General features: G+C 40.1%; 1 protein-coding gene across 1 annotated transcript; it reads left to right on the forward strand.

The window, feature by feature from the left end:
- Nucleotides 1–23,973: 23,973 nt before the first annotated feature.
- Nucleotides 23,974–36,887, forward strand: LOC143482374 (uncharacterized). Its single transcript, XM_076980721.1, has 9 exons — nt 23,974–24,133; nt 26,082–26,168; nt 26,649–26,696; nt 27,312–27,374; nt 27,454–28,207; nt 29,894–36,034; nt 36,142–36,230; nt 36,338–36,426; nt 36,730–36,887. Exons 2-6 carry the CDS (start codon nt 26,085–26,087, stop codon nt 35,485–35,487), a joined length of 6,543 nt encoding a protein of 2,180 aa, XP_076836836.1. The 5' UTR covers nt 23,974–24,133; nt 26,082–26,084; the 3' UTR covers nt 35,488–36,034; nt 36,142–36,230; nt 36,338–36,426; nt 36,730–36,887.
- The last annotated feature ends 35,202 nt before the right edge of the window (nt 36,888–72,089 follow it).

Consider the following 72,089-nt stretch of genomic DNA (forward strand, 5'->3'; position numbering starts at 1 on the left):
GGCCACGCCTCAGAGCTATTGATTGACATGTGACAACCAGACTGTATACCAATGTCACAGTTTTGTTGATGTTCCTTGATAATGAGATTCTTGTGAATATTTTGACACCAAGATTGTGGTGATCAGATGAAAAACCAGGGACTAGTATAAAAAAGTAGGTTTTGCATATTATGCAAATTAGCAAAAAATCTAAGTAGGCGGAGCTTAATAATTTTTGTACCATTGTTTTTGGCTTGAGCCAAGGAATCCATCAGAAGTGGAATTTTCTTTCTAGGACCTACGGTGTGGGAGATATGGGCCAAAATGCAAAAAACTGCGCTATAGCGCCACCATCAGGCCAATTTAGGCCTCTGTACTTAAGCGTGGTCCTGCAAAGAGACTACACCATTCTGCCAACTTTGGTGTTTCTGGGCCTTACGGTCTAGGCTGCAGTATGCGTTTTATGCGGAGAAAAATAATAATAAATATAGCCGCAAGCGGCAATTACGGGGTCCAAGCACAGGGTATGGGCACCATCTGGCACGCCTGAGATGCGTAAGCATGTGTGTGTAATCACTGGGTAGGTATGGGTGAAGCAATGTGTATATGAAACCTATAGGTAGGCCATTGCATGTGTGTGCATGTGTAAGAAAGATGTAGGGGTAATTCAGGAAATTCTAGTATAGCGCCACCTAGTGGTGCAATTCCCGTCATACTTGAGTATGTCTTAGAGGGTGTGTAGATGAACATAATATGTGAGTTTCATGTTGATTGGCATATGATAAGCTTGTGAAAGGTGTACTGAAAGCTGATTGGTCGATAGCGGCGGCCATATTGGACATATGATGGTGCAGGTCAAGGACCTGTGTCATAGGTGCATATAGATGATGCGTACCAAGTTTGGAGTTATTTGGCCAATCGGTGTGGGCAGGAGAGTTTTTTGGCCGTTATAGCGCCACCTAGGTGTGCATGTCTGCCAAAATGTATGTACCGGTCTAGACACCCAATAGGTACATGTGTGTAAAATTTGGAGTGAATACATGAAAGTATGCCTGAGATACAGCAGAATATGTGGATTTTTGGCGAAGAAATTTTCTACGCTTGACTTGTGATGCATGTGGCCACGCCCATGTGCAGAAATGTGCACTTTGGCTCCATAACAATTAAAGTTCAGACTCTTGTGAGCGCCTGGATACCACATATGTGCATGTATGTGAAAAATCCAGGGACTAGTACGCGCTCAAAAATGTGTGCAAATTTGCATATTATGCAAATTAGCTCGACATGTAAGGGGCGGAGCATATGGCTTCAATGGAACTTTTTTTAGATGAGCACATGCCTGATCAGGTGAAGTTTACATTTTGTCTCTAGGACATACGGTTTAGGAGAAACACCAGTTTAAACTTTTTCATGCGTTTTTGTGCGCTATAGCGCCACCTATGGTCGGATCGGGCTGGCGTGTTGCGCCTGAGTAGCGGAGAGGAGTACTACAAGTTGGCCAAAGGAGAAGTCTGTAGGTCTTACGGTTTAGGCTGCACAACGAGTTTTAAGGCAGAAAAAAAATTGGCATATGAAAAGCTTGTGAAAGGTGTACTGAAAGCTGATTGGTCGATAGCGGCGGCCATATTGGACATATGATGGTGCAGGTCAAGGACCTGTGTCATAGGTGCATATAGATGATGCGTACCAAGTTTGGAGTTATTTGGCCAATCGGTGTGGGCAGGAGAGTTTTTTGGCCGTTATAGCGCCACCTAGATGTGCATGTCTGCCAAAATGCATGTGCAGGTCTAGACACCCAGTAGGTACATGTGTGTGAAATTTGGTATGAATACGTGAAAGAATGCCTGAGATATAGCAGAATATGTGGATTTTTGGCGAAGGAATTTTCTACGCTTGACTTGTGATGCAGGTGGCCACGCCCATGTGCAGAAATGTGCACTTTGGCTCCATAATAATTAAAGTTCAGACTCTTCTGAGCGCCTGGATATCACATATGTGCATGTATGTGAAAAATCCAGGGACTAGTACGCGCTCAAAAATTTGTGCAAATTTGCATATTATGCAAATTAGCTCGACATGTAAGGGGCGGAGCATATGGCTTCAATGGAACTTTTTTTAGAGGAGCTCATGCCTGATCATATGCAGTTTACATTTTGTCTCTAGGACATACGGTGTAGGAGAAACACCTGTGTAAACTTTTTCATGCGTTTGTGTGCGCTATAGCGCCACCTAGGGTCGTATCGGGCTGGCGTGTTGCGCCTGAGTAGCGGAGAGGAGTACTACAAGTTGGCCAAAGGAGAAGTCTGTAGGTCTTACGGTTTAGGCTGCACAACGCGTTTTAGCGGAGAAAAAGAATAATAATAATAATAATAATAATAATAATAATCGGAACAAATACAATAGGGTTCCAGCACCGGTGGTGCTTGGACCCCTAATAAGAAAAACCCGAGCAATTACAATAGGTTTCCCACACTACGTGTGTGAACCCTAAAAAGAAAAATCCGAGCAATTACAATAGGGTTCCCACACTATGTGTGTGAACCCTAAATAGCCGCAAGCGGCGATTGGCGGGTTCACACAAAAAAAGGCAAAAAAGCCCAAAGGGTCTTTTAGACCAACAAGTGGTATGAAGCTACTTCAGTCCAAAAAATGGACAGATAATGTAATTTGCAAAAAATTTTTCAACTGGGGCAATAAAGGCCCAAAAGATCAAAACAAAATGTATTGGCAAAATGATTCAGATCATAGAAGTTAATCAAATGCTGTGATTAGCTTTGTATGTGTGTGTTTGTGTGTTTTTTCATGTATGCATTAAGGGCTTTGTTGGTTGGCTTGAGCCAATGAATACAGCTGAAGTAGAATTTTGTTTCTAGGCCATACAGTGTGGAAGATATATGCAAAATAATTCAGACCATACAACTAAATCAAATGCTGAGATTATGTTAAAAGCACTGACACACTGACCCAGGAGCCTAGTCAAATAAATATACCCTTGGCTGAATTTGACTGAAGTTGTGATCATAGCAGCAGGGGAGCTCTTGTTAATGCCCCACATGTAAACCCCACTCTTTAACCCTTTTCATTTAGCTGACAAAATCTGTCACATGTGAATCTCAAACAAACCAAAGAGTGATGGCTTAGTATACAATAAAATAACACAAATATTCTTATCTTTGCCTGTTCATGATGTTCTCATCCCTACTCTGACATGTTCTCACTGTTGTGCCCTTAGTAGGGAGGCCACTAGGAATGTGTATCTAACAAGACTTTGATGATAAGTAAAGCATGCAGTTATTTAGAGGTTGTGTGTGAAATGTGAATTACATGTCTCTGTCCTCTCTTATGTCATTTCAGGATGTATAGAGGGCATGTGTTGAGAGTGTGGATGGAAAAATGAAGCTAAATATCAGATAGTGTGTTGGAAATGGCTAGAGAAATATATATATGTAGCATACAGGAAGTCCTGTGTGAGGGTGTGTGGAAAAAAGAAGTTAAATATCTGTATATTAGTCACTGGGTAATTGGTAGTAATGGCTAGAATTAGTGTGTATGTAAAACCTATAGGCCAGAGAGGCCTTTGTTTTTGTGAGTGCATGTGAAAGAGAGAGAGGGAGGAGGGAGAGCCCAAGAGTTGTAAAGTGTTAGAAGCATGGGGGAGTGGAGGAGGGGGGCAGCGTGTGTGAGAATGGCAAACGTGCGTGTCTTATTCAACTGAGGCAATAAAGGCCCAAAAGATCAAAATAAAATGTATTGGCAAAATGATTCAGATCATAGAAGTTAATCAAATGCTGTGATTAGCTTTGTATGTGTGTGTTTGTGTGTTTTTTCATGTATGCAGTAAGGGCTTCTTGAGGCTTTTTTGGTTAGCTTGAGCAAAGGAATACAGCTGAAGTAGAATTTTGTTTCTAGGCCATACAGTGTGGAAGATATTAGCAAAATGATTCAGACCATACAACTAAATCAAATGCTGAGATTAGGTTAAAAGCACTGACACACTGACCCAGGGGCCTAGTCAAATAAATATACCTTTGGCTGAATTTGTCAGAAGTTGTGAACATAGCAGCAGGGGAGCTCTTGTTAATGCCCCACATGTAAACCCCACTCTTTAACCCTTTTCATTTAGCTGACAAAATCTGTCACATGTGAATCTCAAACAAACCAAAGAGTGATGGCTTACTATACAATAAAATAACACAAATATTCTTATCTTTGCCTGTTCATGATGTTCTCATCCCTACTCTGACATGTTCTCACTGTTGTGCCCATAGTAGGGAGGCCACTAGGAATGTGTATCTAACAAGACTTTGATGATAAGTAAAGCATGCAGTTATATAGAGGTTGTGTGTGAAATGTGAATTACATATCTCTGTCCTCTCTTATGTCATTTCAGGATGTATAGAGGGCATGAGTTGAGAGTGTGGATGGAAAAGTGAAGCTAAATATCAGTTAGTGTGTTGGAAATGGCTAGAAAAATGTATATATGAAGCATATAGGAAGTCCTGTGTGAGGGTGTGTGGAAAAAAAGAAGCTAAATATCTGTATATTAGTCACTGGGTAATTGGTAGTAATGGCTAGAATTAGTGTGTATGTAAAACCTATAGGCCAGAGAGGCCTTTGTTTTTGTGAGTGCATGTGAAAGAGAGAGAGGGAGGAGGGAGAGCCCAAGGGTTGTAAAATGTTAGAAGGATGGGGGAGTGGAGGAGGGGGGCAGCGTGTGCGAGAATGTGCGTGTGGGCAGAGCAGCTCTCGTCTTCTCCATGCACAGCTCAGTATGGAAAATGAAAATATTCACTGTAGAGCTGTTTGTGGACGGATTTGGCTCAAAATTGGCACATCACACCACAATGGTCATGTGAATGTGGATGTCAATTTTCATAACAATCAGACATACTATGGCGTAGTTATTGAACTGTGAATTTGATGTGTTACGATGGTAGCATTGTGATGCATATGAAAAATATTATTTTGTGAAAACCTTAGGATTTTCTCCCTAATCTTAGCATTTCAGAGTCTGCTGAGTATTACAAGGTGTGATTTAAAGGTGATGGAGTTAAAATGCTAGGACTAGTATGAAAATGACAAGTTATATATATTTGATAATAGTGAAAAAGTGGTACATTTTTGCAAAGCACATGTAATTAGAAAGTTGCTAGGAATTCTGCATACAATCATATGAGTGCAAGCATTTCTTGATAAGTGAAAATATGTAGGAGAAATTCTGGATTTTCTAGTATAGCGCCACCTAGTGGTGCAATTCCCTTCTAACATGAGTATGTCTTAGAGGGTGTGTACATGAACATACCATGTCAGTTTCATGTGTATGTACCTATGGTAAGTCTGTCAAATGGCCAATTAATTCAAATAAAAATTAATTAGCTCATGGCGGCCATGTTTTTTGAGTGATGATGTCATCCATGTGTGCCTTGATACCACTTGGGCCCCTGATGATGCGTGTAAAGTTTTGGCTCGATGTGACCAACGGTTTCTGAGATACAGTTTTTCCCATGTTATAGCGCCCCCTATTGGACAATCGTGGCCAGCTTTGACCTGTGACCTTTGAATCATGTGCTCTAACAACTGATAAATTTTCATGAAGATTGGTCAAAGCATTGCTGAGATATAGCTGCTGAAGTCAATTTGGCCACGCCTCAGAGCTATTGATTGACATGTGACAACCAGACTGTATACCAATGTCACAGTTTTGTTGATATTCCTTGATAATGAGATTCTTGTGAATGTTTTGACACCAAGATTGTGGTGATCAGATGAAAAACCAGGGACTAGTATAAAAAAGTAGGTTTTACATATTATGCAAATTAGCAAAAAATCTAAGTAGGCGGAGCTTAATGGTTCTTGAGGCTTTTTTGTTTGTCTGGAGCCAAGGAATGCACCTGAAGTAGAATTTTGTTTCTAGGACCTACGGGGTGGGAGATATGAACCCAAACGCAAAATGCTGCGCTATAGCGCCACCATCAGGCCAATTTGGGTGTCTGTACTTTAGCACGGTCCCGCAAACAGACTACACCAGTCTGCCAATTTTGGTCTACCTGGGCCTTACGGTCTAGGCTGCAGTATGCATTTTATGCGGAGAAAAATAATAATAAGAAATATAGCCGCAAGCGGCGATTGGCGGGTTCACACAAAAAAAGGCAAAAAAGCCCAAAGGGTCTTTTAGACCAACAAGTGATATGAAGCTACTTCAGTCCAAAAAATGGACAGATAATGTAATTTGCAAAAAATTATTCAACTGAGACAATAAAGGCCCAAAAGATCAAAACAAAATGTATTGGCAAAATGATTCAGATCATAGAAGTTAATCAAATGCTGTGATTAGCTTTGTATGTGTGTGTTTGTGTGTTTTTTCATGTATGCATTAAGGGCTTTGTTGGTTGGCTTGAGCCAATGAATACAGCTGAAGTAGAATTTTGTTTCTAGGCCATACAGTGTGGAAGATATATGCAAAATAATTCAGACCATACAACTAAATCAAATGCTGAGATTAGGTTAAAAGCACTGACCCAGGGGCCTAGTCAAATAAATATACCTTTGGCTGAATTTGTCAGAAGTTGTGAACATAGCAGCAGGAGAGCTCTTGTTAATGCCCCACATGTAAACCCCACTCTTTAACCCTTTTCATTTAGCTGACAAAATCTGTCACATGTGAATCTCAAACAAACCAAAGAGTGATGGTTTACTATACAATAAAATAACACAAATATTGTTATCTTTGCCTGTTCATGATGTTCTCATCCCTACCTACTCTGACATGTTCTCACTGTTGTGCCCATAGTAGGGAGGCCACTAGGAATGTGTATCTAACAAGACTTTGATGATAAGTAAAGCATGCAGTTATATAGAGGTTGTGTGTGAAATGTGAATTACATATCTCTGTCCTCTCTTATGTCATTTCAGGATGTATAGAGGGCATGAGTTGAGAGTGTGGATGGAAAAGTGAAGCTAAATATCAGTTAGTGTGTTGGAAATGGCTAGAGAAATGTATATATGAAGCATATAGGAAGTCCTGTGTGAGGGTGTGTGGAAAAAAAGAAGCTAAATATCTGTATATTAGTCACTGGGTAATTGGTAGTAATGGCTAGAATTAGTGTGTATGTAAAACCTATAGGCCAGAGAGGCCTTTGTTTTTGTGAGTGCATGTGAAAGAGAGAGAGGGAGGAGGGAGAGCCCATGGGTTGTAAAATGTTAGAAGGATGGGGGAGTGGAGGAGGGGGGCAGCGTGTGCGAGAATGGCACGTGTGTGTGGGCTGAGCAGCTCTCGTCTTCTCCCTGCACAGCTCAGTATGGAAAATGAAAATATTCACTGTAGAGCTGTTTGTGGACGGATTTGGCTCAAAATTGGCACATCACACCACAATGGTCATGTGAATGTGGATGTCAATTTTCATAACAATCAGACATACTATGGCGTAGTTATTGAACTGTGAATTTGATGTGTTATGATGGTAGCATTGTGATGCATATGAAAAATATTAATTTGTGAAAACCTTAGGATTTTTTCCCTAATCTTAGCATTTCAGAGTCTGCTGAGTATTACAAGGTGTGATTTAAAGGTAATGGAGTTAAAATGCTAGGACTAGTATGAAAATGACAAGTTATATATATTTGATAATAGTGAAAAAGTGGTACATTTTTGCAAAACACATGTAATTAGAAAGTTGCTAGGAATTCTGCATACAATCATATGAGTGCAAGCATTTCTTGATAAGTGAAAATATGTAGGAGAAATTCTGGATTTTCTAGTATAGCGCCACCTAGTGGTGCAATTCCCTTCTAACATGAGTATGGCTTAGAGGGTGTGTACATGAACATACCATGTCAGTTTCATGTGTATGAACCTATGGTAAGTCTGTCAAATGGCCAATTAATTCAAATAAAAATTAATTAGCTCATGGCGGCCATGTTTTTTGAGTGATGATGTCATCCATGTGTGCCTTGATACCACTTGGGCCCCTGATGATGCGAGTAAAGTTTTGGCTTGATGTGACTAATGGTTTCTGAGATACAGTTTTTCCCATGTTATAGCGCCCCCTATTGGACAATCATGGCCAGCTTTGACCTGTGACCTTTGAATCATGTGCTCTAACAACTGATAAATTTCCATGAAGACTGGTCAAAGCATTGCTGAGATATAGCTGCTGAAGTCAATTTGGCCACGCCTCAGAGCTATTGATTGACATGTGACAACCAGACTGTATACCCATGTCACAGTTTTGTTGATATTCCTTGATAATGAGATTCTTGTGAATATTTTGACACCAAGATTTTGGTGATCAGATGAAAAACCAGGGACTAGTATAAAAAAGTAGGTTTTGCATATTATGCAAATTAGCAAAAAATCTAAGTAGGCGGAGCTTAATGGTTCTTGAGGCTTTTTTGTTTGTCTGGAGCCAAGGAATGCACCTGAAGTGGAATTTTGTTTCTAGGACCTTCGGGGTGGGAGATATGAACCCAAACGCAAAATGCTGCGCTATAGCGCCACCATCAGGCCAATTTGGGTGTCTGTACTTTAGCACGGTCCCGCAAACAGACTACACCAGTCTGCCAAGTTTGGTCTTCCTGGGCCTTACGGTCTAGGCTGCAGTATGCGTTTTATGCGGAGAAAAATAATAATAAATATAGCCGCAAGCGGCGATTGGCGGGTTCACACAAAAAAAGGCAAAAAAGCCCAAAGGGTCTTTTAGACCAACAAATTGGCCTCTTGGCCTCAATAGGCAAAAAGAAGCCCAATAGGTCCTTTAGACCCAAAAGTGAATAGAAGCTGTTTGAGTGGAAAAAATGCATAAGTAAATCAATGTGACAAAACATTCAATTCAACTGAGGCACTAAAGGCCCAAAAGGATCAAAATAATGTGTATTGGCAAAATGATTCAGATCACAGAACTAAATCACATGCTGAGATCAGCTTTGTGTGCGTTTGTGTGGTGTTTCATGTGAGCAATTGTTTTCAGTCAGTTTCGGTGTTTGGCCACTAGATGGAGCCCAAGTACTATCATACTGATATCTCATTAATCTCAGTAATGCAATGACATTTTGGTGAATTAAAAGGTTCATTTCTGGTCAGGCAGTGCACTTTTTGTTATGAGATGTAATTGCAATCTTATAGATCTCATTGATCTGAATCATACAAGACCAATTACTTGTCTGTATTCTTTATAACAAGATTGCAGCCTGAGTTTTTATGATTTTCTAGGTTTTTGGGTACTGTAGCGCCTCCGACAGGCCAATTTGAAACAAACGTGGCCTACCTCACAAGGACCTCAGTGTATAAAAGCCTTTCAAATTGGGAGTTGATCACTTACATGGTTTATGAGTTATAGCAATAAAGGTCATTTATGGCATGACCAGAAGGATATAATGGGAAAATGGACCAATCAGACAAATAAAAATGCAACATTTTTTCCATATTTAGTTAACTACAGTGTCTACAGATTATGCCTATGCCATTTTTGCCATCATTGGATCAAATTCCTAGGACTAGTTCTTAAAGAGCTATTTTCAAACAATTGATGAATGTGACAAAAGTATGCATTTTTTAATAGGACTTGTAATTGCAAAGTTGTCAGGTCTACTGCAAGGTATAAAAAGAAACAAGTTGCATGTTCCTAAGTGAAAATTTGGAGGAGTTATTCATGATTTTCACAAACAGCGCCACCTAGTGGCCAAATGTTTCAACACTGCACAGTATGACACATAGTCCTGGGATATGCACAGTGATGAGGTTTCATGTTGATTGGCCAATGGTAAGTCTGTCAAATGGCCAATTAATTCAAATAAAAATTAATTGGCTCATGGCGGCCATGTTTTTTGAGTGATGAGGTCATCATTGTGTGCCTTGATACCACTTGGGCCCCTGATGATGCCTGTAAAGTTTGGGCTTGATGTGACTAATGGTTTCTGAGAAACAAATTTCCCCATGTTATAGCGCCCCCTATTGGACAATCGTGGCCAGCTTTGACCTGTGACCTCTGAGTCATGTGCCCTAACAACTGATAAATTTTCATAAAGATAGGTCAAAGCATTGCTGAGATATAGCTGCTGAAGTCAATTTGGCCACGCCTCAGAGCTATTGATTGACATGTGACAACCAGACTGTATACCAATGTCACAGTTTTGTTGATGTTCCTTGATAATGAGATTCTTGTGAATATTTTGACACCAAGATTGTGGTGATCAGATGAAAAACCAGGGACTAGTATGAAAAAGTAGGTTTTGCATATTATGCAAATTAGCAAAAATCTAAGTAGGCGGAGCTTAATGGTTCTTGAGGCTTTTTTGTTTGTCTGGAGCCAAGGAATGCACCTGAAGTGGAATTTTGTTTCTACGACCTACGGGGTGGGAGATATGAACCCAAACGCAAAATGCTGCGCTATAGCGCCACCATGAGGCCAATTTGGGTGTCTGTACTTAAGCACGGTCCCGCAAACAGACTACACCAGTCTGCCAAGTTTGGTGTCCCTGGGCCTTACGGTTTAGGCTGCAGTATGCGTTTTATGCGGAGAAAAATAATAATAATAATAAGAAAGAAAGAAGAAAAAACCTAACAATAACAATAGGTTTCCCACACTATGTGTGTGAACCCTAATAAGAAAGAAGAAAAATCCGAGCAATTACAATAGGTTTCCCACACTACGTGTGTGAACCCTAAATATAGCCGCAAGCGGCGATTGGCGGGTTCACACAAAAAAAGGCAAAAAAGCCCAAAGGGTCTTTTAGACCAACAAATTGGCCTCTTGGCCTCAATAGGCAAAAAGAAGCCCAATAGGTCCTTTAGACCCAAAAGTGAATAGAAGCTGTTTGAGTGGAAAAAATGCATAAGTAAATCAATGTGACAAAACATTCAATTCAACTGAGGCACTAAAGGCCCAAAAGGATCAAAATAATGTGTATTGGCAAAATGATTCAGATCACAGAACTAAATCACATGCTGAGATCAGCTTTGTGTGCGTTTGTGTGGTGTTTCATGTGAGCAATAGTTTTCAGTCAGTTCTGGTGTTTGGCCACTAGATGGAGCCCAAGTACTACCATACTGATATCTCATTAATCTCAGAAATGAAATAGGATATTTTGGTGAAATAAAAGGTTCATTTCTGGTCAAGCAGTGCACTTTTTGTTATGAGATGCAATTGCAATGTTATAGACCTCATTGATCTGAATCATACAAGCCCCATTACTTGTCTGTATTCTCCATAACAGCATTGCTGCATGAGTTTTTATGATTTCTTAGGTTTTTGGGTACTGTAGCGCCTCCGACAGGCCAATTTGAACCAAACTTGGCCTACCTCACAAGGACCTCAGTGTATAAAAGCCTTTCAAATTGGGAGTTGATCACTTACATGGTTTATGAGTTATAGCAATAAAGGTCATTTATGGCATGGCCAGAAGGATATAATGGAAAAATTGACCAATCATACAAATAAAAATGCAACATTTTTTTCATATTTAGTTAACTACAGTGTCTACAGATTATGCCTATGCCATTTTTGCCATCATTGGATAAAATTCCTAGGACTAGTTCTTAAAGAGCTATTTTCAAACAATTGATGAATGTGACAAAAGTATGCATTTTTTAATAGGACTTGTAATTGCAAAGTTGTCAGGTCTACTGCAAGGTATAAAAAGAAACAAGTTGCATGTTCCTAAGTGAAAATTTGGAGGAGTTATGCATGATTTTCACAAATAGCGCCACCTAGTGGCCAAATGTTTCAACACTGCACAGTATGACACATAGTCCTGGGATATGCACAGTTATGAGGTTTCATGTTGATTGGCCAATGGTAAGTCTGTCAAATGGCCAATTAATTCAAATAAAAATTAATTGGCTCATGGCGGCCATGTTTTTTGAGTGATGAGGTCATCATTGTGTGCCTTGATACAACTTGGGCCCCTGATGATGCCTGTAAAGTTTGGGCTTGATGTGACTAATGGTTTCTGAGAAACAAATTTCCCCATGTTATAGCGCCCCCTATTGGACAATCGTGGCCAGCTTTGACCTGTGACCTCTGAGTCATGTGCCCTAACAACTGATAAATTTTCATAAAGATAGGTCAAAGCATTGCTGAGATATAGCTGCTGAAGTAAATTTGGCCACGCCTCAGAGCTATTGATTGACATGTGACAACCAGACTGTATACCAATGTCACAGTTTTGTTGATGTTCCTTGATAATGAGATTCTTGTGAATATTTTGACACCAAGATTGTGGTGATCAGATGAAAAACCAGGGACTAGTATAAAAAAGTAGGTTTTGCATATTATGCAAATTAGCAAAAAATCTAAGTAGGCGGAGCTTAATAATTTTTGTACCATTGTTTTTGGCTTGAGCCAAGGAATCCATCAGAAGTGGAATTTTCTTTCTAGGACCTACGGTGTGGGAGATATGGGCCAAAATGCAAAAAACTGCGCTATAGCGCCACCATCAGGCCAATTTAGGCCTCTGTACTTAAGCGTGGTCCTGCAAAGAGACTACACCATTCTGCCAACTTTGGTGTTTCTGGGCCTTACGGTCTAGGCTGCAGTATGCGTTTTATGCGGAGAAAAATAATAATAATAAGAAAAACCCGAGCAATTACAATAGGTTTCCCACACTACGTGTGTGAACCCTAAATATAGCCGCAAGCGGCGATTGGCGGGTTCACACAAAAAAAGGCAAAAAAGCCCAAAGGGTCTTTTAGACAAACAAATTGGCCTCTTGGCCTCAATAGGCAAAAAGAAGCCCAATAGGTCCTTTAGACCCAAAAGTGAATAGAAGCTGTTTGAGTGGAAAAAATGCATAAGTAAATCAATGTGACAAAACATTCAATTCAACTGAGGCACTAAAGGCCCAAAAGGATCAAAATAATGTGTATTGGCAAAATGATTCAGATCACAGAACTAAATCACATGCTGAGGTCAGCTTTGTGTGCGTTTGTGTGGTGTTTCATGTGAGCAATTGTTTTCAGTCAGTTTCGGTGTTTGGCCACTAGATGGAGCCCAAGTACTATCATACTGATATCTCATTAATCTCAGTAATGCAATGACATTTTGGTGAATTAAAAGGTTCATTTCTGGTCAGGCAGTGCACTTTTTGTTATGAGATGTAATTGCAATGTTATAGACCTCATTGATCTGAATCATACAAGCCCAATTACTTGTCTGTATTCTGCATAACAAGATTGCTGCGTGAGTTTTTATGATTTCTCAGGTTTTTGGGTACTGTAGCGCCTCCGACAGGCCAATTTGAACCAAACTTGGCCTACCTCACAAGGACCTCAGTGTATAAAAGCCTTTCAAATTGGGAGTTGATCACTTACATGGTTTATGAGTTATAGCAATAAAGGTCATTTATGGCATGGCCAGAAGGATATAATGGAAAAATTGACCAATCAGACAAATAAAAATGCAACATTTTTTCCTTATTTAGTTAACTACAGTGTCTACAGATTATGCCTATGCCATTTTTGCCATCATTGGATCAAATTCCTAGGACTAGTTCTTAAAGAGCTATTTTCAAACAATTGATGAATGTGACAAAAGTATGCATTTTTTAATAGGACTTGTAATTGCAAAGTTGTCAGGTCTACTGCAAGGTATAAAATGAAACAAGTTGCATGTTCCTAAGTGAAAATTTGGAGGAGTTATGTATGATTTTCACAAATAGCGCCACCTAGTGGCCAAATGTTTCAACACTGCACAGTATGACACATAGTCCTGGGATATGTACAGTGATGAGGTTTGATGTTGATTGGCCAATGGTAAGTCTGTCAAATGGCCAATTAATTCAAATAAAAATTAATTGGCTCATGGCGGCCATGTTTTTTGAGTGATGAGGTCATCATTGTGTGCCTTGATACCACTTGGGCCCCTGATGATGCCTGTAAAGTTTGGGCTTGATGTGACTAATGGTTTCTGAGAAACAAATTTCCCCATGTTATAGCGCCCCCTATTGGACAATCGTGGCCAGCTTTGACCTGTGACCTCTGAGTCATGTGCCCTAACAACTGATAAATTTTCATAAAGATAGGTCAAAGCATTGCTGAGATATAGCTGCTGAAGTCAATTTGGCCACGCCTCAGAGCTATTGATTGACATGTCACAACGACACTGTAGGCAAATGTAACAATTTTGTTCAAATTTATTGATAATGAGATTCTTCTGAATATTTTGACACCAAGATTGAACAAATCCGATGAAAAACCAGGGACTAGTATAAAAAAGTAGGTTTTGCATATTATGCAAATTAGCAAAAAATCTAAGTAGGCGGAGCTTAATGGTTCTTGAGGCTTTTTTGTTTGTCTGGAGCCAAGGAATGCACCTGAAGTGGAATTTTGTTTCTAGGACCTACGGGGTGGGAGATATGGACCAAAACGCAAAATGCTGCGCTATAGCGCCACCATCAGGCCAATGTGGGTGTCTGTACTTTAGCACATTTGGTGAATTAAAAGGTTCATTTCTGGTCAGGCAGTGCACTTTTTGTTATGAGATGTAATTGCAATGTTATAGACCTCATTGATCTGAATCATACAAGCCCAATTACTTGTCTGTATTCTGCATAACAAGATTGCTGCGTGAGTTTTTATGATTTCTCAGGTTTTTGGGTACTGTAGCGCCTCCGACAGGCCAATTTGAACCAAACTTGGCCTACCTCACAAGGACCTCAGTGTATAAAAGCCTTTCAAATTGGGAGTTGATCACTTACATGGTTTATGAGTTATAGCAATAAAGGTCATTTATGGCATGGCCAGAAGGATATAATGGAAAAATTGACCAATCAGACAAATAAAAATGCAACATTTTTTCCTTATTTAGTTAACTACAGTGTCTACAGATTATGCCTATGCCATTTTTGCCATCATTGGATCAAATTCCTAGGACTAGTTCTTAAAGAGCTATTTTCAAACAATTGATGAATGTGACAAAAGTATGCATTTTTTAATAGGACTTGTAATTGCAAAGTTGTCAGGTCTACTGCAAGGTATAAAATGAAACAAGTTGCATGTTCCTAAGTGAAAATTTGGAGGAGTTATGTATGATTTTCACAAATAGCGCCACCTAGTGGCCAAATGTTTCAACACTGCACAGTATGACACATAGTCCTGGGATATGTACAGTGATGAGGTTTGATGTTGATTGGCCAATGGTAAGTCTGTCAAATGGCCAATTAATTCAAATAAAAATTAATTGGCTCATGGCGGCCATGTTTTTTGAGTGATGAGGTCATCATTGTGTGCCTTGATACCACTTGGGCCCCTGATGATGCCTGTAAAGTTTGGGCTTGATGTGACTAATGGTTTCTGAGAAACAGTTTTTCCCATGTTATAGCGCCCCCTATTGAACAATCTGGGCCAGCTTTGACCTGTGACCTCTGAGTCATGTGCCCTAACAACTGATAAATTTCCATGAAGATTGGTCAAAGCATTGCTGAGATATAGCTGCTGAAGTCAATTTGGCCACGCCTCAGAGCTATTGATTGACATGTGACAACCAGACTGTATACCAATGTCACAGTTTTATTGATATTCATTGATAATGAGATTCTTGTGAATATTTTGACACCAAGATTGTGGTGATCAGATGAAAAACCAGGGACTAGTATAAAAAAGTAGGTTTTGCATATTATGCAAATTAGCAAAAAATCTAAGTAGGCGGAGCTTAATGGTTCTTGAGGCTTTTTTGTTTGTCTGGAGCCAAGGAATGCACCTGAAGTGGAATTTTGTTTCTAGGACCTACGGGGTAGGAGATATGGACCAAAACGCAAAATGCTGCGCTATAGCGCCACCATCAGGCCAATGTGGGTGTCTGTACTTTACCACGGTCCCGCAAACAGACTACACCATTCTGCCAAGTTTGGTCTCCCTGGGCCTTACGGTCTAGGCTGCAGTATGCGTTTTATGCGGAGAAAAATAATAATAAGAACTAGGAATGTGCATCTAACAAGACTTTGATGATAAGTAAAGCATGCAGTTATATAGAGGTTGTGTGTGAAATGTGAATTACATATCTCTGTCCTCTCTTATGTCATTTCAGGATGTATAGAGGGCATGAGTTGAGAGTGTGGATGGAAAAATGAAGCTAAATATCAGTTAATGGCTAGAGAAATGTATATATGAAGCATATAGGAAGTCATGTGTGAGGGTGTGGAAAAAAGAAGCTAAATATCTGTATATTAGTCACTGGGTAATTGGTAGTAATGGCTAGAATTAGTGTGTATGTAAAACCTATAGGCCAGAGAGGCCTTTGTTTTTGTGAGTGCATGTGAAAGAGAGAGAGGGAGGAGGGAGAGCCCAAGGGTTGTAAAATGTTAGAAGGATGGGGGAGTGGAGGAGGGGGCAGCGTGTGCGAGAATGGCACGTGCGTGTGGGCTGAGCAGTTCTCGTCTTCTCCCTGCACAGCTCAGTATGGAAAATGAAAATATTCACTGTAGAGCTGTTTGTGGACGGATTTGGTTCAAACTTGGCAAACAGCACATCAATGGTCATGTGAATGTGGATGTCAATTTTCATAACAATCAGACATACTATGGCGTAGTTATTGAACTGTGAATTTGATGTGTTACAATGGTAGCATTGTGATGCATATGAAAAATATTAATTTGTGAAAACCTTAGGATTTTCTCCCTAATCTTAGCATTTCAGAGTCTGCTGAGTATTACAAGGTGTGATTTAAAGGTGATGGAGTTAAAATGCTAGGACTAGTATGAAAATGACAAGTTATATATATTTGATAATAGTGAAAAAGTGGTACATTTTTGCAAAGCACATGTAATTAGAAAGTTGCTAGGAATTCTGCATACAATCATATGAGTGCAAGCATTTCTTGATAAGTGAAAATATGTAGGAGAAATTCTGGATTTTCTAGTATAGCGCCACCTAGTGGTGCAATTCCCTTCTAACATGAGTATGTCTTAGAGGGTGTGTACATGAACATACCATGTCAGTTTCATGTGTATGTACCTATGGTAAGTTTGTCAAATGGCCAATTAATTCAAAGTAAAATTTATTAGCTCATGGCGGCCATGTTTTTTGAGTAATGATGTCATCATTGTGTGCCTTGATACCACTTGGGCCCCTGATGATGCCTGTAAAGTCTTGGCTTGATGTGACTAATGGTTTCTGAGAAACAGTTTTTCCCATGTTATAGCGCCCCCTATTGGACAATCTGGGCCAGCTTTGACCTGTGACCTCTGAGTCATGTGCCCTAACAACTGATAAATTTCCATGAAGATTGGTCAAAGCATTGCTGAGATATAGCTGCTGAAGTAAATTTGGCCACGCCTCAGAGCTATTGATTGACATGTGACAACCAGACTGTATACCAATGTCACAGTTTTGTTGATATTCCTTGATAATGAGATTCTTGTGAATATTTTGACACCAAGATTGTGGTGATCAGATGAAAAACCAGGGACTAGTATAAAAAAGTAGGTTTTGCATATTATGCAAATTAGCAAAAAATCTAAGTAGGCGGAGCTTAATGGTTCTTGAGGCTTTTTTGTTTGTCTAGAGCCAAGGAATTCACCTGAAGTGGAATTTTGTTTCTAGGACCTACGGCGTGGGAGATATGGACCAAAACGCAAAATGCTGCGCTATAGCGCCACCATCAGGCCAATGTGGGTCTCTGTACTTTAGCATGGTCCCGCAAAGAGACTCCACCAATCTGCAATGTTTGGTGTCTCTGGGCCTTACGGTCTAGGCTGCAGTATGCGTTTTATCAGTAGAAAAATAATAATAAGAAGAAAAAAGAAGAAAAATTCTAGCAATTACAATAGGTTTCCCACACTATGTGTGTGAACCCTAAAAAGAAAAATCCGAGCAATTACAATAGGGTTCCCACACTATGTGTGTGAACCCTAAAAAGAAGAAAAAAGAAAAATCCTAGCAATTACAATAGGGTTCCCACACTATGTGTGTGAACCCTAATAATAAGAAAGAAAGAAAGAAGAAAAATCCTAACAATAACAATAGGTTTCCCACACTACGTGTGTGAACCCTAATAAATATAGCCGCAAGCGGCGATTACGGGGTCCAAGCTGAAAGTTCGGCAAGGTTTGGGCACCCACCGGCAGGCCTGGCACGATGGCATACAAAGGTATATGAAGGGAATCTATAAATGAGACACCTTCTCACAAAACAGAAGCTAAAAATTTGCTCGTCAGTCAATCAACCAGATTGTCAGGTCTGGGAATCGAACTCACAACCTGTCACAAGTCCAGTTACCCAACCACTATTCCATCTCTGCCGAATGAAGTATGGGTATATATGGCTATGGCAGTGTCTATGTGAAAGCTATAGGGAGACCTGCGTTTTTGTGAATGCCTATGAAGTAGGGGGGAGACAGACCACGGTTTGATTAGTGTTAGAAGGATGGGGGAGGAAGAGAATATATGGACATACAAGTTAGAATTTACATGGGATTCTGTGTTGAGGGTGGGTGATTAAAGTAGAATATCAAAGTTGGACATGTGTGATACATGCATGTTTATTAAGAAAATTGTAAAAGAAAAAGTATTAAATATAACTGTACATAAATGGCATTATACTGCAATGGTGTGGTACTTGTGCAAACTGTAAACATAAGGTAAAATAACAAACAATAAGTACAAAGATGTTCTACAACCACAGCCATTAAATAAGTGCAAGAATACAAAAGGTTAATGAAAACAAGAATTATAGGTCAAGAGACCCATCATTAGAGGTCTGTTCAAGCCATTGCTGTTGCTGCGTCTTCAGACGAGGGTGCTTCAGGAGGTGCATCAACAAGTACAGATAGTACTCTGGAGCCCTTGGTAGTGACAGTGGCCCTGTCGTGGTGCAAGAACAGTGCTGCAAGCTCGTCAGGCTGTGGCAATGGACCAGGGTTCAGAGAAAGTGTCTCCCTTATTAATTTGTCAGTCAAATTAAAAGAATGTTGTGTCCCAGCCTCATCAATAATAGTGAGCGTGCCACGAGCCACAGCAGAAAGTTTAGCCGTTTTGCAGAAGGCTTTGCATGAGTGGCAGCGGGTCATTAGGGTAGAGAAGTTAACAGAGTCTAAAGAGTGTCTCTTGGGGCAGAGGTGTTGAACATCAATGTTCACCATTGATAATTCACCCTCAGTGGTGGTGATGTCATCTACAATAGGGTCCACCGATGGACCGGCATGAGGTATTGTCTGTATATTGGTGTCCCTGGTCGTCGTGAGGGTAGTTTGTCCCATGAAGTTCCGCACAGAGACATCACTAAAGTGGTACCAGTTTTTTAAGCAGAACGTATGGGTGCCCCAGACTGTTAGCAGTAGTGAAGCTGTTTGATCTGATACAGCATACACTACCTTCTTCAGGGGTGTAACAGTGTTGCCCTTTGTGAACTCCTCACTGTTCTCCCTTTCTTCCACCACACAAACAGATACGTTAACCTAAAAGAATGGGGAGAAAGAAACATGAGAAGGCAAAGCATTAGGTAATATGGTTCATGTAAAAATACAAGAGCAAATATTAGAGCCAAAATGTACACATGATGCAGTAGTGAAAACAGATTCAAAAAGAGAACATATGGGTCTATAAGATGTGCAAATCATAGGGCTCAGGTATTGATGTAGTGATTGAGCAATAAAGGAGAATGTAATTGTGTTCAGTTAGAAGGATGCAAGTTGCTGTATGTAGTGAGTGTGGTGGGACTTACACGCTGGTATTGGACGGGACTTTGCAAGATCTGTAGCAGGGTTTTGGTAGGAATGTCCTGTGGTGGGGTGGTGTCGTAAGCAAAGTCAAGGCTTCTGAGGCAAGTGACTTGCGAGTACCTGTTGATCATGATGTCGTGTTTGCCCTCATGCTGTCGGGAGGGACTTAACACGACATTCTTTAGCAGAACTGGATTTCTGGAAAGCAAGCAAGTGTGATAGGAGTAAAGATAAAACTGAATTTTCTCTCATTTTATAAGAGCTGCTGCTCCAGCCTCCATCCAGAGAGCTGCGCACCGTGGAAAATCTGAAACAACCAATTAAACTGCAGCCTCAGATCACCTGCTTGCCAAAAGTTTATGCACCTACATGCAGTCTCATTAGACCGGCACAATAGTGCACAATGTAAGCAATTAAATACAATTATGCGTTTACTCTTGTAATAAATTCAAACATGGCTATTAGACACACAGTGTGACTAAATAATTTCCTAACTACCGCAGTTTATAATTAACTCATTTTAATCTGAAAAATAATAAGGGGGCGGCGCCCCAGCGCCACAAATTGGCCAGCCGCTACTGCAAAATTGGATACTTACTTGTCCTTTTCTGCACGTGTGAAGAACTCGTGGTGGTGTGGTGTAAAGACCACAACACGGGAAGTTCGGTCCGCCTCTTGGAAATTTGCGGTGAAGTATTGTTTGCTGGTGGATGCAGATTGTTGCAACTGGGAAACTCCGTGGACATATCCTTGCAGGTCCTGGGCGGCAGGATGACGTGGGGATGCCATGGTAGGCAATTGTAACAGGAAAATTGGCTCCTGTCAGGTGGGAGAATGTTGTGAAATGGAGATTAGATACAAGGGGGCTTTTGGGACATGTCGGACATACGGTGTCCTCAGGACAAGTCCTCAAAGTTGACTTTTTCCCATAGAGAATGAATGGCGGAATGTTCAGAAATGTCCCCAGTTAGTGTGCTGTCATGAAAAATCTCCTGGATAAACAGTTGTAAATTCCTTCCACTTTCATCTAGAAGCTCCATTTAAATTTTAAATGAGAGAGAAATTTGTCCTTTCTGGCACGCCAAAATATCTAATCATTTTATCAATTACTTTTAGAGTTATGAGCATTTGTTTGGCACTAGACACAGAAAACTGCCCCATTAACTCCCATGTTAATTTCTCAAAATCAGAACTGTCTTTTTCACAATTTGCCTCTGTGTTTAACTTGTCATAAATCAGACAATATTGGGTCAAACAACACACAAATTACACCAAAATGATCAGCCAGGGGTCCTCTCTCATACAATATCTTCGGTTAAGCGATATGTTAAATAGAGCCCGAAGTACGACCGTTTGTTCGGAGGGTGCAAATCACATTAAACGAGGCTTCTAGAGTGGAAGAGACAGTGTTTCAGTTAAGGGATTTTTCACAATTTGCCTCTGTGTTTAACTTGTCATAAATCAGACAATATTGGGTCAAACAACACATAAATTACACCAAAATGATCAGCCAGGGGTCCTCTCTCATACAATATCTTCGGTTAAGCGATACGTTAAATAGAGCCCGAAGTACGACCGTTTGTTCGGAGGGTGCAAATCACATTAAACAAGGCGTCTACAGTGGCAGAGACCGTGTTTCAGTTAAGGGATTTTTCACAATTTGCCTGTTTTTAACTTGTCATAAATCAGACAATATTGGGTCAAACAACACACAAATTACACCAAAATAATCAGCCAGGGGTCCTCTCTCATACAATGTCGGTTAAGCGATAAGTTAAATAGGGCCGGAACTACGACCGTTTGTTTGGAGGGTGCAAATCACATTAAACGAGGCTCCTCCACTCAGAGTGGTGTCAGTTATGTTGAATGTCTCTCCCCCTCCCCCACACACGCACGCACACATGCATCTCTCTCATACCCACTACACACAGACACACACAGATGGAGCAGAGGAACAGATGGGGAAGATGGAGCAGAGGGGCAGATGGGGCAGGTAGAGCAGCAGGGCAGGTAGAGCAGCGGGGCAGATGGAGCAGACGGGCAGATGGGGCAGATAAAGCAGATGGGGCAGATAAAGCAGATGGGGCAGAGGGGCAGATAGAGCAGATGGGGCAGAAGGGCAGATGGATCAGATAGAGCAGATGGAGCACACACGCACGGAACCTCTTCTCTCCCTCAGTCCCTGCAGCAGTATTAACTGTATAACTGAACAACCACTCAATTTTAACTAACCCACAACCAATTACCCCTCAACAGTAATTGCCCCACCACAGGTAAATACCCCCTCAACAAAACATTCCACATCTAAACAAGCTTTTAACAGGAACTACACAGTAATCTTAATACACATCAACAACAATAACCCCAACAGGTCAATAACCCCTCAATATCAACTACCCCACAGCCAATTACCCCTCAGCAGTAATTGCCCCAAACAGCTATATTACCTATTAACCGCAACAACACCATTAAACGAATAGCCTTCAACAATATCAAATACATCTGCATTAACTACCCCAATGGCAATAGCCCTTCAACAGTAATTGCCCCACCACAGGTAATTGCCCCTCAACAACAAATACAACATCTAAACAAGCTTTTAACAGATACCACACAGTAATCTTAATAGCCATCAACAACAATAACCCCAACAGGTCAATAACCCCTCAATGTCAACTACACCACAGCCAATTACCCCTCAGCAGTAATTACCCCAAACACCTAAACTACTCCTTAACCGCAACATAATCTAACAATGATAACATTAAAACAACCTTTAACATTAGGCCATCAACATTCAAAACAGCGTTTCGACTGCTTTGCAAGCCAACAAAGTTTGTTCACAAACTTTGCCTATCTAGTTAATATTTTAATCTGTTAATGTGCATTTTATTGATTTGGTAAACGTATACGGCAATAAAAACTCATAAAAGGGGTGACTTTTGGGGTGGGCTACAACCAATTATTTGCTTTTCCTTTATTTTAAATGGGGAAATTCGCTTTGATATGCGAACGATTTAGCATACGAACCCGGTCACGGAACAAATTAAGTTCGTATCAAGGTACCACTGTATTTGTTTAGACTGATCAGATATAATAAAAGTGCAGATTATTATTAAACAATAGGAAAACAAAGTAGTAGATAGTGTAGTACTTACAAAATGTGTGAGAAGAAGGTGTTGAAAGGTCTTGCTTCAGGACTGGACAGTAACTTTATGTGAACATGTAGAAGTCGATGCTGTGTAATGGATTAGGGCTATGCCTTCAGACTTTTACTTGGGAGAATATTGGTTTGATGTTCCACTATCCAAAGAGAATTTGAGAAGGTCAAGTCCTTCTTTAAATAATAATGTGTGTTTGTGGGTTGTGTCAAATGTAGGGTTATGAGGTTCAGGTGTATACTGGTTGGTGGTTAGACAGGGATAAAAGAGGCTTGATGGACCAATTTGCATGGAGAATGGTAGAAGGTGTATTGACTCTTTCAGATGGTAATTAATAGGTGTCTAGTGGGGGAAATGTAATTGGCTGTGATGACTTTTAGCCATTGAGCACTTAAAGTGTGATTAGGAATCAGGAGTCGTGCTGTAAAAGAAAGCATAGGTTTGTATAAGAATAAGGAAGAAAATGCATCATTGAACTCTGGCGTTTATGTAATTTAATGTTTGTTTGTTTTTCAGAAGCAAGTCAACCAAGACTGCATGTGCCATTAGTGGTGGCAAGTTGTTATGTATGTAATTGTGTGTAAGTTCTAGTTGATCTAGGCTTGATCATGTAGTCTCCAAGGAGAAGGGGAGCAGGTGTATGTCCTTTGTCAGATATAAATTGGCAGGTGTCTGGCTGGTGAAAGGGAATGTGCTGCCACTGGTTGCATATCTCAAATGATAGTAGTCTGAAATGATGGGGGAAAAGTGTTTAATACAATGTTACTGTTAATGTACATGTGTTACAGGGCATTAACATGAACATATTGTGTACAGGAATTTATGTGAATGTGTGATTTTTATTAGTGCGATTATTGTTAAAACACAGAGACACACACCGCAATTATAATGGGCTCTGGGGGGGGAGTTAAAGGAGGCAGTATTTGATATGTTGGTAATTGTTTTTATGTGGTTATAGCAGGCTAGTTGTTAATGTACTCGTAGTTAACACGTAGGACACCAGCAAAGGCGCCCGACCACGTGTTGAACATGCATGAAGGTTTAGTTGCAAACATTGTTTCGAGTAAATAGTACACTATAGATAAAATGTGGAATTATTGTTGAAAGTCCGGCGTTAGGTGGTTCCGGCCGAACACCCCTGTATGTTTCTCTAGTTGGTTTGCCCTGTTGTTCGTAGAGCGACAGTGGGAGGAGGCTATCAGAGCGGAGCCGAACGTTGAGCAGAGCTGAACTTTGAGCAGAGGCGAACTTTGAGAACAAAGGGAATACGGAGATTTTGGTTGAAAAACAGAGTTATAAAGAGTGACTTTATTCTTCTGGGTGAGCTGTGCGCGTGGATCAACAGTAAGTCTACGTTTCAGCTGTTATATTTGTGTAATATGTTGCGTTTTGTATCCGTATGTTATAGCGGTAATTGAGGCTGTAATGTAATATGTACATAGTAATATGACGGTTAGTTTGGCTCATTAATGGGATATTGGTATGTCATGTGTATTTCTATGTATATTACATGTATTACCATGTATATTCATGTTAAGTCCGATATAAGTTAATGAGAGTTGCCTCACTGCATGAGTGAAGCATGATGTGTGCACGAGGTAGGCGCGAGGTGTTTTCGTGATACTCGCTTCAGTAGCGCTTACTTATCCTGTAGTGTTTGCTCAGAGTAGTGCGATATATGCGAAGTTGTACTAGCAGTGGCGGCTGGTGCAAAAAAAATTGAGGGGGGCGCAAACAAATTAAACAAATAAAGCAGTCTTAGTGCCCTTTATTTACTTAAACATAAATTTATGCATCTACATCACATATGTCAAAGTCAAGACCCGCGGGCCGGATCTGGATAGATTGATAGATCATAGATTGATTATCTATGGCCCCCTGGATGATATTTAATTTCTATTAGAACCGGCCCGCAGGCCACAGCCGCCCGCTGGTGTTTGTTGTGCTGGTGCACAAACACTACATTCCCCACAATGCAACGGTAGCCCGCGAAGTCACTGCAGCGCCACAAGCGGCGAGGGTCCGCGCGGCGAAAATGACGTAATCGCAGTGGCTCCTTCCGTGTGCGAGGGCGTCGCGCGCTATCGATTCCCGAGGTCGTGCACCTGTCCAATTTTGTAACTGTTCAGCGCAATGAACAAAGTCATGTTTGCAGGGTTCATACACCTTTACAAGGTGGAATTCAAGCACTTGTACGTCACTTTCAAGGTCCATTTCAATATTTCCCAGCACGTTAAACTTAATTAAGTTAAATATTTATACGTATACTCGAAATGATTCGATATAATTCGCTTTTTATTCACATTTAATGGTTGTTTGGTTTTGAAAATAATGTTAACGTCTTCACGTTCTCTCATGTTTCGTCCTGGAATTACAAGAGGCTCGTATTTGTTAACGTGATACAAAAGAACTGTTAAGTCAGACAGATATTTGTTGTGAACCGAAGTAGTTACAATTTCAAGCATTTTCAAGTACTTTAGCCTAAATTTCAGCACTTTTCAAACCTGTATTACTTTATTCATTTAATGTACAGGACATGTCTTCTTTGAAGGAAGTTTGTTTTTATCTGTTTGCTGTTTCAATGTTTTCACTTGAAATTACTAACAGCTCCATAAGAAAATATTACTTTATTCATTTAAGCATTAAATAATATACACCGTGTTAGGTCTTGGTTCAATAGGCTATGTACGATCATTTCATTATGTTTTAATAAACATTGAACCAGTCCGGCCCTCGGCTTGTAGAAAATTTGTTTTTTTGGCCCTCTGTGTATTTGATTGACATCCCTGATCTACATGCACTCTCATTAGACCGGCACCCTGCACACAGGAAGTGTGCACAATGTAAGCAATTAAATACAATTATGCGTTTACTCTTTTAATAAATTCAAACATGGCTATTAGACACACAGTGTGACTAAATAATTTCCTAACTATCGCAGTTTATAATTAACTCATTTTAATATCTGAACAATATTAAGGGGCGGCACCCCAGCGCCACAAATTGACCAGCCACCACTGTGTACTAGTATGTTTAGAGTGTGAAGCGATTGTTTTGGTTTATCGTTTATTGAGTATTGTATGTTTATACGTATTTTCATTGCCGAGCCACACAGATACGCCCATATGTAATAAACACACAGTTAAGCACCCAGGATTAGATCTCCATTATTGTCAGTGGTTTCAGGCCGAGACGCTTATAACGATGTTTGGGCAAATTGGTCAGACTAATGACGGGGAGGGGGAGTGACAGACTAATTCGTAAAATGTGTTGTGTGTAAATTTTGTTTTAGCAGATGCCACGTACCAAGGCTTCACGCCGCTCAGCAGCTGCAAAGGCACGCTTCGCTAAGATGAGAGGTCCAGCAGTCCAGGCAGATGTGAGTGAAGTGCAGCACACTTGTGTGCAGCCACACACAGGATAATAGTCAAGGTGTATGGATGGTTTGGAACAGTAAATATGTGTGGTAATCTGTTGTGGCAGTTAAATATCTAAAATTGTGTGTAGTTTGCAGTGACTTGATGGGACAGTTTGTGCAGGTGTTGTGTAACGTAGTCAGTGTAATACATACAGCATACAGGAATCTCAGGCTTCAGTAGTGTACTGCATGCTAGTAAGATCCAAGCAGTATGCATTATTTTTGCTGGAGTATGGATGGCATTTCATGATTGTGCTATGTAATGTAAACACCATGAAGGACTGTAGAAATTAAATGGCAGTGGTAGTATGTGTCTGTAAAGGCTTTACAGGTTTGTGTAGATGGAACGTACAAAAGGGAGCAAGTTGTCTTTTTAGTGTGATGTGAGGTTCATGCATGTAAAAGCTATAAAATGTGTTTTTTGTGTGTGTGTGATTTTAGGAGTCACCTGTGGTGGATGCTGTGTCGAGTGAGGAGATGGGTCCAGAGGTTGTACTTTAATGAATACATTGCGACTGTTTAAATGATGCGTACATTGAGTTCTTATGTGTAAAAGAATGGAAAAAAGTTTAGGCTAACAAATATTGATGGGGGTTACTGATGCACGGTGTAAATAATGAGGGAACATGTGTTGGGGAATATGCATAAAACTATGTGGGCATAAAACTGCATCCCCACATAGGTTGTGAAAGTTAAGTGTGCTGATGACATTCAGAGGAACAATTTAATATATAGATGTGTATATGTAGAGTTCTTTATGTATGACAAATTTCTGAAATGATAGTCATTGAATATGATGTGTGTGTGTGTATGTATGTGTGTGTGTATATATATATATATATATATATATATATATATATATATATATATATATATATATATATATATATATATATAAATAAATATATATAAATAAATATATATATATAAATTATATGATGGACACTGAATATGTAGTCAGTGTTGTGTACTTGTAGATGTGTGGGATATATTGTGTAGACACCAGCCTTGGTGTATTCTAGGGTCTGTAGTTTGCATTGTTAGATGTTTAACTTTGTGTGTCTTGTCATCCCTCTCTTGTTTCTCTTCTGTATCTTTCATTAGGTGCTTGCTCCTGAACCGCGTGTTCTTGGGAGCGGTGCATGCCAGAGGGACCCATCTCCAGAGGTTTTGCTTCCTCTTAAAAAAAAAGTACTGACTCCAGAGGTTTTGCTTCCTCTTAAAAAAAAAAGTACTGACTCCAGAGGTTTTGCTTCCTCTTAAAAAAAAAGTACTGACTCCAGAGGTTTTGCTTCCTCTTAAAAAAAAAGTACTGACCAATTCTGACCCCATCGTTGGGCAGAATGTGCAAAAGCTGTGCAAAAACCGTGCAAAAACTGTGCAAAAACTGGCCTATACCGTTCCAATGACTTCCAATACCATGCCAATGACTTCCGATACATGCCAATCATTCCCATCGCGATCAATCAATGAATCCTCTGATGCTATTGAAAGTGTCTGTGCTCAGTTTTCCCAGGTGCAGACGTTGACAGGCTCTTTCCATCAAGGACATCCAATGTTTGCCAATAAAGCTAATAAGCAGTGTGTTGCTAATAGTGTCACAGCAATAATGATGTCGAAAGTGAAGAATGTTCTGAGTTGGACCCCTGCTGACCTAGATGACGTTCTCATGAAGGGAGACGACCTATACAGATCCATCAGAGATGCCGGCAGCATTCACGACCCTTCAGGCTACCTGTTTGTTGGAGATTTGCCTACTACGCATACACTACAGAATAACAGCTTTGATTTAAACTATAGTGATGTCATGTTTGTAGGTCTGTTTGGTGTCCATGATTATGATGAAATGCAGAATGTTTACATGCCATATGATGAAGCATTAATAAGAGTGTTTTCACAGTTTGACGCTTGTTTATTCACTGTTAACTTGAATACGTGCGCTATCATTAAACAAGGCTCATGCTATGTGCTAATCGACTCGCATTCACGTAACTCGCAAGGTGAGCGTACAAAGTCTGGTACAAGTTTAGTAGCGTATCATGCCACTATGGAGTCCCTGCTGAACCACGTTACGGTCCTGGGTTTGTCATTGAATGCCGACAAAATGCAATTTGAAATCACAGGCGTTACCGCGACTGTAAGCTGCACAATCGTAATGCCGGAAACCTTTGAAGGTGAGCGTTTATCGGTAATGGACAGTACGGAAATCGAAGCTACAATGTACACAGATGATTCCCCGTGCAGCAGTGTAAAAGCTAGCGCACATTTGCCATGTAGCGATGCAGTGAAACACAAACACGTGACCGATGGCGACAACGTTTCAGCTGATCAACGGGCTAAACAAGTGAGTACCAGGGGAAATGAACATGGCGACGATGTTGTCTTGGTTACTGAGACCCAAGCCGACAACTTTATATTCAGTCCTTTAACAACGCAGCAGCAGAAAAGTATGTGCTTAAAACTAAATATTGTTTACATTGAACATAATCGCGCCGAGTTGCCTACTCCCGCTGTAATGGGCGAGCCTTGCCAAACGCAGATGATCACTGGTGATGGCAATTGTTTTTTCCGCTCGTTGGCTTTTGCAATTAGTGGAAGTGAAAAAGAGCACAGGAAGATCCGATGTGCTACTGTTAAACACATAGAGAAAAATGAAGCACGCTATGTTAACTATCTCAGAGAAGGTTATTCCTGTGTGTCACAGTATATTTCTAAAACAAGAATGAAGTACGTCGGTACCTGGGCCACTGAAGTGGAAATTCAAGCTGCGGCTGACCTGATTGGTGTAAATATTCATACACATTGTCGAAACGGATGGCTGAAATACTCTGCACGTCATCCTTTCACTGGTCAGTGTAATGAAACAACAGGAATTTATCTGAAACATTGTGATAACTCACATTACAAGGTGGTGAGCTGTGTCAAAACAAGTGAAACTATGTGTACTGAACTGTGTTTATGCAACTATGGAAATACATCCTTTGCATCTGCTTCAAATCGTCGCATATGTAACAGAAAGAAAAGAGAGTATGATGCCAATGAAGAATATAGACAGGCAAAAGTCAAGAAATATACGCAAAGGTATCATGATGATGAGAATTTCAGAAACTGCGTGAAAAAACGAGAAGTTGATGCATACAGTACCAATGAGCAATATAAACGGCAGAAAATAATGCAAAGTCTACACAAATATTCAGACAATGTGGACCACAGGGAGCACATTAAGGAATTAAGTATCGAAAAATATAAGACTAACAAGAAACACAGGGAGAATGTGAAGTCATTAAGTATTGAAAAATACAAAACAGACCAGGAACACAGAGACAATGTGAAGTCATTAAGTATTGAAAAATACAAAACAGACCAGGAACACAGAGACAATGTGAAGTCATTAAGTGTTGAAAAATACAAAACAGACCAGGAACACAGAGACAATGTGAAGTCATTAAGTGTTGAAAAATACAAAACAGACCAGGAACACAGAGACAATGTGAAGTCATTAAGTGTTGAAAAATACAAAACAGACCAGGAACACAGAGACAATGTGAAGTCATTAAGTGTTGAAAAATACAAAACAGACCAGGAACACAGAGACAATGTGAAGTCATTAAGTGTTGAAAAATACAAAACAGACAAGGAACACAGAGACAATGTGAAGTCATTAAGTGTTGAAAAATACAAAACAGACCAGGAACACAGAGACAATGTGAAGTCATTAAGTGTTGAAAAATACAAAACAGACCAGGAACACAGAGACAATGTGAAGTCATTAAGTGTTGAAAAATACAAAACAGACAAGGAACACAGAGACAATGTGAAGTCATTAAGTGTTGAAAAATACAAAACAGACAAGGAACACAGAGACAATGTGAAGTCATTAAGTGTTCAGAAATACAGCACAGATGAAAAGCATAAAGAACGTGTAAAGCAAATGAGTGTTGATAGATACAAAACAGATCTCCATCATGTGAACAGGTTAAAATTACAAAATACAGAAAGAAGAAACATACGAAAAGACAATAGGAAAGACATGTCCTATGTACTTGAACAGTTCAGAGACAAAATAGCCATGGGTCCTGTACATGTCTGTGCAGTTTGCCATCGAGCTCTGTTCAAACACCAAGTAATAAAATGCAGAAAACAAGAATATTTGAAAAAAGCTGCTACAGTTGCATTATTAGCAGATAAATGTATTACAGACAATTATCTACATAAATGTAATGTAAGCTGCACTGCACACTGCCCTGATAAAGCTGGTCCTGCAGGTTGTCTGTGGATTTGCTATACATGCCATAGAAAGATTTGTAATGGGAAAATGCCAGAAGAGAGTGTTGCCAATAATCTTTCACTGGAACCAGTTCCTTCAGAATTGCAGATGCTAAATTCATTGGAACAGCATTTAATTGCGATGCATATACCATTTATGAGAATTGTCTCCTTGCCAAAAGGAGGACAAAATGGGGTCCATGGACCAGTCACTTGTGTCCCATCAAACATGACAAATGTAGTAGATGTTTTACCAAGATCTGAAAATATTGATCAGATGATTCGAGTGAAATTGAAAAGAAAACTGACATACAAAGGGCATTATAAATATGAATTTGTTTGTCCAGACAAAATTCAATCTTCATTGATGTATCTACAAAAGCATAACAAATTCTACAGTAATGTCCAGTTTAATAATGATTGGATAAATCCACTGAGTAAAACTGCGGAAGCAGAGGAGAATGATGCATATGACCAATGTGTTACTGAGGAAAAACATGATGATGGTGATTCTGAAAATGACAACATTGATGAAACTCTTCATGACAGACAACAGCATGGTATGTTCATGGATACGTGTTTACAACCAGTTGATGTAGCACAGGAGATTCTGGATCAGCACTTTGATGGAATAATGTCTGTTGCACCTGCAGAAGGAAACAATCCAGTGAGGCTATTAACTGATGAGTCTAATGAAGCCAAATGTTTTCCAGTTCTTTTCCCAAAAGGCACAGGCACTTTTCATGACAACAGGCCTGAACGACTGACATTGTCAAGATATTTAAATACAAGAATCCTTAATGCAGATGGTAGATTTGCAAAGAACTTGGACTATATCTTTTATGGTCAGTATTTGTCTGAGTTAAATCAGGTTGTATCAAACGTGTCAATTGCTTTGAGAAAAGGACATTGTGCGCACAAAACTGACATTACTTCAGAAATGTTAGTAAACACAGACTCCCTACAAAGGATTTTGAATCATGATGAAGGCTATAAATTCCTGAAACCCATTAGAGGTACTCCTGTATTTTGGCAAAGTGTTCAGAAAGATCTGTTTGCAATGGTCAGACAACTGGGTATCCCTACGTGGTTTTGCTCCTTTTCCTCTGCTGACTTGCGATGGCCAGAACTGATGGAAACAATCCTGACTCAAGAGGGTAAATATGTATCACCAGATGACCTTGACTGGTCAGAGAGATGTGCTCTGCTGAAAAGTAACCCTGTGACAGCTGCCAGAATGTTTGACCACCGATTCCGTTGTTTTCTGAAAGATGTCATCATGTCTGAAGCACAACCAATAGGAGAAATAGTTGATTACTTCTACAGAATTGAGTTTCAACAACGTGGTTCACCTCACAGTCACTGCCTGTTCTGGGTTAAAGACGCTCCTCAGATAGACAAAGATGATGACAATAAAGTTCTAGCATTCATTGATCACTATGTCACATGTGAAATGCCATCAGTTGATGACACAGAAATGAATGAAATTGTGTCAAGTGTACAACAACACAGCAAAAGGCACTCAAAAACATGCAAAAAAAGGGGGACTATATGCAGATTCAACTTTCCCCGTCCTCCATCTAGCAGAACATTTTTGACAGGACGCAAGACTGACAATGATAAAAATGTTGATGATGACAAATGTGGAGAACAAAGCATTTCAGCAAATAACAATCAAAGCAGGCCTAATATGGAGCATGATTTAGCAGATTCCATATTGAAAAATGTACGGACAGCTTTATTGAACACTGAGGCCAACTTTCAATCAGCAGATGACTTATTTGCTTCACTAGGCATAAATCAGGAAACTTTTGAAGCAGCATACCAAACAATTAGCAAAAAAAACAGTGTTGTGTTGAAGAGAAAGCCATGTGATGCTTGGGTGAATCAGTACAACAGATATCTCCTAAATGCATGGAATGCTAACATGGACATACAGTTTGTGATTGATGCATATTCCTGTATTGTATATATCATCTCATACATATCTAAAGCTGAGAGAGAGATGGGATTGTTATTGTCACATGCTCAAAAAGAAGCTGCACAGCAAGGCAATCTTGATGCTAAACAAGCTTTACGCAAACTTGGCAGTGTTTTCCTTCATAACCGTGAAGTTTCAGCTCAGGAGAGCGTATATCGCCTTACTAATATGAAGCTGAAAGAGGCCTCCCGCAAAGTACAGTTTGTGCCAACCTGTGATGCAATCAGAATGAGTCTTCCACTCAATGTTATACAGAGGAAAGCAGAATGTCTTGATGAAGACAGTGAGAACATCTGGATGAACAGTATAACTGACAGATATAAGGGGAGACCTAAATCCAAGGATTTTGAAGAAATGTGTTTGGCTACTTTTGCATCAGAGTATAGAGTGTTGTCAAAGTCTGAAACGTCATCTCCAAACACTGTTAAACTAGATGAAGGTCTAGGATTTGTGATGAAAAGGTCACGAACTGAGCCTGCTGTAATTCGATATGCTCGTTTCTCACCAACCAAAAATCCTGCAAAATATTATGAAAGCATTTTGCAACTGTTTCTTCCTCATTACTCGATCAGTCAACTGAAGCCACCAACTTTCCAGACACACCAAGAGTTCTATGAAGGTGGGTTTGTCAAATACTCAGACAATGAACTGGTTTCAGTAAAAGCCATAGTGGACACAAACATGTCAAAGTTTGAAAAAGAGGCTGATTCCATAGACCAAGCTAAAGAAGACCTAGAGGTACATGGTCCAATGGAAGATGCATGGGCACAAATTTGTCCAGAAACAGAACAAGAACGCTTAGAATGTCTTGAAAATAAATATAATGACAATACAAACATAAGTGAAAACAGTGATGTTATACCAGATCTCCTCCCGAAACAAACCTTTTCATTAGACAATAATAAACATAACCTGTCAAAGGATGCAGCAATGGCTTTACTTCGTTCACTGAATGCAAAACAGTCTCAGATATTTTATCAGATTCGTCACTGGTGTTTACAAAAGCTACGTGGAGAACATCCGGACCCTTTCCATGTGTTTATATCAGGCCCTGGAGGTGTTGGAAAATCTGTGCTGATCAAAGCAATTCATTATGAGGCATGTCGCATCCTGTCTCGTTTATCACAGAATCCTGATGACACACGTGTGTTATTAACAGCACCAACAGGTGTAAGTGCTTATAACATTGATGCTGCCACAATACACACTTCTTTGTCCATTGGCACAGATACTAAACTGCCTTATCAGCCACTGGGAGATGAGAAAATAAATGCACTGAGAACTAAATTGGGAAAACTTGATATATTAATCATAGATGAAATTTCAATGGTTGATCATAAACTCCTTGCATATATTCATGGCAGACTGAGACAGATCAAGCAGTGTGGAGATTACTCAGCTTTTGGAAAGGTTTCAATCATTGCAGTGGGTGACTTCTATCAGCTCAGTCCAGTGAAGGGTAAACCTTTGTACAGTGAACCTGTGGGTGTGAATCTATGGCAGAATCATTTTGCTTTGGCAGAACTCACTGACATCATGAGACAAAAAGATGCTGCATTTGCAGAGTTATTGAATCGGCTCAGGAAAAGGCAAAAATGTGATCCATTGCTCAATACAGACATTAATCAACTCAAACAGTGTGAAACAGGTGAAGGAGAATGTACTACAAATCTGCATATTTATGCAACAAATGAGGAAGTTGATGACCACAACAGACATATGCTGCAGCTAATATGCTCTGAAACTACAATCATTGAGGCACAAGATTATGACAGAATTCCAAAAACTGGACGATTTCAAAGAGTAAAGAGCCACCACGGCAATATGTGTAACACGTGTCTTTCACGATCACTTCACATTGGAATCAATGCACGGGTCATGCTTCTTAAAAACATTGATGTTTCAGATGGCCTTGTAAACGGTGCTTTTGGTACAGTTAATGCAATACATTTCAATGCAGGTGAAGATTTCCCTTCAAAAATATATGTGACCTTTGACAATGAAAGAGCTGGTACAGCGGTAAGAGCCAAAAGTCAATGCTTACAACCTGACCTGCAAAAGGCAACACCAATTGAACCAGATGAAGAGAGAGTGACTAAGAGTGGTGGCATACGACGCCAGTTCCCCCTGAAATTAGCTTGGGCTTGCACCATCCACAAAGTACAAGGTCTAACTGTGGACAAAGCAGTTGTGTCACTTAAAAAGATATTTGCACCTGGACAAGCATATGTGGCCTTAAGTCGTGTTACATCTCTTCAAGGTCTCATAATACAGGACTTCAAAGAAAGTGCAATATATGCCAAATCAGACATTGAAAGTTTCATGCAAACCATGCCTGCATTTATTCAGCCAGTACAACAAACACAGGTGTCTCCATCATGTAAAATACTTCTGCACAATGTCCAAGGACTGTCATGTCACCTACAAGACCTACAACAAGACAAAAGGTATATGGATGCTGATATCATTTGTATGACAGAAACTTGGGTACAGTCACGGCATAACTCAGATGTACAAATAAGTGGATTTTCTTTCTATAATCAACCAAGATGTCTTTCGTATGACTCAACTGACACTGTGTTTGCTAAGCTCAAGGACAAACAGCATGGAGGTGTTGGTATCTATTATAAACCACAGACAAACTGTACTATTGTTGATGTACCATGTATGAATCTGGAGTGCATGCAGTTTATTCTTCCTCATCTCAATGCAACAGCTGCAATTGTGTATCGCCCATCTTCATATAATCAGACAGTATTTCTCAACAAGATGAGCAATTTGATCAGGCACATGGACAGTTTCTCAGAAGGTAAAATTATCATGGGAGATTTCAATGTAAATCTTTTTGTAACTAACTCAGTCTGTGAAGTGATGCAACGTTATGGCTTTACTCAAGTAGTGAAAGATGCAACAACAGAAAATGGCACCTTAATAGATCATGTGTATGTTAAAGACCTTGACATTGACAAAATATGTGTTTCTGTTATGCCTACATACTTCAGCTGTCATGAATGTGTTGTACTCTATTGGTAGTTTTCACACTCTGGCATTCACACAAGGTTTGTATATACTGTGACATTACTACATCAGTTCATTATGATTGTTAAATCCTCATGGTCTGCATTATTTTCCCCTGCTTACAATTGGCCAATTCCAAAAGATAATCATTAAAGTTCCTAAACATTGCTTTCACGAAATGGAAAATAACACTGTTACTTAGTTACTTACTTTTTTCATTTGATTACATTTTAATACTACATAAATGTATAACAGCTATGTGAAGGAAATTTTTAACATTTATTATGAACAACCACATTGTCATACTTGTACAACATTGCACAACTAGAGCTGCAGTGACTGTCCACAACAGTTCACGGTAAGTATATGTTTACCTGAATGAGTACAGGAAATATCAATGCATGTTACTGACTTATTCCCGTTATTATTACTGATTCTCACTTCTTTTTAAAACTTTTTCCCACAGATCAAACATGTTCTGGGCACAACATAATCAAGATGTCTCTTTAATTAATCAACATTCAACCACTGGAGCTGCAGCGACTGTCCACAACAGTTCACAGTAAGTATATGATTACCTGAATGAGTACAGTAAATATCAATGCATGTTACTGACTTATTGCAGTTATTATACTGATTCTGACTTCTTTTTAATACCCTTTCCCACAGATCAAACATGTTCTGGGCACAACATAATCAAGATGTCTCCATAATTAATGCACGACTGGAGCTGCAGCGACTGTCCACAAAAGTTCACAGTAAGTATATGATTACCTGAATGAGTACAGTAAATATCAATCCATGTTACTGACTTATTGCAGTTATTATACTGATTCAGACTTCTTTTTAATACCCTTTCCCACAGATCAAACATGTTCTGGGCACAACATAATCAAGATGTCTCCATAATTAATGCACAACTAGAGCTGCAGTGACTGTCCACAACTGTTCACAGTAAGTATATGATTACCTGAATGAGTACAGTAAATATCAATGCATGTTACTGACTTATTGCAGTTATTATACTGATTCTGACTTCTTTTTAATACCCTTTCCCACAGATCAAACATGTTCTGGGCACAACATAATCAAGATGTCTCCATAATTAATGCACGACTGGAGCTGCAGCGACTGTCCACAAGAGTTCACAGTAAGTATATGATTACCTGAATGAGTACAGTAAATATCAATCCATGTTACTGACTTATTGCAGTTATTATACTGATTCTGACTTCTTTTTAATACCCTTTCCCACAGATCAAACATGTTCTGGGCACAACATAATCAAGATGTCTCCATAAGTAATCAACATTCAACCAATTGAGCTGCAGTGACTGTCCACAACTGTGTTTTCCTGATTATTAGTATCTTATTTACTTTACTTTTTTACATTATTTTATTTAGTTACATTTTCTTATTTTAATATTTATTTTATTACATTATTTATTATTTTATAATTTCTCATTATTTTATTATGCTTTTTTCCTTCTTATCTTTAATTTCTTTTAACAAACCCATCACTCATCATTTCATCTTTAATAAAAATATTTGCCAATCATCTACTCGTGTACATTGTCACTCAATTTGCATATATAAACAACTTGGTCTGTGACGTGTTTGTGTGTGTGTGTGTGTGTGTGTGTGTGTGTATATGTGTGTGTGTGTGTGTGTGTGTGTGTGTGTGTGTGTGTGTGTGTGTGTGTGTGTGTGTGTGTGTGTGTGTGAAATGTTTGGTGTGAATATGTGAAAGCATTCAGGAGATGCAGCTATATATGTTTACATAGGTAGGCATGTGTGTGTGTGTGTGTGTGTGTGTGTGTGTGTGTGTGTGAGTGTGTATAATGGGCTGTGTCAGTTGTCACACCCTGCTGAACCTGTGACTGAGATGCAAACACTTGAGTAAGCATGTGTGTGTCTGTGCATGTGCACGTGTGTGTTTTTGTCGTCACTGGGTAGGTATGGCTAGGGCAATGTGTATGTGAAACCCATTGGTAGGCCAGTACATGTGTGTGTGTGCATGTGTAACAGACAGAGCGAGATAGGCTTGGTGTGATTGAGAGTGTTCATGAGTTAGGGCTGTATATGTAAATGTTTGTGTTTGCGTATAATGGGCAGTATTAATTGTCACAGTGAACATGTCTGACAATGTATGTTCTCAATCTATGATGAACACACATAAGTAGGTGTGTGTGTGTGTGTGTGTGTGTGTGTGTGTGTGTGTGTGTGTGTGTGTGTGTGTGTGTGTGTGTGTGCATATAATGGGCGCTTAGTTGTCACACTGAACTCACATGTCTGACATGACAGTGTATGTGTTCAATCTATGGTGTATACACATGAGTAGGTATATGTGTGTGTGTGAATTAGGTATTGCAGTGTGTATGTGAAATGAGTGTGTGTGTGTGTGTGTGTGTGTGTGTGTGTGTGTGTGCACGCGCATATAAGGGGCACTTGGTTGTCACAGTGAACTCACTTGTCTAACATGACGGAGCATGTGTTCAATCTATGGTGCATACACATCAGTAGGCATATGTGTGTGTGTGTGAACTAGGTGTTTGTATGTGGTAGTCACAGAGGTATGGGTAGGTTTGGCTAGGGCAGTGTGTATGTGAAATATGTGTGTGTGTGTGTGTGTGTGTGTGTGTGTGTGTGTGTGTGTGGTATGGGTAGGTTTGGCTAGAGCAGTGTGTATGTGAAATATGTGTGTGTGTGTGTGTGTGTGTGTGTGTGAGTGTGTGGTATGGGTAGGTTTGGCTAGAGCAGTGTGTATGTGAAATATGTGTGTGTGTGTGTGAGTGTGTGTGCACACACATATAATGAGCACTTGGTTGTCACAGTGAACTCACATGTCTGACATGACAGAGCATGTGTTCAATCTATGGTGCATACACATAAGTAGCCATATGTGTGTGTGTGTGTGTGTGAACTAGGTGTTTGTATGTGGTAGACACAGAGGTATGGGTAGGTTTGGCTAGGGCAGTGTGTATGTGAAATATCTGAGTGTGTGTGTGTATGTGTGTGTGTGTGCACGTGCATTTAATGGGCACTTGGTTGTCACAGAGAACTCACATGTCTGACATGACTGTATGTGCTCAATGTATGGTGCATATGTAGGCATACGTCTGTGTGTGAATTATGTGTTTGTATGTGTTAGTCACTGAGGTATGGGTAGATTTGGTTATGGCAGTATGTATGTGAAACCTGTGTGTATGTGAAAATTCGTACATTTTTGCAAAGCACTTGCAATTACAAAGTTGTTGGGGATTTTGCATAGAATCATATGAGATCATGATTGTCCTTCTACATGAAAGCATGTAGGTGTAATTCAGGAATTTGTAGTATAGCGCCACCTAGTGGTGCAATTCCCGTCATACTTGAGTATGTCTTAGAGGGTGTGTAGATGAACACAATATGTGAGTTTCATGTTGATTGGCATATGATAAGCTTGTGAAAGGTGTACTGAAAGCTGATTGGTCGATAGCGGCGGCCATATTGGACATATGATGGTGCAGGTCAAGGACCTGTGTCATAGGTGCATATAGATGATGCGTACCAAGTTTGGAGTTATTTGGCCAATCGGTGTGGGCAGGAGAGTTTTTTGGCCGTTATAGCGCCACCTAGGTGTGTATGTCTGCCAAAATGTATGTGCCGGTCTAGACACCCAGTAGGTACATGTGTGTGAAATTTGGAGTGAATACATGAAAGTATGCCTGAGATACAGCAGAATATGTGGATTTTTGGCGAAGGAATTTTCGACGCTTGACTTCTGATGCATGTGGCCACGCCCATGTGCAGAAATGTGCACTTTGGCTCCATAACTATTAAAGTTCAGACTCTTCTGAACACCTGGATACCACATATGTGCATGTATGTGAAAAATCCAGGGACTAGTACGCGCTCAAAAATGTGTGCAAATTTGCATATTATGCAAATTAGCTCGACATGTAAGGGGCGGAGCATATAGCTTCAATGGAACTTTTTTTAGATGAGCTCATGCCTGATCAGATGCAGTTTGAATTTTATCTCTAGGACATACGGTGTAGGAGAAACACCTGTGTAAACTTTTTCATGCGATTTTGTGCGCTATAGCGCCACCTATGGTCGGATCGGGCTGGCGTGTTGCGCCTGAGTAGCGGAGAGGAGTACTACAAGTTGGCCAAAGGAGAAGTCTGTAGGACTTACGGTTTAGGCTGCACGACGCGTTTTAGCGGAGAAAAAGAATAATAAATATAGCCGCAAGCGGCAATTACGGGGTCCAAGCTGAGGTTTGGCAAGATTTTGCACCCACTGGCACAACATTATGTAAAGCTTTATGAAATGTACATGAAAGTATATGAAGCACGTTCGTGAATGAAGTACCTGCTCAAAAAACAGAATCTAAATGGCAGCTTTTTAAACTTATGGTGGAATACTGCCCAACTTGGGATTCGATCCCCCGTTGTCCACGTGCATTGTGGCTGGGAGCACATTGCTCTACCCATTGAGCTAATGGGTCTGACTGGATTACAGGCTCAACTCTAACTCTTTTGAGGAAAAGAATGACCTTTGATCTGCATGCATGTTCAGCATAGAAAATGAAAATATTCACAGTACAACCATTTGTGGATGGATTTGGCACAAACTTGGCAGATATCACCTCAGTGGTCTTCTGAATGTGTCTGTCCATTTTCATAACAATCAGACATTATATAGGGGAGTTTTTGAAATATGCAGTTCATATGTCATGACGGTACCATTGTGATGCATATGAAAAATATTAAATTGCAAGAATCTTAGAATTTGTTCCACCAGTTTTGTATTTCACATGCTGCTGGATATTATAATATGTGATTTGAGGTGATGGAGTGAAAATCCTAGGACTAGTATGAAAAGTGTAAATTATATGTATTGGATTATACACAAAAATCTGTACTTTTTTGCAAAGCACTTGCAATTACAAAGTTGTTAGTGATTTTGCATAGAATCATATGAGATCATGATTGTCCTTCTACATGAAAGCATGTAGGAGTAATTCAGGAATTTCTAGTATAGCGCCACCTAGTGGTGCAATTCCCGTCATACTTTGATATGTATTAGAGGGTGTGTAGATGAACATAATATGTGAGTTTCCTGTTAATTGGCATATGATAAGCCTGTGAAAGGTGTACTGAAAGCTGATTGGTCGATAGCGGCGGCCATATTGGACATATGATGGTGCAGGTCAAGGACCTGTGTCATAGGTGCATATTGATGATGCGTACCAAGTTTGGAGTTATTTGGCCAATCGGTGTGGGCAGGAGAGTTTTTTGGCCGTTATAGCGCCACCTAGATGTGCATGTCTGCCAAAATGCATGTGCAGGTCTAGACACCCAGTAGGTACATGTGTGTGAAATTTGGTATGAATACGTGAAAGAATGCCTGAGATATAGCAGAATATGTGGATTTTTGGCGAAGGAATTTTCTACGCTTGACTTGTGATGCATGTGGCCACGCCCATGTGCAGAAATGTGCACTTTGGCTCCATAATAATTAAAGTTCAGACTCTTGTGAGCGCCTGGATACCACATATGTGCATGTATGTGAAAAATCCAGGGACTAGTATGCGCTCAAAAATGTGTGGGTATTTGCATATTATGCAAATTAGCTCGACATGTAAGGGGCGGAGCATATAGCTTCAATGGAACTTTTTTTAGATGAGCTCATGCCTGATCAGATGCAGTTTGAATTTTATCTCTAGGACATACGGTGTAGGAGAAACACCTATGTAAACTTTTTCATGCGATTTTGTGCGCTATAGCGCCACCTATGGTCGGATCGGGCTGGCGTGTTGCGCCTGAGTAGCGGAGAGGAGTACTACAAGTTGGCCAAAGGAGAAGTCTGTAGGACTTACGGTTTAGGCTGCACGACGCGTTTTAGCGGAGAAAAAGAATAATAATAATAATAAATATAGCCGCAAGCGGCAATTACGGGGTCCAAGCGCAGGGTATGGGCACCATCTGGCACGCCTGAGATGCGTAAGCATGTGTGTGTAATCACTGGGTAGGTATGGGTGAAGCAATGTGTATATGAAACCTATAGGTAGGCCATTGCATGTGTGTGCATGTGTAAGAAAGATGTAGGGGTAATTCGGGAAATTCTAGTATAGCGCCACCTAGTGGTGCAATTCCCGTCATACTTGAGCATGTCTTAGAGAGTGTGTAGATGAACATAATATGTGAGTTTCATGTTGATTGGCATATGATAAGCTTGTGAAATGTGAACTGAAAGCTGATTGGTCGATAGCGGTGGCCATATTGGACATATGATGGTGCAGGTCAAGGACCTGTGTCATAGGTGCATATAGATGATGCGTACCAAGTTTGGAGTTATTTGGCCAATCGGTGTGGGCAGGAGAGTTTTTTGCCCGTTATAGCGCCACCTAGGTGTGCATGTCTGCCAAAATGTATGTACCGGTCTAGACACTTAATAGGTACATGTGTGTGAAATTTGGAGTGAATACATGAAAGTATGCCTGAGATACAGCAGAATATGTGGATTTTTGGCGAAGAAATTTTCTACACTTGACTTGTGATGCATGTGGCCACGCCCATGTGCAGAAATGTGCACTTTGGCTCCATAACAATTAAAGTTCAGACTCTTGTGAGCGCCTGGATACCACATATGTGCATGTATGTGAAAAATCCAGGGACTAGTACGCGCTCAAAAATGTGTGCAAATTTGCATATTATGCAAATTAGCTCGACATGTAAGGGGCGGAGCATATGGCTTCAATGGAACTTTTTTTAGATGAGCACATGCCTGATCAGGTGAAGTTTACATTTTGTCTCTGGGACATACGGTTTAGGAGAAACACCAGTTTAAACTTTTTCATGCGTTTTTGTGCGCTATAGCGCCACCTATGGTCGGATCGGGCTGGCGTGTTGCGCCTGAGTAGCTGAGAGGAGAACTACAAGTTGGCCAAAGGAGAAGTCTGTAGGTCTTACGGTTTAGGCTGCACAACGAGTTTTAAGGCAGAAAAAAAATTGGCATATGAAAAGCTTGTGAAAGGTGTACTGAAAGCTTATTGGTCGATAGCGGCGGCCATATTGGACATATGATGGTGCAGGTCAAGGACCTGTGTCATAGGTGCATATAGATGATGCGTACCAAGTTTGGAGTTATTTGGCCAATCGGTGTGGGCAGGAGAGTTTTTTGGCCGTTATAGCGCCACCTAGATGTGCATGTCTGCCAAAATGCATGTGCAGGTCTAGACACCCAGTAGGTACATGTGTGTGAAATTTGGTATGAATACGTGAAAGAATGCCTGAGATACAGCAGAATATGTGGATTTTTGGCGAAGGAATTTTCTACGCTTGACTTGTGATGCATGTGGCCACGCCCATGTGCAGAAATGTGCACTTTGGCTCCATAACAATTAAAGTTCAGACTCTTCTGAGCGCCTGGATATCACATATGTGCATGTATGTGAAAAATCCAGGGACTAGTACGCGCTCAAAAATGTGTGCAAATTTGCATATTATGCAAATTAGCTCGACATGTAAGGGGCGGAGCATATGGCTTCAATGGAACTTTTTTTAGATGAGCACATGCCTGATCAAATGAAGTTTACATTTTGTCTCTAGGACATACGGTTTAGGAGAAACACCAGTTTAAACTTTTTCATGCGTTTTTGTGCGCTATAGCGCCACCTAGGGTCGTATCGGGCTGGCGTGTTGCGCCTGAGTAGCGGAGAGGAGTACTACAAGTTGGCCAAAGGAGAAGTCTGTAGGTCTTACGGTTTAGGCTGCACGATGCGTTTTAAGGCAGAAAAAAAAAAAAAAAAATAATAATAATAATAATAATAATAATAATAATAAATATAGCCGCAAGCGGCAATTACGGGGTCCAAGCGCAGGGTATGGGCACCATCTGGCACGCCTGAGATGCGTAAGCATGTGTGTGTAATCACTGGGTAGGTATGGGTGAAGCAATGTGTATATGAAACCTATAGGTAGGCCATTGCATGTGTGTGCATGTGTAAGAAAGATGTAGGGGTAATTCAGGAAATTCTAGTATAGCGCCACCTAGTGGTGCAATTCCCGTCATACTTGAGCATGTCTTAGAGAGTGTGTAGATGAACATAATATGTGAGTTTCATGTTGATTGGCATATGATAAGCTTGTGAAATGTGAACTGAAAGCTGATTGGTCGATAGCGGCGGCCATATTGGACATATGATGGTGCAGGTCAAGGACCTGTGTCATAGGTGCATATAGATGATGCGTACCAAGTTTGGAGTTATTTGGCCAATCGGTGTGGGCAGGAGAGTTTTTTGGCCGTTATAGCGCCACCTAGGTGTGCATGTCTGCCAAAATGTATGTGCCGGTCTAGACACCTAATAGGTACATGTGTGTGAAATTTGGAGTGAATACATGAAAGTATGCCTGAGATACAGCAGAATATGTGGATTTTTGGCGAAGAAATTTTCTACGCTTGACTTGTGATGCATGTGGCCACGCCCATGTGCAGAAATGTGCACTTTGGCTCCATAACAATTAAAGTTCAGACTCTTGTGAGCGCCTGGATACCACATATGTGCATGTATGTGAAAAATCCAGGGACTAGTACGCGCTCAAAAATGTGTGCAAATTTGCATATTATGCAAATTAGCTCGACATGTAAGGGGCGGAGCATATGGCTTCAATGGAACTTTTTTTAGATGAGCACATGCCTGATCTGGTGAAGTTTACATTTTGTCTCTAGGACATACGGTTTAGGAGAAACACCAGTTTAAACTTTTTCATGCGTTTTTGTGCGCTATAGCGCCACCTATGGTCGGATCGGGCTGGCGTGTTGCGCCTGAGTAGCGGAGAGGAGTACTACAAGTTGGCCAAAGGAGAAGTCTGTAGGTCTTACGGTTTAGGCTGCACAACGAGTTTTAAGGCAGAAAAAAAATTGGCATATGAAAAGCTTGTGAAAGGTGTACTGAAAGCTTATTGGTCGATAGCGGCGGCCATATTGGACATATGATGGTGCAGGTCAAGGACCTGTGTCATAGGTGCATATAGATGATGCGTACCAAGTTTGGAGTTATTTGGCCAATCGGTGTGGGCAGGAGAGTTTTTTGGCCGTTATAGCGCCACCTATGTGTGCATGTCTTCCAAAATGTATGTGCCGGTCTAGACACCCAATAGGTACATGTGTGTGAAATTTGGAGTGAATACATGAAAGTATGCCTGAGATACAGCAGAATATGTGGATTTTTGGCGAAGGAATTTTCTACGCTTGACTTGTGATGCATGTGGCCACGCCCATGTGCAGAAATGTGCACTTTGGCTCCATAACAATTAAAGTTCAGACTCTTCTGAACGCATGGATACCACATATGTGCATGTATGTGAAAAATCCAGGGACTAGTACGCGCTCAAAAATGTGTGCAAATTTGCATATTATGCAAATTAGCTCGACATGTAAGGGGCGGAGCATATGGCTTCAATGGAACTTTATTTAGATGAGCTCATGCCTGATCATATGCAGTTTACATTTTGTCTCTAGGACATACGGTGTAGGAGAAACACCTGTGTAAACTTTTTCATGCGTTTGTGTGCGCTATAGCGCCACCTAGGGTCGTATCGGGCTGGCGTGTTGCGCCTGAGTAGCGGAGAGGAGTACTACAAGTTGGCCAAAGGAGAAGTCTGTAGGTCTTACGGTTTAGGCTGCACGATGCGTTTTAAGGCAGAAAAAAAATAATAATAATAATAATAATAATAATAAAAATCGGAACAATTACAATAGGGTTCCAGCACCGGTGGTGCTTGGACCCCTAATAAAAATCGGAACAATTACAATAGGGTTCCAGCACCGGTGGTGCTTGGACCCCTAATAATAATAATCGGAACAAATACAATAGGGTTCCAGCACCGGTGGTGCTTGGACCCCTAATAATAATAATAATCAGAACAATTACAATAGGGTTCCAGCACCGCTGGTGCTTGGACCCCTAATAATAAGAAAGAAAGAAGAAAAATCCGAGCAATTACAATAGGTTTCCCACACTATGTGTGTGAACCCTAATAATAAATAATAATAATAATCGGAACAAAAACAATAGGGTTCCAGCACCTTCAGTGCTTGGACCCCTAATAATAATAATAATAATAATAAAAATCGGAACAATTACAATAGGGTTCCAGCACCGGTGGTGCTTGGACCCCTAATAATAATCGGAACAAAAACAATAGGGTTCCAGCACCTTCAGTGCTTGGACCCCTAAATATAGCCGCAAGCGGCGATTACGGGGTCCAAGCTGAGGTTTGGCAAGATTTTGCACCCACTGGCACAACATTATGTAAAGCTTTATGAAATGTACATGAAAGTATATGAAGCACGTTCGTGAATGAAGTACCTGCTCAAAAAACAGAATCTAAATGGCAGCTTTTTAAACTTATGGTGGAATACTGCCCAACGTGGGATTCGAACCCCTGTTGTCCACGTGCATTGTGGCTGGGAGCACATTGCTCTACCCATTGAGCTAATGGGTCTGACTGGAATAGGCTCAACTCTAACTCTTTTGAGGAAAAGAATGACCTTTGATCTGCATGCATGTTCTGCATAGAAAATGAAAATATTCACAGTACAACCATTTGTGGATGGATTTGGCACAAACTTGGCAGATATCACCTCAGTGGTCTTCTGAATGTGTCTGTCCATTTTCATAACAATCAGACATTATATAGGGGAGTTTTTGAAATATGCAGTTCATATGTCATGACGGTACCATTGTGATGCATATGAAAAATATTAAATTGCAAGAATCTTAGAATTTGTTCCACCAGTTTTGTATTTCACATGCTGCTGGATATTATAATATGTGATTTGAGGTGATGGAGTGAAAATCCTAGGACTAGTATGAAAAGTGTAAATTATATGTATTGGATTATACACAAAAATCTGTACTTTTTTGCAAAGCACTTGCAATTACAAAGTTGTTAGTGATTTTGCAAAGAATCATATGAGATCATGATTGTCCTTCTACATGAAAGCATGGAGGGCAGGAGAGTTTTTTGGCCGTTATAGCGCCACCTAGGTGTGCATGTCTGCCAAAATGTATGTGCCGGTCTAGACACCCAATAGGTACATGTGTGTGAAATTTGGAGTGAATACATGAAAGTATGCCTGAGATACAGCAGAATATGTGGATTTTTGGCGAAGGAATTTTCGACGCTTGACTTCTGATGCATGTGGCCACGCCCATGTGCAGAAATGTGCACTTTGGCTCCATAACTATTAAAGTTCAGACTCTTCTGAACACCTAGATACCACATATGTGCATGTATGTGAAAAATCCAGGGACTAGTACGCGCTCAAAAATGTGTGGGTATTTGCATATTATGCAAATTAGCTCAACATGTAAGGGGCGGAGCATATAGCTTCAATGGAACTTTTTTTAGATGAGCTCATGCCTGATCAGATGCAGTTTGAATTTTATCTCTAGGACATACGGTGTAGGAGAAACACCTGTGTAAACTTTTTCATGCGATTTTGTGCGCTATAGCGCCACCTATGGTCGGATCGGGCTGGCGTGTTGCGCCTGAGTAGCGGAGAGGAGTACTACAAGTTGGCCAAAGGAGAAGTCTGTAGGACTTACGGTTTAGGCTGCACGACGCGTTTTAGGGCAGAAAAAGAAGAATAATAATAATAAATATAGCCGCAAGCGGCGATTGGCGGGTTCACACAAAAAAAGGCAAAAAAGCCCAAAGGGTCTTTTAGACCAACAAATTGGCCTCTTGGCCTCAATAGGCAAAAAGAAGCCCAATAGGTCCTTTAGACCCAAAAGTGAATAGAAGCTGTTTGAGTGGAAAAAATGCATAAGTAAATCAATGTGACAAAACATTCAATTCAACTGAGGCACTAAAGGCCCAAAAGGATCAAAATAATGTGTATTGGCAAAATGATTCAGATCACAGAACTAAATCACATGCTGAGATCAGCTTTGTGTGCGTTTGTGTGGTGTTTCATGTGAGCAATAGTTTTCAGTCAGTTCTGGTGTTTGGCCACTAGATGGAGCCCAAGTACTACCATACTGATATCTCATTAATCTCAGAAATGAAATAGGATATTTTGGTGAAATAAAAGGTTCATTTCTGGTCAGGCAGTGCACTTTTTGTTATGAGATGCAATTGCAATGTTATAGACCTCATTGATCTGAATCATACAAGCCCCATTACTTGACTGTATTCTCCATAACAGCATTGCTGCATGAGTTTTTATGATTTCTTAGGTTTTTGGGTACTGTAGCGCCCCCGACAGGCCAATTTGAAGCAAACTTGGCCTACCTCACAGGGACCTCAGTGTATAAAAGCCTATTAAATTGGGAGTTGAGCACTTACATGGTTTATGAGTTAAAGCAATAAAGGTCATTTATGGCATGGCCAGAAAGATATAATGGAAAGATTGACCAATCAGAAAAACAAAAATGCAACATTTTTTCCATATTTCTTTAACTACAGTGTATGCAGATTATGCCTATGCCACTTTTGCCATCATTGGATCAAATTCCTAGGACTAGTTCTTAAAGAGCTATTTTCAAACAATTGATGAATGTGACAAAATTATGCATTTTTTAATAGGACTTGTAATTGCAAAGTTGTCAGGTCTACTGCAAGGAATAAAAAGAAACAAGGTGCATGTTCCTAAGTGAAAATTTGGAGGAGTTATGCATGATTTTCACAAATAGCGCCACCTAGTGGCCAAATGTTTTAAAACTGCACAGCATGACACATAGTCCTGGGATATGCACAGTGATGAGGTTTCATGTTGATTGGCCAATGGTAAGTCTGTCAAATGGCCAATTAATTCAAATAAAAATTAATTGGCTCATGGCGGCCATGTTTTTTGAGTGATGAGGTCATCATTGTGTGCCTTGATACCACTTGGGCCCCTGATGATGCCTGTAAAGTTTGGGCTTGATGTGACTAATGGTTTCTGAGAAACAAATTTCCCCATGTTATAGCGCCCCCTATTGGACAATCGTGGCCAGCTTTGACCTGTGACCTCTGAGTCATGTGCCCTAACAACTGATAAATTTTCATAAAGATAGGTCAAAGCATTGCTGAGATATAGCTGCTGAAGTCAATTTGGCCACGCCTCAGAGCTATTGATTGACATGTGACAACCAGACTGTATACCAATGTCACAGTTTTGTTGATGTTCCTTGATAATGAGATTCTTGTGAATATTTTGACACCAAGATTGTGGTGATCAGATGAAAAACCAGGGACTAGTATAAAAAAGTAGGTTTTGCATATTATGCAAATTAGCAAAAAATCTAAGTAGGCGGAGCTTAATAATTTTTGTACCATTGTTTTTGGCTTGAGCCAAGGAATCCATCAGAAGTGGAATTTTCTTTCTAGGACCTACGGTGTGGGAGATATGGGCCAAAATGCAAAAAACTGCGCTATAGCGCCACCATCAGACCAATTTAGGCCTCTGTACTTAAGGGTGGTCCTGCAAAGAGACTACACCATTCTGCCAACTTTGGTGTTTCTGGGCCTTACGGTCTAGGCTGCAGTATGCGTTTTATGCGGAGAAAAATAATAATAATAAGAAAAACCCGAGCAATTACAATAGGTTTCCCACACTACGTGTGTGAACCCTAAATATAGCCGCAAGCGGCAATTACGGGGTCCAAGCTGAGGTTTGGCAAGATTTGCGCACCCACTGGTACATCATGTAAAGGTATTTGAAATGTATATGAAAGTATATGAAGCACGTTCGTGAATAAAGTACCTGCTCAAAAAACAGAATCTAAATGGCAGCTTTTTAAACTTATGGGGGAATACTGCCCAACGTGGGATTCGAACCCCCGTTGTCCACGTGCATTGTGGCTGGGAGCACATTGCTCTACCCATTGAGCTAATGGGTCTGACTGGAATAGGCTCAACTCTAACTCTTTTGAGGAAAAGAATGACCTTTGATCTGCATGCATGTTCTGCATAGAAAATGAAAATATTCACAGTACAACCATTTGTGGATGGATTTGGCACAAACTTGGCAGATATCACCTCAGTGGTCTTCTGAATGTGTCTGTCCATTTTCATAACAATCAGACATTATATAGGGGAGTTTTTGAAATATGCAGTTCATATGTCATGACGGTACCATTGTGATGCATATGAAAAATATTAAATTGCAAGAATCTTAGAATTTGTTCCACCAGTTTTGTATTTCACATGCTGCTGGATATTATAATATGTGATTTGAGGTGATGGAGTGAAAATCCTAGGACTAGTATGAAAAGTGTAAATTATATGTATTGGATTATACACAAAAATCTGTACTTTTTTGCAAAGCACTTGCAATTACAAAGTTGTTAGTGATTTTGCATAGAATCATATGAGATCATGATTGTCCTTCTACATGAAAGCATGTAGGAGTAATTCAGGAATTTCTAGTATAGCGCCACCTAGTGGTGCAATTCCCGTCATACTTTGATATGTATTAGAGGGTGTGTAGATGAACATAATATGTGAGTTTCATGTTGATTGGCATATGATAAGCTTGTGAAAGGTGTACTGAAAGCTGATTGGTCGATAGCGGCGGCCATATTGGACATATGATGGTGCAGGTCAAGGACCTGTGTCATAGGTGCATATAGATGATGCGTACCAAGTTTGGAGTTATTTGGCCAATCGGTGTGGGCAGGAGAGTTTTTTGGCCGTTATAGCGCCACCTAGGTGTGCATGTCTGCCAAAATGTATGTGCCGGTCTAGACACCCAATAGGTACATGTGTGTGAAATTTGGAGTGAATACATGAAAGTATGCCTGAGATACAGCAGAATATGTGGATTTTTGGCGAAGGAATTTTCTACGCTTGACTTCTGATGCATGTGGCCACGCCCATGTGCAGAAATGTGCACTTTGGCTCCATAACAATTAAAGTTCAGACTCTTCTGAACGCATGGATACCACATATGTGCATGTATGTGAAAAATCCAGGGACTAGTACGCGCTCAAAAATGTGTGCGTATTTGCACATTATGCAAATTAGCTCGACATGTAAGGGGCGGAGCATATGGCTTCAATGGAACTTTTTTTAGATGAGCACATGCCTGATCAGATGCAGTTTGAATTTTATCTCTAGGACATACGGTTTAGGAGAAACACCTGTTTAAACTTTTTCATGCGTTTGTGTGCGCTATAGCGCCACCTAGGGTCGTATCGGGCTGGCGTGTTGCGCCTGAGTAGCGGAGAGGAGTACTACAAGTTGGCCAAAGGAGAAGTCTGTAGGTCTTACGGTTTAGGCTGTACAACGCGTTTTAGCGGAGAAAAAGAATAATAATAATAATAATAATAATAATAATAATAATAATAATAATAATAATCGGAACAAATACAATAGGGTTCCAGCACCGCTGGTGCTTGGACCCCTAATAATAATAAATATAGCCGCAAGCGGCAATTACGGGGTCCAAGCACAGGGTATGGGCACCATCTGGCACGCCTGAGATGCGTAAGCATGTGTGTGTAATCACTGGGTAGGTATGGGTGAAGCAATGTTTATAAGAAACCTATAGGTAGGCCATTGCATGTATGTGCATGTGTAAGAAAGATGTAGGGGTAATTCAGGAAATTCTAGTATAGCGCCACCTAGTGGTGCAATTCCCGTCATACTTGAGTATGTCTTAGAGGGTGTGTAGATGAACATAATATGTGAGTTTCATGTTGATTGGCATATGATAAGCTTGTGAAATGTGAACTGAAAGCTGATTGGTCGATAGCGGCGGCCATATTGGACATATGATGGTGCAGGTCAAGGACCTGTGTCATAGGTGCATATAGATGATGCGTACCAAGTTTGGAGTTATTTGGCCAATCGGTGTGGGCAGGAGAGTTTTGTGGCCGTTATAGCGCCACCTAGGTGTGCATGTCTGCCAAAATGTATGTACCGGTCTAGACACCCAATAGGTACATGTGTGTGAAATTTGGCGTGAATACATGAAAGTATGCCTGAGATACAGCAGAATATGTGGATTTTTGGCGAAGGAATTTTCTACGCTTGACTTGTGATGCATGTGGCCATGCCCATGTGCAGAAATGTGCACTTTGGCTCCATAACAATTAAAGTTCAGACTCTTGTGAGCGCCTGGATACCACATATGTGCATGTATGTGAAAAATCCAGGGACTAGTACGCGCTCAAAAATGTGTGCAAATTTGCATATTATGCAAATTAGCTGGACATGTAAGGGGCGGAGCATATGGCTTCAATGGAACTTTTTTTAGATGAGCACATGCCTGATCAGGTGAAGTTTACATTTTGTCTCTAGGACATACGGTTTAGGAGAAACACCAGTTTAAACTTTTTCATGCGTTTTTGTGCGCTATAGCGCCACCTATGGTCGGATCGGGCTGGCGTGTTGCGCCTGAGTAGCGGAGAGGAGTACTACAAGTTGGCCAAAGGAGAAGTCTGTAGGTCTTACGGTTTAGGCTGCACAACGCGTTTTAAGGCAGAAAAAAAATTGGCATATGAAAAGCTTGTGAAAGGTGTACTGAAAGCTGATTGGTCGATAGCGGCAGCCATATTGGACATATGATGGTGCAGATCAAGAACCTGTGTCATAGGTGCATATAGATGATGCGTACCAAGTTTGGAGTTATTTGGCCAATCGGTGTGGGCAGGAGAGTTTTTTGGCCGTTATAGCGCCACCTAGGTGTGCATGTCTGCCAAAATGCATGTGCAGGTCTAGACACCCAATAGGTACATGTGTGTGAAATTTGGAGTGAATACATGAAAGTATGCCTGAGATACAGCAGAATATGTGGATTTTTGGCGAAGGAATTTTCGACGCTTGACTTGTGATGCATGTGGCCACGCCCATGTGCAGAAATGTGCACTTTGGCTCCATAACTATTAAAGTTCAGACTCTTGTGAGCGCCTGGATACCACATATGTGCATGTATGTGAAAAATCCAGGGACTAGTACGCGCTCAAAAATGTGTGGGTATTTGCATATTATGCAAATTAGCTCGACATGTAAGGGGCGGAGCATATAGCTTCAATGGAACTTTTTTTAGATGAGCTCATGCCTGATCAGATGCAGTTTGAATTTTATCTCTAGGACATACGGTGTAGGAGAAACACCTATGTAAACTTTTTCATGCGATTTTGTGCGCTATAGCGCCACCTATGGTCGGATCGGGCTGGCGTGTTGCGCCTGAGTAGCGGAGAGGAGTACTACAAGTTGGCCAAAGGAGAAGTCTGTAGGACTTACGGTTTAGGCTGCACGACGCGTTTTAGCGGAGAAAAAGAATAATAATAATAAATATAGCCGCAAGCGGCAATTACGGGGTCCAAGCACAGGGTATGGGCACCATCTGGCACGCCTGAGATGCGTAAGCATGTGTGTGTAATCACTGGGTAGGTATGGGTGAAGCAATGTGTATATGAAACCTATAGGTAGGCCATTGCATGTGTGTGCATGTGTAAGAAAGATGTAGGGGTAATTCAGGAAATTCTAGTATAGCGCCACCTAGTGGTGCAATTCCCGTCATACTTGAGTATGTCTTAGAGGGTGTGTAGATGAACATAATATGTGAGTTTCATGTTGATTGGCATATGATAAGCTTGTGAAAGGTGTACTGAAAGCTGATTGGTCGATAGCGGCGGCCATATTGGACATATGATGGTGCAGGTCAAGGACCTGTGTCATAGGTGCATATAGATGATGCGTACCAAGTTTGGAGTTATTTGGCCAATCGGTGTGGGCAGGAGAGTTTTTTGGCCGTTATAGCGCCACCTAGGTGTGCATGTCTGCCAAAATGTATGTACCGGTCTGGACACCCAATAGGTACATGTGTGTAAAATTTGGAGTGAATACATGAAAGTATGCCTGAGATACAGCAGAATATGTGGATTTTTGGCGAAGAAATTTTCTACGCTTGACTTGTGATGCATGTGGCCACGCCCATGTGCAGAAATGTGCACTTTGGCTCCATAACAATTAAAGTTCAGACTCTTGTGAGCGCCTGGATACCACATATGTGCATGTATGTGAAAAATCCAGGGACTAGTACGCGCTCAAAAATGTGTGCAAATTTGCATATTATGCAAATTAGCTCGACATGTAAGGGGCGGAGCATATGGCTTCAATGGAACTTTTTTTAGATGAGCACATGCCTGATCAGGTGAAGTTTACATTTTGTCTCTAGGACATACGGTTTAGGAGAAACACCAGTTTAAACTTTTTCATGCGTTTTTGTGCGCTATAGCGCCACCTATGGTCGGATCGTGCTGGCGTGTTGCACCTGAGTAGCAGAGAGGAGTACTACAAGTTGGCCAAAGGAGAAGTCTGTAGGTCTTACGGTTTAGGCTGCACAACGAGTTTTAAGGCAGAAAAAAAATTGGCATATGAAAAGCTTGTGAAAGGTGTACTGAAAGCTGATTGGTCGATAGCGGCGGCCATATTGGACATATGATGGTGCAGGTCAAGGACCTGTGTCATAGGTGCATATAGATGATGCGTACCAAGTTTGGAGTTATTTGGCCAATCGGTGTGGGCAGGAGAGTTTTTTGGCCGTTATAGCGCCACCTAGATGTGCATGTCTGCCAAAATGCATGTGCAGGTCTAGACACCCAGTAGGTACATGTGTGTGAAATTTGGTATGAATACGTGAAAGAATGCCTGAGATATAGCAGAATATGTGGATTTTTGGCGAAGGAATTTTCTACGCTTGACTTGTGATGCAGGTGGCCACGCCCATGTGCAGAAATGTGCACTTTGGCTCCATAATAATTAAAGTTCAGACTCTTCTGAGCGCCTGGATATCACATATGTGCATGTATGTGAAAAATCCAGGGACTAGTACGCGCTCAAAAATGTGTGCAAATTTGCATATTATGCAAATTAGCTCGACATGTAAGGGGCGGAGCATATGGCTTCAATGGAACTTTTTTTAGAGGAGCTCATGCCTGATCATATGCAGTTTACATTTTGTCTCTAGGACATACGGTGTAGGAGAAACACCTGTGTAAACTTTTTCATGCGTTTGTGTGCGCTATAGCGCCACCTAGGGTCGTATCGGGCTGGCGTGTTGCGCCTGAGTAGCGGAGAGGAGTACTACAAGTTGGCCAAAGGAGAAGTCTGTAGGTCTTACGGTTTAGGCTGCACGATGCGTTTTAAGGCAGAAAAAAAAAAAAAATAATAATAATAATAATAAATATAGCCGCAAGCGGCAATTGGCGGGTTCACACACGAATAGGCTTCTTGGCCTCAATAGGCAGAGGCCCAAAAGGTCCTTTAGACCCCAAAATGTGAAAAGAAGCTGTTTGAGTGGAAAAAATGCACAAATAAATCAATGTGCAAAAAAAGGTTCAATTGGGGCACTAAAGGCCCAAAAGGATCAAAATAATATGTATTGGCAAAATTATTCAGATCACAGAACTAAATCACAATGCTGAGATCAGCTTTGTGTGTGTTTGTGTGGTGTTTCATGTGAGAAATAGTTTTCAGTCAGTTCCGGTGTTTGGCCACTAGATGGAGCCCAAGTACTATCATACTGATATCTCATTAATCTCAGTAATGCAATGACATTTTGGTGAATTAAAAGGTTCATTTCTGGTCAGGCAGTGCACTTTTTGTTATGAGATGTAATTGCAATGTTATAGACCTCATTGATCTGAATCATACAAGCCCCATTACTTGTCTGTATTCTGCATAACAAGATTGCTGCGTGAGTTTTTATGATTTCTCAGGTTTTTGGGTACTGTAGCGCCTCCGACAGGCCAATTTGAACCAAACTTGGCATACCTCACAGGGACCTCAGTGTATAAAAGCCTTTCAAATTGGGAGTTGATCACTTACATGGTTTATGAGTTATAGCAATAAAGGTCATTTATGGCATGGCCAGAAGGATATAATGGAAAAATTGACCAATCAGACAAATAAAAATGCAACATTTTTTCCATATGTAGTTAACTACAGTGTCTACAGATTATGCCTATGCCATTTTTGCCATCATTGGATCAAATTCCTAGGAATAGTTCTTAAAGAGCTATTTTCAAACAATTGATGAATGTGACAAAAGTATGCATTTTTTTATAGGACTTGTAATTGCAATGTTGTCAGGTCTACTGCAAGGAATAAAAAGAAACAAGTTGCATGTTCCTAAGTGAAAATTTGGAGGAGTTATGCATGATTTTCACAAATAGCGCCACCTAGTGGCCAAATGTTTTAAAACTGCACAGCATGACACATAGTCCTGAGATATGCACAGTGGTGAGGTTTCATGTTGATTGGCCAATGGTAAGTCTGTCAAATGGCCAATTAATTCAAATAAAAATTAATTGGCTCATGGCGGCCATGTTTTTTGAGTGATGATGTCATCATTGTGTGTCTTGATATCACTTGGGCCCCTGATGATGCCTGTAAAGTTTTGGCTTGATGTAACTAATGGTTTCTGAGAAACAGTTTTTCCCATGTTATAGCGCCCCCTATTGGACAATCGTGGCCAGCTTTGACCTATGACCTCGGAGTCATGTGCCCTAACAACTGTTAAAATTTTATGAAGATCCGTCAAAGCGTTGCTGAGATATAGCTGTTTAAGTAAATTTGGCCACGCCCCAGAGCTATTGATTGACATGTCACAACGACACTGTATGCAAATGTCACAATTTTTTCCAGGAATATTGATAATGAGATTCTTCTGAACATTTTGATACCAAGCTTGTGGTGATCGGATGAAAAACCAGGGACTAGTATAAAAAAGTAGGTTTTGCATATTATGCAAATTAGCAAAAAATCTAAGTAGGCGGAGCTTAATGGTTCTTGAGGCTTTTTTGTTTGGCTTGAACCAAGGAATCCATCAGAAGTGGAATTTTGTTTCTAGGCCCTACGGTTTGGGAGATATGGACCAAAACGCAAAATGGTGCGCTATAGCGCCACCATCAGGCCAATGTGGGTCTCTGTACTTTAGCACGGTCTCGCAAAGAGACTACACCATTCTGCCAAGTTTGGTGTCTCTGGGCCTTACGGTCTAGGCTGCAGTATGCGTTTTATGCGGAGAAAAATAATAATAATAAATATAGCCGCAAGCGGCAATTGGCGGGTTCACACACGAATAGGCTTCTTGGCCTCAATAGGCAGAGGCCCAAAAGGTCCTTTAGACCCCAAAATGTGAAAAGAAGCTGTTTGAGTGGAAAAAATGCACAAATAAATCAATGTGCAAAAAAAGGTTCAATTGGGGCACTAAAGGCCCAAAAGGATCAAAATAATATGTATTGGCAAAATTATTCAGATCACAGAACTAAATCACAATGCTGAGATCAGCTTTGTGTGTGTTTGTGTGGTGTTTCATGTGAGAAATAGTTTTCAGTCAGTTCCGGTGTTTGGCCACTAGATGGAGCCCAAGTACTATCATACTGATATCTCATTAATCTCAGTAATGCAATGACATTTTGGTGAATTAAAAGGTTCATTTCTGGTCAGGCAGTGCACTTTTTGTTATGAGATGTAATTGCAATGTTATAGACCTCATTGATCTGAATCATACAAGCCCCATTACTTGTCTGTATTCTGCATAACAAGATTGCTGCGTGAGTTTTTATGATTTCTCAGGTTTTTGGGTACTGTAGCGCCTCCGACAGGCCAATTTGAACCAAACTTGGCATACCTCACAGGGACCTCAGTGTATAAAAGCCTTTCAAATTGGGAGTTGATCACTTACATGGTTTATGAGTTATAGCAATAAAGGTCATTTATGGCATGGCCAGAAGGATATAATGGAAAAATTGACCAATCAGACAAATAAAAATGCAACATTTTTTCCATATGTAGTTAACTACAGTGTCTACAGATTATGCCTATGCCATTTTTGCCATCATTGGATCAAATTCCTAGGAATAGTTCTTAAAGAGCTATTTTCAAACAATTGATGAATGTGACAAAAGTATGCATTTTTTAATAGGACTTGTAATTGCAATGTTGTCAGGTCTACTGCAAGGAATAAAAAGAAACAAGTTGCATGTTCCTAAGTGAAAATTTGGAGGAGTTATGCATGATTTTCACAAATAGCGCCACCTAGTGGCCAAATGTTTTAAAACTGCACAGCATGACACATAGTCCTGAGATATGCACAGTGGTGAGGTTTCATGTTGATTGGCCAATGGTAAGTCTGTCAAATGGCCAATTAATTCAAATAAAAATTAATTGGCTCATGGCGGCCATGTTTTTTGAGTGATGATGTCATCATTGTGTGTCTTGATATCACTTGGGCCCCTGATGATGCCTGTAAAGTTTTGGCTTGATGTAACTAATGGTTTCTGAGAAACAGTTTTTCCCATGTTATAGCGCCCCCTATTGGACAATCGTGGCCAGCTTTGACCTATGACCTCGGAGTCATGTGCCCTAACAACTGTTAAAATTTTATGAAGATCCGTCAAAGCGTTGCTGAGATATAGCTGTTTAAGTAAATTTGGCCACGCCCCAGAGCTATTGATTGACATGTCACAACGACACTGTATGCAAATGTCACAATTTTTTCCAGGAATATTGATCATGAGATTCTTCTGAACATTTTGATACCAAGCTTGTGGTGATCGGATGAAAAACCAGGGACTAGTATAAAAAAGTAGGTTTTGCATATTATGCAAATTAGCAAAAAATCTAAGTAGGCGGAGCTTAATGGTTCTTGAGGCTTTTTTGTTTGGCTTGAACCAAGGAATCCATCAGAAGTGGAATTTTGTTTCTAGGCCCTACGGTTTGGGAGATATGGACCAAAACGCAAAATGGTGCGCTATAGCGCCACCATCAGGCCAATGTGGGTCTCTGTACTTTAGCACGGTCTCGCAAAGAGACTACACCATTCTGCCAAGTTTGGTGTCTCTGGGCCTTACGGTCTAGGCTGCAGTATGCGTTTTATGCGGAGAAAAATAATAATAATAATAAGAAGAAAAAAGAAAAATTCGAGCAATTACAATAGGTTTCCCACACTACGTGTGTGAACCCTAAATATAGCCGCAAGCGGCGATTGGCGGGTTCACACAAAAAAAGGCAAAAAAGCCCAAAGGGTCTTTTAGACCAACAAGTGATATGAAGCTACTTCAGTCCAAAAAATGGACAGATAATGTAATTTGCAAAAAATTATTCAACTGGGGCAATAAAGGCCCAAAAGATCAAAACAAAATGTATTGGCAAAATGATTCAGATCATAGAAGTTAATCAAATGCTGTGATTAGCTTTGTATGTGTGTGTTTGTGTGTTTTTTCATGTATGCATTAAGGGCTTTGTTGGTTGGCTTGAGCCAATGAATACAGCTGAAGTAGAATTTTGTTTCTAGGCCATACAGTGTGGAAGATATATGCAAAATAATTCAGACCATACAACTAAATCAAATGCTGAGATTAGGTTAAAAGCACTGACCCAGGGGCCTAGTCAAATAAATATACCTTTGGCTGAATTTGACTGAAGTTGTGATCATAGCAGCAGGGGAGCTCTTGTTAATGCCCCACATGTAAACCCCACTCTTTAACCCTTTTCATTTAGCTGACAAAATCTGTCACATGTGAATCTCAAACAAACCAAAGAGTGATGGCTTAGTATACAATAAAATAACACAAATATTCTTATCTCTGCCTGTTCATGATGTTCTCATCCCTACTCTGACATGTTCTCACTGTTGTGCCCTTAGTAGGGAGGCCACTAGGAATGTGTATCTAACAAGACTTTGATGATAAGTAAAGCATGCAGTTATTTAGAGGTTGTGTGTGAAATGTGAATTACATGTCTCTGTCCTCTCTTATGTCATTTCAGGATGTATAGAGGGCATGTGTTGAGAGTGTGGATGGAAAAATGAAGCTAAATATCAGATAGTGTGTTGGAAATGGCTAGAGAAATGTATATATGTAGCATATAGGAAGTCCTGTGTGAGGGTGTGTGGAAAAAAGAAGTTAAATATCTGTATATTAGTCACTGGGTAATTGGTAGTAATGGCTAGAATTAGTGTGTATGTGAAACCTATAGGCCAGAGAGGCCTTTGTTTTTGTGAGTGCATGTGAAAGAGAGAGAGGGAGGAGGGAGAGCCCAAGGGTTGTAAAGTGTTAGAAGCATGGGGGAGTGGAGGAGGGGGGCAGCGTGTGTGAGAATGGCAAACGTGCGTGTCTTATTCAACTGAGGCAATAAAGGCCCAAAAGATCAAAATAAAATGTATTGGCAAAATGATTCAGATCATAGAAGTTAATCAAATGCTGTGATTAGCTTTGTATGTGTGTGTTTGTGTGTTTTTTCATGTATGCAGTAAGGGCTTCTTGAGGCTTTTTTGGTTAGCTTGAGCAAAGGAATACAGCTGAAGTAGAATTTTGTTTCTAGGCCATACAGTGTGGAAGATATTAGCAAAATGATTCAGACCATACAACTAAATCAAATGCTGAGATTAGGTTAAAAGCACTGACACACTGACCCAGGGGCCTAGTCAAATAAATATACCTTTGGCTGAATTTGTCAGAAGTTGTGAACATAGCAGCAGGAGAGCTCTTGTTAATGCCCCACATGTAAACCCCACTCTTTAACCCTTTTCATTTAGCTGACAAAATCTGTCACATGTGAATCTCAAACAAACCAAAGAGTGATGGCTTACTATACAATAAAATAACACAAATATTCTTATCTTTGCCTGTTCATGATGTTCTCATCCCTACTCTGACATGTTCTCACTGTTGTGCCCATAGTAGGGAGGCCACTAGGAATGTGTATCTAACAAGACTTTGATGATAAGTAAAGCATGCAGTTATATAGAGGTTGTGTGTGAAATGTGAATTACATATCTCTGTCCTCTCTTATGTCATTTCAGGATGTATAGAGGGCATGAGTTGAGAGTGTGGATGGAAAAGTGAAGCTAAATATCAGTTAGTGTGTTGGAAATGGCTAGAGAAATGTATATATGAAGCATATAGGAAGTCCTGTGTGAGGGTGTGTGGAAAAAAAGAAGCTAAATATCTGTATATTAGTCACTGGGTAATTGGTAGTAATGGCTAGAATTAGTGTGTATGTAAAACCTATAGGTCAGAGAGGCCTTTGTTTTTGTGAGTGCATGTGAAAGAGAGAGAGGGAGGAGGGAGAGCCCAAGGGTTGTAAAATGTTAGAAGGGTGGGGGAGTGGAGGAGGGGGGCAGCGTGTGCGAGAATGGCACGTGCGTGTGGGCTGAGCAGCTCTCGTCTTCTCCCTGCACAGCTCAGTATGGAAAATGAAAATATTTACTGTAGAGCTGTTTGTGGACGGATTTGGCTCAAAATTGGCACATCACACCACAATGGTCATGTGAATGTGGATGTCAATTTTCATAACAATCAGAAATACTATGGCGTAGTTATTGAACTGTGAATTTGATGTGTTACGATGGTAGCATTATGATGCATATGAAAAATATTAATTTGTGAAAACCTTAGGATTTTCTCCCTAATCTTAGCATTTCAGAGTCTGCTGAGTATTACAAGGTGTGATTTAAAGGTGATGGAGTTAAAATGCTAGGACTAGTATGAAAATGACAAGTTATATATATTTGATAATAGTGAAAAAGTGGTACATTTTTGCAAAGCACATGTAATTAGAAAGTTGCTAGGAATTCTGCATACAATCATATGAGTGCAAGCATTTCTTGATAAGTGAAAATATGTAGGAGAAATTCTGGATTTTCTAGTATAGCGCCACCTAGTGGTGCAATTCCCTTCTAACATGAGTATGTCTTAGAGGGTGTGTACATGAACATACCATGTCAGTTTCATGTGTATGTACCTATGGTAAGTCTGTCAAATGGCCAATTAATTCAAATAAAAATTAATTGGCTCATGGCGGCCATGTTTTTTGAGTGATGAGGTCATCATTGTGTGCCTTGATACCACTTGGGCCCCTGATGATGCCTGTAAAGTTTGGGCTTGATGTGACTAATGGTTTCTGAGAAACAAATTTCCCCATGTTATAGCGCCCCCTATTGGACAATCGTGGCCAGCTTTGACCTGTGACCTCTGAGTCATGTGCCCTAACAACTGATAAATTTTCATAAAGATAGGTCAAAGCATTGCTGAGATATAGCTGCTGAAGTCAATTTGGCCACGCCTCAGAGCTATTGATTGACATGTGACAACCAGACTGTATACCAATGTCACAGTTTTGTTGATGTTCCTTGATAATGAGATTCTTGTGAATATTTTGACACCAAGATTGTGGTGATCAGATGAAAAACCAGGGACTAGTATAAAAAAGTAGGTTTTGCATATTATGCAAATTAGCAAAAAATCTAAGTAGGCGGAGCTTAATGGTTCTTGAGGCTTTTTTGTTTGTCTGGAGCCAAGGAATGCACCTGAAGTGGAATTTTGTTTCTAGGACCTACGGGGTGGGAGATATGAACCCAAACGCAAAATGCTGCGCTATAGCGCCACCATCAGGCCAATGTGGGTGTCTGTACTTTAGCACGGTCCCGCAAACAGACTACACCATTCTGCCAAGATTGGTCTTCCTGGGCCTTACGGTCTAGGCTGCAGTATGCGTTTTATGCGGAGAAAAATAATAATAATAAGAAGAAATATAGCCGCAAGCGGCAATTGGCGGGTTCACACACGAATAGGCCACTTGGTTTCAATAGGCAATAGACCCAATAGGTCCTTTAGACCCAAAAGAAGCTGTTTGAGTGGAAAAAATGCACAAATAAATCAATGTGCAAAAAAATGTTCAATTGGGGCACTAAAGACACAAAAGGATCAAAATAATGTGTATTGGCAAAATGATTTAGATCACAGAACTAAATCACATGCTGAGATCAGCTTTGTGTGTGTGTTTGTGTGGTATTTCATGTGAGAAATAGTTTTCAGTCCGTTTCGATGTTTGGCCACTAGATGGAGCCCAAGTACTACCATACTGATATCTCATTAATCTCAGTAATGCAATATGACATTTTGGTGAATTAAAAGGTTAATTTCTGGTCAGGCAGTGCACTTTTTGTTATAAGATGCAATTGCAATGTTATAGAACTTATTGATCTGGATCATACAAGACCAATTACTTGTCTGTATTCTGCATAACAAGATTGCAGCATGAGTTTTTATGTTTTCTTAGGTTTTTGGGTACTGTAGCGCCCCCGACAGGCCAATTTGAACCAAACTTGGCATACCTCACAAGGACTTCAGGATATAAAAGCCTTTCAAATTGGGAGTTGATTGCATACATGGTTTATGAGTTATAGCAATATAGGTCATATATGGCATGGCCACAATGATATAATGGGAAAATGGACCAATCAGATAAATAAAAATCCAACATTTTTTTAATCAGTTTTTACCTACAGAGTCTACTGATTATGCTCATAGCAATTTTTCCATAATTGGATCAAATTCCTATGACTAGTTTGTAAATAGCTATTTTCAAACAATAGATGAATGTGACAAAAGTATGCATTTTTTAATAGGACTTGTAATTGCAAAGTTGTCAGGTCTACTGCAAGGAATAAAAAGAAACAAGTTGCATGTTCCTAAGTGAAAATTTGGAGGAGTTATGCATGATTTTCACAAATAGCGCCACCTAGTGGCCAAATGTTTTAAAACTGCACAGCATGACACATAGTCCTGGGATATGCACAGTGGTGAGGTTTCATGTTGTTTGGCCAATGGTAAGTCTGTCAAATGGCCAATTAATTCAAATAAAAATTAATTGGCTCATGGCGGCCATGTTTTTTGAGTGATGATGTCATCATTGTGTGTCTTGATATCACTTGGGCCCCTGATGATGCCTGTAAAGTTTTGGCTTGATGTGACTTATGGTTTCTGAGATACAGTTTTTCCCATGTTATAGCGCCCCCTATTGGACAATCGTGGCCAGCTTTGACCTGTGACCTCGGAGTCATATGCCCTAACAACTGTTAAAATTTTATGAAGATCGGTCAAAGCGTTGCTGAGATATGGCTGTTTAAGTAAATTTGGCCACGCCTCGGAGCTATTGATTGACATGTGACAGCCAGACTATATGCAAATCTCAAAATGTTTTTAAGCAACTTTGATAATGAGATTCTCCTGAATATTTTGACACCAAGGTTGTGGTGATCCGATAAAAAACCAGGGACTAGTATAAAAAAGTAGGTTTTGCATATTATGCAAATTAGCAAAAAATCTAAGTAGGCGGAGCTTAATGGTTCTTGAGGCTTTTTTGTTTGGCTTGAGCCAAGGAATCCATCAGAAGTGGAATTTTGTTTCTAGGCCCTACGGTTTGGGAGATATGGACCAAAACGCAAAATGGTGCGCTATAGCGCCACCATCAGGCCAATGTGGGTCCCTGTCTCTATTTCTCTCATTGCACACCTGCTGCACCTTGCTGGCAAGTTTGGTCTTTCTGGGCCTTACGGTCTAGGCTGCAGTATGCGTTTTACAGGGGGAAAAATAATAATAATAATAAGAAATATAGCCGCAAGCGGCAATTGGCGGGTTCACACACGAATAGGCCTCTTGGCCTCAATAGGCAGAGGCCCAAAAGGTCCATTAGACCCTAAATGTGAAAAGAAGCTGTTTGAGTGGAAAAAATGCACAAATAAATCAATGTGCAAAAAAAGGTTTAATTGGGGAACTAAAGGCCCAAAAGGATCAAAATAATGTGTATTGGGAAATTGAGTCAGATCATAGAACTAAATCACATGCTGAGATCAGCTTTGTGTGTGTTTGTGTGGTGTTTCATGTGAGTAATAGTTTTCAGTCAGTTCCGGAATATGGCCACTAGATGGAGCCCAAGTACTACCATACTGATATCTCATTAATCTCAGTAATGCAATATGACATTTTGGTGAATTAAAAGGTTCATTTCTGGTCAGGCAGTGCACTTTTTGTTATAAGATGCAATTGCAATGTTATAGAACTTATTGATCTGGATCATACAAGACCAATTACTTGTCTGTATTCTGCATAACAAGATTGCAGCATGAGTTTTTATGTTTTCTTAGGTTTTTGGGTACTGTAGCGCCCCCGACAGGCCAATTTGAACCAAACTTGGCATACCTCACAAGGACTTCAGGATATAAAAGCCTTTCAAATTGGGAGTTGATTGCATACATGGTTTTTGAGTTATAGCAATATAGGTCATATATGGCATGGCCACAATGATATAATGGGAAAATGGACCAATCAGAAAAATAAAAATCCAAATTTTTTTAAATCACTTTTTACCTACAGAGTCTACTGATTATGCTCATAACAATTTTGCCGTAATTGGATCAAATTCCTATGACTAGTTTGTAAATAGCTATTTTCAAACAATTGATGAATGTGACAAAAGTATGCATTTTTTAATAGGACTTGTAATTGCAAAGTTGTCAGGTCTACTGCAAGGAATAAAAAGAAACAAGTTGCATGTTCCTAAGTTAAAATTTGGAGGAGTTATGCATGATTTTCACAAATAGCGCCACCTAGTGTCTAAATGTTTCAAAACTGCACAGCATGACACATAGTCCTGGGATATGCACAGTGGTGAGGTTTCATGTTGTTTGGCCAATGGTAAGTCTGTCAAATGGCCAATTAATTCAAATAAAAATTAATTGGCTCATGGCGGCCATGTTTTTTGAGTGATGATGTCATCATTATGTGTCTTGATACCATTTGGGCCACTGATGATGCCTGTAAAGTTTTGGCTTGATGTGACTAATGGTTTCTGAGAAACAGTTTTTCTCATGTTATAGCGCCCCCTATTGGACAATCGTGGCCAGCTTTGACCTATTACCTTGGAGTCATGTGCCCTAACAACTGTTAAAATTTTATGAAGATCCGTCAAAGCGTTGCTGAGATATGGCTGTTTAAGTAAATTTGGCCACGCCTTGGAGCTATTGATTGACATGTGACCACCAGACTGTATGCAAATCTCAAAATGTTTTTAAGCAACTTTGATAATGAGATTCTCCTGAATATTTTGACACCAAGGTTGTGGTGATCGGATGAAAAACCAGGGACTAGTATAAAAAAGTAGGTTTTGCATATTATGCAAATTAGCAAAAAATCTAAGTAGGCGGAGCTTAATAGTTCAAATTTATTTTTTATTTGCCTTGACCCAAGGAATCCAACAGAAGTGGAATTTTGTTTCTAGGCCCTACGTTGTGGGAGATATGGACCAAAACGCAAAATGCTGCGCTATAGCGCCACCATCAGGCCAATGTGGGTCCCTGTCTCTATTTCTCTCATTGCACACCTGCTGCACCTTGTTGCCAAGTTTGGTCTTTCTGGGCCTTACGGTCTAGGCTGCAGTATGCGTTTTACAGGGGGAAAAATAATAATAAGAAAAATTTCAGCAATTACAATAGGTTTCCCACACTGTGTGTGTGAACCCTAATAATAATAAGAAAGAAAAAACCCGACAATTACAATAGGTTTCCCACACTACGTGTGTGAACCCTAAATATAGCCGCAAGCGGCAATTGGCGGGTTCACACACGAATAGGCCTCTTGGCCTCAATAGGCAGAGGCCCAAAAGGTCCTTTAGACCCTAAATGTGAAAAGAAGCTATTTGAGTGGAAAAAAATGCACAAATAAATCAATGTGCAAAAAAAGGTTCAATTAGGGCACTAAAGGCCCAAAAAGGATCAACATAATGTGTATTGGGAAATTGAGTCAGATCACAGAACTAAATCACAATGCTGAGATCAGCTTTGTGTGTGTTTGTGTGGTGTTTCATGTAATAGTTTTCAGTCAGTTCCGGAATATGGCCACTAGATGGAGGCCAAGTACTACCATACTGATATCTCATTAATCTCAGTAATGAAATAGGACATTTTGGTGACTTAAAGGTTAATTTCTGGTCAGGCAGTGTACTTTATTAAAAAAAAAAGATTCAGTTGAGGCAGTAAAGACACAAAAGGTTCAAAATAAATTGTATTGGCAAAATGATTTAGATCACAGAACTAAATCACATGCTGAGATCAGCTTTGTGTGTGTGTTTGTGTGGTATTTCATGTTAGAAATAGTTTTCAGTCCATTTCGATGTTTGGCCACTAGATGGAGCCCAAGTACTACCATACTGATATCTCATTAATCTCAGTAATGCAATATGACATTTTGGTGAATTAAAAGGTTCATTTCTGGTCAGGCAGTGCACTTTTTGTTATAAGATGCAATTGCAATGTTATAGAACTTATTGATCTGGATCATACAAGACCAATTACTTGTCTGTATTCTGCATAACAAGATTGCAGCATGAGTTTTTATGTTTTCTTAGGTTTTTGGGTACTGTAGCGCCCCCGACAGGCCAATTTGAACCAAACTTGGCATACCTCAGAAGGACTTCAGGATATAAAAGCCTTTCAAATTGGGAATTGATTGCATACATGGTGTATGAGTTATAGCAATATAGGTCATATATGGCATGGCCACAATGATATAATGGGAAAATGGACCAATCAGAAAAATAAAAATCCAACATTTTTTTACTCAGTTTTTACCTACAGAGTCTACTGATTATGCTCATAGCAATTTTTCCATAATTGGATCAAATTCCTATGACTAGTTTGTAAATAGCTATTTTCAAACAATAGATGAATGTGACAAAAGTATGCATTTTTTAATAGGACTTGTAATTGCAAAGTTGTCAGGTCTACTGCAAGGAATAAAATGAAACAAGTTGCATGTTCCTAAGTGAAAATTTGGAGGAGTTATGCATGATTTTCACAAATAGCGCCACCTAGTGGCCATATGTTTTAAAACTGCACAGCATGACACATAGTCCTGAGATATGCACAGTGGTGAGGTTTCATGTTGTTTGGCCAATGGTAAGTCTGTCAAATGGCCAATTATTTCAAATAAAAATTAATTGGCTCATGGCGGCCATGTTTTTTGAGTGATGATGTCATCATTGTGTGTCTTGATATCACTTGGGCCCCTGATGATGCCTGTAAAGTTTTGGCTTGATGTGACTAATGGTTTCTGAGATACAGTTTTTCCCATGTTATAGCGCCCCCTATTGGACAATCGTGGCCAGCTTTGACGTATGACCTCGTAGTCATGTGCTCTAACAACGGTTAAAATTTTATGAAGATCGGTCAAAGCGTTGCTGAGATATGGCTGTTTAAGTAAATTTGGCCACGCCTTGGAGCTATTGATTGACATGTGACAACCAGACTGTATGCAAATCTCAAAATGTTTTTAAGCAACTTTGATAATGAGATTCTCCTGAATATTTTGACACCAAGGTTGTGGTGATCCGATGAAAAACCAGGGACTAGTATAAAAAAGTAGGTTTTACATATTATGCAAATTAGCAAAAAATCTAAGTAGGCGGAGCTTAATGGTTCTTGAGGCTTTTTTGTTTGGCTTGAGCCAAGGAATGCATCAGAAGTGGAATTTTGTTTCTAGGCCCTACGGTTTGGGAGATATGGACCAAAACGCAAAATGGTGCGCTATAGCGCCACCATCAGGCCAATGTGGGTCTCTGTGCTTTTACACGGTCTCGCAAGGAGACTACACCATTCTGCCAAGTTTGGTGTCTCTGGGCCTTACGGTCTAGGCTGCAGTATGCGTTTTATGCGGAGAAAAATAATAATAATAAATATAGCCGCAAGCGGCAATTGGCGGGTTCACACACGAATAGGCCACTTGGCTTCAATAGGCAATAGACCCAATAGGTCCTTTAGACCCAAAAGAAGCTGTTTGAGTGGAAAAAATGCACAAATAAATCAATGTGCAAAAAAATGTTCAATTGGGGCACTAAAGGCCGAAAAGGATCAAAATAATGTGTATTGGCAAAATGATTCAGATCACAGAACTAAATCACATGCTGAGATCAGCTTTGTGTGTGTTTGTGTGGTGTTTCATGTGAGCAATAGTTTTCAGTCAGTTTCGGTGTTTGGCCACTAGATGGAGCCCAAGTACCATCATACTGATATCTCATTTTTATCAGTAATGCAATGACATTTTGGTGAATTAAAAGGTTCATTTCTGGTCAGGCAGTGCACTTTTTGTTATAAGATGCAATTGCAATGTTATAGAACTTATTGATCTGGATCATACAAGACCAATTACTTGTCTGTATTCTGCATAACAAGATTGCAGCATGAGTTTTTATGTTTTCTTAGGTTTTTGGGTACTGTAGCGCCCCCGACAGGCCAATTTGAACCAAACTTGGCATACCTCACAAGGACTTCCCGATATAAAAGCCTTTCAAATTGGGAGTTGATTGCATACATGGTTTATGAGTTATAGCAATATAGGTCATATATGGCATGGCCACAATGATATAATGGGAAAATGGACCAATCAGATAAATAGAAATCCATTATTTTTTTAATCAGTTTTTACCTACAGAGTCTACTGATTATGCTCATAGCAATTTTTCCATAATTGGATCAAATTCCTATGACTAGTTTGTAAATAGCTATTTTCAAACAATAGATGAATGTGACAAAAGTATGCATTTTTTAATAGGACTTGTAATTGCAAAGTTGTCAGGTCTACTGCAAGGAATAAAAAGAAACAAGTTGCATGTTCCTAAGTGAAAATTTGGAGGAGTTATGCATGATTTTCACAAATAGCGCCACCTTGTGGCCAAATGTTTTAAAACTGCACAGCATGACACATAGTCCTGAGATATGCACAGTGGTAAGGTTTCATGTTGTTTGGCCAATGGTAAGTCTGTCAAATGGCCAATTAATTCAAATAAAAATTAATTGGCTCATGGCGGCCATGTTTTTTGAGTGATGATGGCATCATTGTGTGTCTTGATATCACTTGGGCCCCTGATGATGCCTGTAAAGTTTTGGCTTGATGTGACTAACGGTTTCTGAGATACAGTTTTTCCCATGTTATAGCGCCCCCTATTGGACAATCGTGGCCAGCTTTGACCTATGACCTCGGAGTCATGTGCCCTAACAACTGTTAAAATTTTATGAAGATCGGTCAAAGCGTTGCTGAGATATGGCTGTTTAAGTAAATTTGGCCACGCCTCGGAGCTATTGATTGACATGTGACAACCAGACTGTATGCAAATCTCAAAATGTTTTTAAGCAACTTTGATAATGAGATTCTCCTGAATATTTTGACACCAAGGTTGTGGTGATCGGATGAAAAACCAGGGACTAGTACAAAAAAGTAGGTTTTGCATATTATGCAAATTAGCAAAAAATCTAAGTAGGCGGAGCTTAATGGTTCTTGAGGCTTTTTTGTTTGGCTTGAGCCAAGGAATCCATCAGAAGTGGAATTTTGTTTCTAGGCCCTACGGTTTGGGAGATATGGACCTAAACGCAAAATGGTGCGCTATAGCGCCACCATCAGGCCAATGTGGGTCTCTGTGCTTTGGCACGGTCTCGCAAAGAGACTACACCATTCTGCCAAGTTTGGTGTCTCTGGGCCTTACGGTCTAGGCTGCAGTATGCGTTTTATGCGGAGAAAAATAATAATAATAATAATAATAAGAAAGAAAAAACCCGACAATTACAATAGGTTTCCCACACTACGTGTGTGAACCCTAAATATAGCCGCAAGCGGCAATTGGCGGGTTCACACACGAATAGGCCTCTTGGCCTCAATAGGCAGAGGCCCAAAAGGTCCTTTAGACCCTAAATGTGAAAAAGAAGCTGTTTGAGTGGAAAAAATGCACAAATAAATCAATGTGCAAAAAAAGGTTCAATTGGGGCACTAAAGGGCTAAAAGGATCAAAATAATGTGCATTGGCAAAATAATTCAGATCACAGAACTAAATCACATGCTGAGATCAGCTTTGTGTGTGTTTGTGTGGTATTTCATGTGAGAAATAGTTTTCAGTCAGTTCTGGTGTTTGGCCACTAGATGGAGCCCATGTACTATCATACTGATATCTCATTAATCTCAGTAATGCAATATGACATGTTGGTGAATTAAAAGGTTCATTTCTGGTTAGGCAGTGCACTTTTTGTTATGAGATGTAATTGCAATGTTATAGACCTCATTGATCTGAATCATACAAGCCCCATTACTTGTCTGTATTCTGCATAACAAGATTGCTGCATGAGTTTTTATGATTTCTTAGGTTTTTGGGTACTGTAGCGCCCCCGACAGGCCAATTTAAACCAAACTTGGCCAACCTCACAAGGACTTCAGGATATAAAAGCCTTTCAAATTGGGAGTTGATCACTTACATGGTTTATGAGTTATAGCAATAAAGGTCATTTATGGCATGGCCACAATGATATAATGGGAAAATGGACCAATCAGAAAAATAAAAATCCAACATTTTTTTACTCAGTTTTTACCTACAGAGTCTACTGATTATGCTCATAGCAATTTTTCCATAATTGGATCAAATTCCTATGACTAGTTTGTAAATAGCTATTTTCAAACAATTGATGAATGTGACAAAAGTATGCATTTTTTAACAGGACTTGTAATTGCAAAGTTGTCAGGTCTACTGCAAGGAATAAAAAGAAACAAGTTGCATGTTCCTAAGTGAAAATTTGGAGGAGTTATGCATGATTTTCACAAATAGCGCCACCTAGTGGCCAAATGTTTCAAAACTGCACAGCATGACACATAGTCCTGAGATATGCACAGTGGTGAGGTTTCATGTTGTTTGGCCAATGGTAAGTCTGTCAAATGGCCAATTAATTCAAATAAAAATTAATTGGCTCATGGCGGCCATGTTTTTTGAGTGATGATGTCATCATTGTGTGTCTTGATATCACTTGGGCCCCTGATGATGCCTGTAAAGTTTTGGCTTGATGTGACTAATGGTTTCTGAGATACAGTTTTTCCCATGTTATAGCGCCCCCTATTGGACAATCGTGGCCAGCTTTGACGTATGACCTCGTAGTCATGTGCCCTAACAACGGTTAAAATTTTATGAAGATCGGTCAAAGCGTTGCTGAGATATGGCTGTTTAAGTAAATTTGGCCACGCCTTGGAGCTATTGATTGACATGTGACAACCAGACTGTATGCAAATCTCAAAATGTTTTTAAGCAACTTTGATAATGAGACTCTCCTGAATATTTTGACACCAAGGTTGTGGTGATCGGATGAAAAACCAGGGACTAGTACAAAAAAGTAGGTTTTGCATATTATGCAAATTAGCAAAAAATCTAAGTAGGCGGAGCTTAATGGTTCTTGAGGCTTTTTTGTTTGGCTTGAGCCAAGGAATCCATCAGAAGTGAAATTTTGTTTCTAGGCCCTACGGTTTGGGAGATATGGACCAAAACGCAAAATGGTGCGCTATAGCGCCACCATCAGGCCAATGTGGGTCCCTGTCTCTATTTCTCTCATTGCACACCTGCTGCACCTTGCTGGCAAGTTTGGTCTTTCTGGGCCTTACGGTCTAGGCTGCAGTATGCGTTTTACAGGGGGAAAAATAATAATAATAATAATAAGAAAAATCTCAGCAATTACAATAGGTTTCCCACACTACGTGTGTGAACCCTAAAAATCTCAGCAATTACAATAGGTTTCCCACACTACGTGTGTGAACCCTAAAAAGAAAAATCCGAGCAATTACAATAGGTTTCCCACACTACGTGTGTGAACCCTAAATATAGCCGCAAGCGGCGATTGGCGGGTTCACACAAAAAAAGGCACAAAAGCCCAAAGGGTCTTTTAGACCAACAAGTGATATGAAGCTACTTCAGTCCAAAAAATGGACAGATCAAGTAATTTGCAAAAAATTATTCAACTGGGGCAATAAAGGCCCAAAAGAT

The sequence above is a fragment of the Brachyhypopomus gauderio genome, chromosome 18 (genome assembly GCF_052324685.1).
Source record: "Brachyhypopomus gauderio isolate BG-103 chromosome 18, BGAUD_0.2, whole genome shotgun sequence".
NCBI lineage: Eukaryota > Metazoa > Chordata > Actinopteri > Gymnotiformes > Hypopomidae > Brachyhypopomus > Brachyhypopomus gauderio.

Coding starts and splice junctions, on each gene's coding strand:
- LOC143482374 (XM_076980721.1), top strand. CDS start 26,085: ATGCCACGTACCAAGGCTTCACGCCGCTCAGCAGCTGCAAAGGCACGC. Junction 26,697..27,311: donor GTGAGGAGATGGGTCCAGAG/GTTGTACTTTAA, acceptor ATCTTTCATTAG/GTGCTTGCTCCTGAACCGCG. Junction 28,208..29,893: donor GCATTCACGTAACTCGCAAG/GTGAGCGTACAA, acceptor AATACAAAACAG/ACCAGGAACACAGAGACAAT.